General features: G+C 50.5%; 5 protein-coding genes across 5 annotated transcripts in view; 2 read left to right on the top strand and 3 right to left on the bottom strand.

Annotated features, from left to right (window-relative positions):
* LOC105871450 (keratin, type II cuticular Hb6) overlaps positions 1-1,149 on the bottom strand; it is a 9,085-nt gene extending 7,936 nt beyond the window's left edge. Inside the window, exons 1-2 of the mRNA XM_076007840.1 lie at positions 781-1,149; positions 1-23 (exon numbers count right to left, since the gene is read on the bottom strand). The exon at positions 1-23 is cut by the window's left edge and continues 186 nt beyond it. Of these exons, the coding sequence (XP_075863955.1) occupies positions 1-23; positions 781-1,149 (392 nt within the window). The remainder of the gene's footprint in view (positions 24-780) is intronic.
* Positions 1,150-11,432: 10,283 nt separating this feature from the next.
* On the top strand, positions 11,433-16,202 carry LOC105870380 (keratin, type II cuticular Hb1). The gene is made up of 9 exons (XM_076007288.1): positions 11,433-11,801; positions 12,267-12,475; positions 13,203-13,263; positions 14,014-14,109; positions 14,328-14,492; positions 14,751-14,876; positions 15,145-15,365; positions 15,639-15,670; positions 15,967-16,202. The coding sequence occupies exons 1-9, from the start codon at positions 11,433-11,435 to the stop codon at positions 16,200-16,202; spliced, it is 1,515 nt and encodes a 504-aa protein (XP_075863403.1).
* A 5,992-nt stretch (positions 16,203-22,194) lies between these two features.
* LOC105870393 (keratin, type II cytoskeletal 59 kDa, component IV-like) lies at positions 22,195-22,443 on the bottom strand. The gene has a single exon (XM_012762977.3). It carries the CDS (start codon positions 22,441-22,443, stop codon positions 22,195-22,197), a length of 249 nt encoding a protein of 82 aa, XP_012618431.2.
* Positions 22,444-38,120: 15,677 nt separating this feature from the next.
* LOC105871444 (keratin, type II microfibrillar, component 7C-like) lies at positions 38,121-44,885 on the top strand. The gene is given in 8 exon segments (XM_076007839.1): positions 38,121-38,504; positions 40,425-40,484; positions 40,487-40,641; positions 41,259-41,319; positions 42,942-43,162; positions 43,373-43,404; positions 44,235-44,326; positions 44,328-44,885. Coding segments are annotated over 8 exon segments (1,563 nt in total).
* Positions 44,886-45,554: 669 nt separating this feature from the next.
* On the bottom strand, positions 45,555-59,534 carry KRT7 (keratin 7). The gene is made up of 9 exons (XM_012762964.2): positions 59,140-59,534; positions 57,580-57,791; positions 55,531-55,591; positions 54,302-54,397; positions 52,677-52,841; positions 51,461-51,586; positions 49,073-49,293; positions 46,254-46,288; positions 45,555-45,847 (listed from the first exon to the last, which is right to left on the bottom strand). The coding sequence occupies exons 1-9, from the start codon at positions 59,464-59,466 to the stop codon at positions 45,687-45,689; spliced, it is 1,404 nt and encodes a 467-aa protein (XP_012618418.2). The 5' UTR covers positions 59,467-59,534; the 3' UTR covers positions 45,555-45,686.
* Between the last annotated feature and the right edge of the window lie 10,205 nt (positions 59,535-69,739).

Here is a 69,739-nt window from a genome sequence, read left to right as displayed (position 1 = left end):
TTCTGCTGCTCCAGGAAGCGCACCTGCCATTCGGGTGGGGATGAGGGTCAGAGGGCTCCTGCCACCCCGAAGGCAGCTCTGGCGGGTGGTTGCTTTCAGCAGAGCTCCCACACCCGGAGCCCAGCAGAGTGGGCAGAGGGGGCAGTGGGAGACCAGGCCACTCCTGCTTTTCCTGGTCGCGATCTACGTCTGGGTTCCCGACTGGAGAATGCATCCAGAGTGGGGAACATCAGAGCCTGCTCTCTGGGGAGACAAGTTATCCCAGCAGATGAGGCCCTGTGGCATGTGCCAGGGAGACATGGAGGGCTCCGCCCCCTCACTCTGAGGCCAGGTGAGTCAGGAATCCTCCCAGGCAGAGCACCCAGGTCAGATCACAGATCAGGTGTCTGGGCATAGGACCAGGGACATGCTGTCACCGGCCACCCTCCCCCCCTGCATCTGGGAGTCAAACCCTGCACCCTCTCAGGAGGAACACGGTCCCCAGCCCGGGCCTGTCCCAACTTCTCTGAGTTCAGCAGCAGCTCTCACATCCTCCCCAACTCCCTGAGTGCAGCTGCCTGGCCACACCTTTTCCCACAAGCTCTGTCTTATCTCAACTGTCAGCTGAGTCTTTCTGGGCCTTGAGGGCCTGTGTTTGTCTGTCCTTGTGCCTCTGCCCTCACACTGGGCTCTCAGGCAGGCAGGGGTCTTTCTGTGCCAGATTTTGCCCTACCCACAGTGCCCAGCCCTGGCTGTGGCCATGGATGGGGGTTCAGGAAGGGTGTGATCCAGGACACCCACCTTGTCGATGAAGGCAGCGAACCTGCTGTTGAGGCACTTGATCTGCTCCTTCTCCTCGTGCTTGACGCACTGCGCGTTGGGGTCGATCTCCAGGTTGAGGGGCGTGAGGAGGGTCTCGTTGACCGACACGGTGGTGATGCAGGGGGGGCTGGGCCCGCACACGCCCCCGGAGCGGTATCCGAAGCTGCGCCCGCAGGAGCCTGCGCGGAAGCCCCCGCAGACGCTGTGGCTGCCAAAGTTGCCGGGGAGGCCGCGGTAGCAGGAGATGCCGCGGTAGGGGGCGGCGGTGATGCAGCATCGGCCGGGCTGGGGCCCGCAGGCCGAGGCGCAGCTGAAGGCGCGGCCAGCACAGTAAGATCCACAAGTCATGGTTCCTTTGGTGGGGGGCTGGAAGCTCTGAGGATGGAGACGTCCAAGGGGACAGTGGACGCGGTGTCAGATGTTTAGTTCTCACACCTCTGCAGCCCTTTTATATATGTGGGGAGACTGACCACGTGGGTAAGAGCAATTAGATGCCTTTATGGGCTTGGGCTGTTTAGCTGCTGTGGTTCCTTTCTTAATATTCTTAATTGGTGCCTAGATGCAGCCAGAGTGTTTATGGTCCTTTGGCCTAAACTGCACAATTTTCTTCTTCAAAAGGCCAGCTCACTCCCCCACACCCCGTTCAACCTCCCAATACCCAGCTGGAGAAACTGAGATGTTGGAGGAAGGAGTGGGCAGTGACTCAGGTTGGAATGCAGAGGGGGAGGGGCGGGGCTGTGGCTATGCCTTTGCCACCCAGTTAGATGGTGGTGGTGCCGCTGTCCGTGGTGCTGATCAAACTGTGCCAGGTACCTTGAGACAGCATGAGATGAGATGTGGAACTTGGGGTGCGCTTGGTGGTTTCTCTGACCCAGATGGCCTCTCCTGCACCACAAAATCTCCACATTTACACAGTCTCCAACTTAGCCACCCACACAGGAACCCAACATCCCTAGTCCCAAATTGCTTACCTTTACCTATCAACTTATTATCTTTATCTCTGTCCCTCTCTATGCCTGTTTCTGTCTCTTTGCCCCCATGTCTCTATCTCTATCTCTCTATGTGTGTGTGTGTGTGTGTCTCTCTCTCTCTCTCTCTCTCTCACACACACACACACACACACACGTGCTCATCTGCACATTCAGACAGCATACAGACCAGTCCTTTGCCCAACTTATTAGGCCATGTTGGCCAGCCTATGCTGAGAGGAAGCATTCCCTCCCTCAGAGTTCTCCATGAGGCCTCCAGGGGCACACACTGGTTCACTGGTCCCAGGAAAGCCCAATGATTTCCAAGAAGGTCACAGGCAAGGATCAAATTGTCTGAATGTTACCTAAGTCCTATGTGTTTCCTCCAGGGCCCAGAAGGCCTGAGATGGGTATCATTATTATAAGTCTGTATAGCATCTGTCTCAGAATATAAGCTCTAGGTACAGCTACATGAGGAGAGCATCCAGCCCCCAGCCACCAGCCCAAATCCCTGTTGCTTGTCATGCTATAACTCTCTGAAGCCCTTATCACTACACAGAAGTTTATCAGTACCCTTGGCAAATGCCAGAACAGATCTATATTGGTGTGTGCCATCCATCCAGTGTGGATAATATGGGACTTGCACTCACAAGGGCTAGATAGGAACCAAGGCTCTTCCCTGACAAGCTCTGTAAGACCTTGAGCAAGGCACTTCACACTCCTGGGAAATGGGTTAAGACTTTCTCTCCCACTGCTGCCTTGGAGATATGCAGAGGTATGTGCCTGCTGCAGCACAATGCAGAAGGGCTTCGTTACAATCATTAAGAGGCAGCAGGCTTAGGGGCAGTGTTTTCTGAGTTCATGTTGTGACCCACTAATGGGGACAGCCAGAATTTAATTTTAATAATATTAAAATAAATTAGAACAAAATCAAATACAATAGAGTAGAATAGAAAATATCACAGCACATCACAGGTAATAAGAATAACTATTGTTTCATGACCTTTTTGTTTAAATTGCATGTGGTGTGTATGGATGTGTGTACTCAATCAGTATGTAAAATTATTTCTTAATATGGTCACAACTAAAGAGTTAAAATAACTATTTCTCACCATATTAAAAATGAAATTAAAGTATATTCAAGACTTAAATGTAAAACATGAAACTATGGAACTACTCGAAGAAAACATTGGAGGAATCCTTCAGGACTTTGATTTGGGTACAGCTTTCTTGAGTAAGACCTCAAAAACACAGACAACCAAAGCAAAAATGGACAAATGGGATCACATCAGGCTAAAAAGCTTCTGCACACCAAAGGAAATAATCAACAAAGTGAAGAGACAACCCATAGAATGGGAGAAAATATTTGCAAACTACACATCTGATAAGGGATTAATAACTGTAATACAGAAGGAGCTCCAACAACTCAATAGAAAACAAACAAACAAACAAATAATTTTATTTTAATATGGGCAAAACAATCTGAATAGACATTTCTCAAAATAAGACTTACAGATGGCCAGGAGGTATATGAAAAATGCTCAACATCACTAATCATCAGAGAAATATAAATCAAAACCACAATGAGATATCATCTCACTTCAGTTAAAATGGCTTTTATCAAAAAGACAAAAAAATAATGGGTTCTGGTGAAGATTTGGAGAAAGGGGGCAGCTCCTACACTGATGGTGAAAATGTAAATTTGTATAGCCACTATAGAAAAACAGAGTGGAGTTTCGTCAGAAAAACTAAAAATAGAACTACCATATGATTCAGCAATCCCATTTCTGGGTATATATCCAAAGAAAGGAAATCGGTATATCAAAGAGATGTCTGCACCCCATTTTATTGCAGCACTGTTCACAATAGCCAAGATCAACCTAAGTGTCCATCCATGAATGAATGGATAAAGAAAATGTGGCACATATACACAATGGATATTATTCAGCTATAAAAAAAAGAATGAAATCATGTCATTTGCAACAGCATGAGTGGAAATGGAGAACATTATGTTAAGTGAAATAAGTCAGGTGCAGAAAAATAAACATCACATATTCTCATTCAAATGTGGAAGCTAAAAACAAGTGACCTTATGGAGGTAGAGAGAAGAATGGTCATTACCAGAGACTGGGAAAGATAGTGGGGAGGGGGGATAAAGAGGTGTTGGTTAGTGGGTACAAAAATATAGTTAGTACGAATAAGATCTAGTGTTCCATAGCACAACAAGGCAACTAATTGATAATAATTTATTGCATATTTCAAAATAACCAGAGGATAAGATTTGGAATGTTCCCAACATAAAGCAATGATAAATATTTGAGGTGATGGACGTCCCATTACCCTGATTTTATCATTACACATTGTATGCTAATATCAAAATATCAAATGTATCCCATAAACATTTACAAATATTATGTACCCCAAAGAATAATCATCAGTTAATTAAAAGTTGAATATATCAGCATATCAGTTAAGAACACAGACCCAAATTCCAAACTGCCTCATTTCAAATTCTGGCTCTGCCATTCTGTCACTCTGTAACCTCAGGCAATTATTTGACTTCTATGTACCTCATTTCATGATTTGTAAAGTGGGGATAATAATAGCATCTACCTCATAAAGTTGTTGCAAGGTTCAAAAGAATTAATCCATGTAAATCAGAGCCAAGCCTGACACACTCGAAGTGTGTAATTGTATTGGTTGTTTTTGTTGCCGCCCCACCCCCACCTCCCACTGCTGCTGTCGTAGCTATGTTGGCAAGTTTTGTGGGCAGGTAGGGTACGTGCTGCTGCTGCTGCTGCTGCTGCTGCTGCTGCTGCTGCTGCTGCTGCTGCTGCTGCTGCTGCTATGGATACAGCAGCAGGTTTGATGGGATATACCCGCCCAGGTGCCTCCCCCAGCTATGTTCAATTCCCATTAATGATGCCTATCTTACAGGACTAGTACAAAGAACAAACAAAATAAATCATGGACAATGTTTAACATAGCACCTGACACATAGAAGTATCCAATAAATGGTATCTACTTCATTCTACCATGGAGGCCAGTCCAAGGGGCAGAGAGAACCTTAGACCTTGGCCATGGTTACTTCCTTTATCCTAGAAAAGAACCCCCGAAAGTGCCTCTCCTTCCATCCCCACTCCAGCCTCATTGCCCCAGGGAAGGCCCAGTGAGAATCTCTTCTCTTAGGCAAAGGGAAAATGTCACCAGTCCTTGGGCAACTGCCCTACTGGATGAGAAGACAAGCTTGGATAATCTGAAAAGTCCGTAATCTGTAACTAATTCATAAATTTGTATTTATTGTTCAGCCTTAAGAGACCATCAGAAATCCTCAGTCATAAATCAAATGATGGCATGCTCACGTGGCTTGCTTTTTGCCTGATCCTGAAACCTCCTGACTGGTCAGTAGCCAGGGGATACCATGAGGTTGAGGGTGGGGGATAATCCATCCAGGTATAGGGGGGCTCCAAAGAGAGCAAGAGAAGGCAAGCTTTCACTGCAGCTGGACAAATGGAAGTTGGAGTTGAGGAAGAACTTCCCAGAAGGAGGACAGGTGTCATGGTTTCCTAAAGGAGCTTGCATTATCTCTTCCACTTAGGGAATCTTTATATAAAAGAAAAACACTCCTTATTCAGCAGTAGGCACGATGTTTGTGGAGGCAGGGTGAACCAAAGACCTTCAGATCTGGGGAACAGAGTCTCTTCTTTTAGCCCAAGTGGACTTTGTTTCAAGGGACATCTGAAAAGAATGAGCCAATTTGGTGGTTTTAGCATTAGGAAGTTCTTGTTTGATGCTCCCTTCAGTTCATCCTGCTCCTATGGTGGGTGTTATAAGGCAGATTCCTCAAGACAGATGACTGCCTAGACTAGATAACGTCTTCTGGTTGGGGGATTCAGGGATTCTGTGACTGGTATGCCCCAGCTGCGTGCTGAACCCTCTCTTAATTTTGGAGGGAGGGAGGCAGTAAGAGGAGGAAGGAGATATGGGTTCTGGAGCTCCCAGTCTGATAGGGAAGACAGACTCACATTCATGAGAAAGGCCAGAAGTCTAAAGAGGGCTGCTTTTGAGATAAGCCATCAGATACTGAGGAATGCAGTGCCTACTGACAGTGTCCATTCTGGGGCAATGTGCAATGACGTTGGTCTGATGGGAAAGGCAAGGAAGGCAGCCTGGAAAAAGGACAGGCTTTAGTCCTGCCCTTTAGCAGGCAGGACAGCGTTAGTGAAAAGGTGTGCATGGAGGTATTAAATATTTCAGAGAGTGGGAGAGGGTAAGACAGGGAGTGGGGCAGGGACAGCAGGGGAGCCCGAGGGCCCCTGTAGGAGTGGAGGGAATCATGAGATGCTGTGACAGTGGGGAGAGAGAAAGGAAGCCAGTTGAGGCAGAAACCTTGCAAGGAGGGCCAATGTCATCCCTGAGACTCTACCCAACTGCTGCGGGCTGAAAGGCAGACTGTGGGCTCTACATCTGGAGGACACCAAAACATCTGCATGCCAGGCTTACGGGTGTCCAAAGAGCCATGCCCTTGTCAACCTTGTGGCTCATGCCTTCTGTTCACAGAAAGGAGATGCAGGTTCCAGTGGGGAACTTGAGGGCTGGGGAGCGGGTATTATTTGCCCCACACCTGAGCTGTTGAGCTGTGATGAGGGAGTTGACTTGAAGTCTAGCCATCAGGCAGGGCACTTTAGCTGGTGGGCTGGGGAGAAGCCCAAGTCAGAGCTCTGCCTCCTTAGCCACAACAGCATGGGACACTGGCCAATTAGACCTCACCAGAGGAGCATCCCACTAGACCAAGGGGCCAAAGGCCCTTGTGGGAAGCCTGGGTAGGGCTGGAGCCTGGCTCAGGGGCTCTGCCCTAGTGAACTTCATCCCACTAACAAGGCTGAGCCCCTGCACCTCCCACCCCAGGTCCCTGCCCTGAGAGGGCTCATTACTACAACCTGGAGCTGAGGCTGCCCACCTCTTCAGGGGGTCCTCACGTACTTGCCCTCAGTGCTGCACCCCTCCTCCATTGACCTCCCCCTCCTCTGCCCTTCTGTCCCTGGAGGTAACCTTCTGCCATTCTCCCTGGGTCTTCTCCCAGTTTTCCCTCCACTGTCCTTCACTTCCCTCCTCTTCCTGACCCTCTCCCCAGATCTCTCCCTCCCATTCTACTCCTCCCACCCCACCAGTCTCCTCCCTTTCTTCTAAGTGGCCCTTGAGAATAATAGTCTAAAATGAAGCACCCCCTTCTCCCCATTTTCCCTAGAAATCCCCTCCCATTTGCTTCTCTCCTTCCTTCCCCAACCTGACCCCTGGTCTCCATTCTGCCCCCAGACCTTCAGGATCCTTGCCTTGTCGGCTGACTTTCCCTGCCACCCAAGGACTTCACTTTGGTCAAGGACATATCTCATTCACTTCATTCCTCCTTTGGACCCCAGCAAGGAATGTCACCCCCTCCAGCCCCACCCCCAGGAATGGCCACCCTGTGGTCTGCTTCATCTTGTCCCCACCCCATCCTGCCACAAAGCTTTGCACAATAAACCACCAAGCTTTGATGGTTCCATTACTCAGCAGCACTTAATATGCAGCTGGTATTCATTTCATTCATTCAACAAATATTTATTAAGAACCTACTATGTGCCAAGCCCTTGGAACATATCCATGAACAAAGTCTTTGTTCATATTGGTGTGATGCAGGGTTTGCAATTTTGCTCATGATCTGGGCACGTGTCCAGCTTTTCTCTTAGTACTGGAAGCTGACCAAAAACAAGGGTGAGCCCTCCTCCATCCTCTGGCCCTGAGCCCTGAGAACACCCTGCAGAGTCCTGAAGAGAGCATGAGGGAGAGATAAGTGAGTGTTTGTGTTTGTGTGTTATGTGCAAACACTATCTACTGTGTGATACTTTTGTTGGTGGCAGACAGCAGACAGATGGGACTGCAATGAGACAGAATCACCCTTCCCACTAGGATCAAACACACCAGGCTCTGAGTGCCAGCTCTGCTGCAACTCACAGCCTGAGCAAGTCTCTTAACCTCCCCAGGCCTCAGTGTCCCCCTCTATAAAGCTAGAATAATAACACCAACCTCAGAGGGTAATTGTAAAAATTAAATGAGTTAATGCATGTTGGGCTCCTAAAATGGTAACTAGTGTGGTGTAAGATGAACATCAAAAGATGCCATTATTTTTTAAGTGTGGAAGACTAATCATAAAATAGTTTTCTATACTACTTGCATAACTTTAAAAAAATAACCATATGCTCTAGAAAAACTCTTGCACAAATACATCAGAAGACATGGAAAAGAATGTTCATGGTTCTCTGTTTATACTGCAGAAGTCTAGAAATGACCATGAGGGTAGAAAGGTAGAAAGATAGAAAGGTGTAGTCACACAATGAGTAAAAGCCACAGTGAAAATGAACACAGTGCAGCTATAGGCAGCAACGCTGAGCAAAAGAAACCAGACACAAAAGAATACATACAACATGATTCCATTTATATGCAGTTCAAAACCTGGAAAACTAAATAGTATATCATTGAGGGATGCACACATAGGTTCGAAAACTGTAAAGCAAAGCAAAGGAATGATTAAACACAAAACCCAAGAGCGGGGTCACCTAGGCCAGGAAGGAGGGTACAATCAGAATGGGGCACAAAAGAAGCTCCTAAGCTTTATAGAGGGAGACACTGAGGCCTGGGGAGGTTAAGAGACTTGCTCAGGCTGTGAGTTGCAGCAGAGCTGGCACTCAGAGCCTGGAGTGTTTGATCCTAGTGGGAAGGGTGACTTTGTCTCATTGCATTCCCATCTGTCTGCTGTTTGCCACCAACATGTATGTTTGTTTCTTCCTATCGGTAGTAGGTACACCACCTACACATTCTTCTGCATGTCGACATCTTTCACAATAAAAAGAATTTTAACTTCCATAATGTTAAAATGTACTAACTTTACAGTGCCACAGCCAAGACCCCAGAGTGAAGACTCTGCCAACCCTCCTACCTCACCTCCCTCTCCCCCAACTACAAGTTTTCTTGCTCTGAAGAAAACAAAATGAATGTCCTTTTGGATCTTCAAAAAGCAGCAGCAATTAATAATTCTTAAAGTTTAATGAAATGGTTTCACATTCAAATTTTTTATACCTTGTTTTAAATTGCTGCTTCCGTCTTTAAAATTGCTTAGCCAGGGCCAGCCATTAGTAATTAGCTCGTGTTTGTGCATGTCATTTTTATAAGGAGTTATGCTGGAAGAGAAGGTAAAGTGTGTGTGACATGCGCCTAGACTCACGGCGCTCTGGGGGACACGCAGCCAGCTGAGGACACAATTGCTGCATTGCTCCATTGTGAACAGTGTCCGGAATCGCAGATGAGGGTACGAAGAGCTTCAGAAGAGCTGGCCCAGCTTCCCCGAACACATAAAGTGACAGCAGGTGCCACACCCCCATCTGGGGTGACCAGATGGCTCACACAGTCTGTGACCCCCCACCCCACACATCTGTCCTGTTACAAAGTCCCACTCTGAATGTTTTGCAAAGACAAACTGAGCCCCACTCTCTTCTATTTTCCTCCTTCCCTCTCTTTTCCCATCAACCCACCCCCTTCCTCCCTCTCTAAGGCTGCCCTGCCTGCCTTTGCCCCTCAGGCACAGCATCTGGGAAGGGGGCGGGCTTCGAGCAGTGTCATTTCACTTCTCTTTTCTTCTCCTAAATAGGAAGCAAACCTGTGTGCTTTATGAGATAGTTTTCTACGACCTGCTCTGTTGGAGCAGGGGTGGCTCGTTGAGTAACTAGAACACAGCACAACCTATAGAAGTAATCACCATATACCAGAGGTATCCAAGTAACTAAAACTGTTGCTTTCCATCCCCTTCCTTCAGTGCTTACCCACAGGATGCTGCGCTTCTAACCCACACTCCTCCCCAGCTCCAGAACAGCCTCTCGTTGCCCTGGTGCCACACGTAGGCCCCTCCTGCTTCTAAGCATCGCAACCCCCTCTGACTTGCCCATCTTCCTAAGACTGACTCTCCCACTCCCTAAACCCACAGATATCCCCCCTAAACAACTTTCTCGACCCTCCTGAACTTATTCAGGGATTAGGAAATCCAGGGGTTGTCACAGCTCATAGGTGAGAAGGCCTCACAACTCCTGGCTCTACCACTTACCCACTGGGAGACTTTGGGGATGTTATTTAACCTCTCTGAGCCTTGGTTTCCTCATCTGTAAAATGGGGATAAGGATACATACTTCATATGATTGATGTGAGAATTAGAGATCATTTATGGTATCTAACAATGATCACATAGTAGACGATCAATAAAAAGGGAATATTCTCTTATCAAAATAGGAGCTATGTCTCCCTACAGAGTTCTTTCCAATTGTGAAGGGGGAAATGTACTCAAGTGATCAAATTTAACATCACCAATCTGACATTTTTTACAACCTGGGGAGATACAATAAGAATTATATAGCACCCCTTATGAAGTATTCTACCCCAAAATGTTTAATCTAAACCTAATCATGCCTCTAGTCCAGTGCTATCTGATGGAATTTTATGTGACGGTGGAAATGTTCTTTATCTGTGCTGTCTAATAAGGTTGGCACTAGTCAAGTGTAGCTACTTATGACTTAAAATATGAATAGCCAAACTGAAGAACTAGACTTTAATTTATTTAAGTTTAACTAATTTAAATTTAAATAGCCACATATGCCTATTATCTACTGAATTGGACAGCTGGGCTCTAGATTTAACTTCTAGTTTATAGAAAATATAAAAGCTAGAGCCACAAGTTAAATCACATAAAATCTATTTTAAAAAATTTTAGGACAATTAGGAAAATTGAATCTGGATTGGGTAGTAAGTGGTTCTTTGGAATTATTGTTAATTTTCTTACATATGGAAACGGTGCTGTCCTTATTCTTAAGAAACGCATGGTAAAGTATTTAAGGGTTCTATACCATGCTTTCTGCAACTGTTAAATAATTGGACAAATGTGAAAACAAATACAGCATAATGTTAGCAACTGCTGAATATAGGTATCTAGGTGGAGCATCTATGGGGGTTTGTTTCATTATTTCCACTTTTCTGTCTGTTTGAAAACTCTCATAATAAAAGCTGAAAAAGACATAAAAGACAAATATTTAATAATCTACTGACAGCTGCCATGGCAGGAAAAAAAGGAAAAGAATCTGGAGATGAGAAAATTCAGACTTTTGTTTCAGGAACACATTACCCACTATTGGAATGGACTAATCTAGAAATTATTTGTTAAGACCTTAGACTGTCCCGGGTCCCCTCCTCCCCACATCACACTGAACACACAGGGTCCCCTCCTGCCCTGCCCTACCCTCCCTGCCCTGCTCTCCCAGTGCCAGTAGATGGGCGCAGGGCCTGCTGGCAGGGCACTCCTAAGATGAAACATGCTGAGTCCACCTACCGCCCAGGGGCTGCATCCTTTACAAACAAAGGGGTGCAGTCAACTCTTCCATTAAAGCACATTTTGGAGAGGCGCTGGACCTGGCTAACCACCCAAGCCCATAAAGCGTAAATTGCCCCAACCCCATCTGCACAGCCCAGTCCCTTCGTAATCTGAGCATATATAGGGCTCAGGTGCCCCAAACAGCACGTTGGAGTTTCCTCCTGGACTCCAGATATCCCATCCTGTATTCTCCTATCCACACGTCCACAAGCACCATGACCTGCGGATCAGGCTTCCCTGGCCGCACCTTCAGCTGCGCCTCGGCCTGCGGGCCCCAGCCCGGCCGCTGCTGCATCACCGCCGCCCCCTACCGCGGCATCTCCTGCTACCGCGGCCTCCCGGGCAACTTTGGCAGCCACAGCCTCTGCGGGGGCTTCCGCGCAGGCTCCTGCGGGCGCAGCTTCGGATACCGCTCCGGGGGCGTGTGCGGGCCCAGCCCCCCCTGCATCACCACCGTGTCGGTCAACGAGACCCTCCTCACGCCCCTCAACCTGGAGATCGACCCCAACGCGCAGTGCGTCAAGCACGAGGAGAAGGAGCAGATCAAGTGCCTCAACAGCAGGTTCGCAGCCTTCATCGACAAGGTGGGTGTCCTGGATCACACCCTTCCTGAACCCCCATCCATGGCCACAGCCAGGGCTGGGCACTGTGGGTAGGGCAAAATCTGGCACAGAAAGACCCCTCCCTGCCTGAGAGCCCAGTGTGAGGGCAGAGGCACAAGGACAGACAAACACAGGCCCTCAAGGCCCAGAGTGAGGGGGCGGAGCCCTCCATGTGTCCCTGGCACATGCCGCAGGGCCTCATCTGCTGGGATAACTTGTCTCCCCTGAGAGCAGGCTCTGATGTTCCCCACTCTGGATGCATTCTCCAGTCGGGAACCTAGACGTAGATCGCGACCAGGAAAAGCAGGAGTGGCCTGGTCTCCCACTGCCCCCTCTGCCCACTCTGCTGGGCTCCGAGTGTGGGAGCCCTGCTGAAAGCAACCACCCGCCAGAGCTGCCTTCGGGGTGGCAGGAGCCCTCTGACCCTCATCCCCACCCGAATGGCAGGTGCGCTTCCTGGAGCAGCAGAACAAGCTGCTGGAGACCAAGTGGCAGTTCTACCAGAACCGCGAGTGCTGCGAGAGCAACCTGGAGCCCCTGTTCAGCGGCTACATCGAGACACTGAGGCGGGAGGCCGAGTGCGTGGAGGCCGACAGCGGGAGGCTGTCGTCAGAGCTCAACCACGTGCAGGAGGTGCTGGAGGGCTACAAGAAGAGGTGAATGTGGCCAGGAGCAATGCGGGGCACAGGAATGGGCCTAGGTCAGGCACACAGGATTAGACAATAGGAAGAACTTCCAGCTGGGGTGAGCGGCCACAAGGAGCACCGGCTTGACGGAGCGTTGCAGGCGCTCCTCCTTGTGCGGTCTCTGCCCAGAAGCCTGCCCGAGGCTAGGGCCGCAGCTCCACCTGAGCTATCTCTGCCCTACTTCAGCCTTCCCTTCCCTCTGCCTGGGGGCAGGAAGCCCCTGCAGCCTCCAGGCCTCCTCATGCTGCCCCTCAGCCCTGACACCCCTAGCATGGCATCACATGAGAGCTCCAGGGCACCCAGGAGTGACAGGACCCAGGGCTCTGGGTGTCCCACTGCCTCGGGTTCCGAGTCCTGAGGCCTGTGGGTCTGGCAGGCCCCACGCCTGAGCCAGGATCCACAGCCAGGTGAGGGGACGCTGGGCTGCAGGCTGGAGACCCAGCACGGGGCTGGGGACTGAGTCCCTCTGTGCCTCCTGAGGTGACCTTAGAGCAGCCTCGGGAACTGGACTGGGAGGTCCCAGATCATGAGCCCTGCCCATCCCCAGTGCAAAGCAGAGAGAAAATCTCAGACACATCCCAATCCAGCCAGAAAGGGGATTCCTGCTATTGCCCCTCACTGGCATGAAGGGGTGGGGCTCTGCAGAGACCCGCCCTTCCCTGACCTCCCCTCTGCCCTCTCCTCTGTTCGGGCTCAGGTATGAGGAGGAAGTGTCCCTGAGAGCAACAGCTGAAAATGAGTTTGTGGCCCTGAAGAAGGTGAGTAACACGGGAGTGGGGAGCACAGACACATGCGACTAAGGGCGACAGACTCTTCTTGGGGACAGCCGGGGGCTCCACCTCAGGCTGGCTGCAGTGACCTTTCCAAGGCAGGCTGGGAAGTTCCCGGAGGGCAGGCAGTGGGTGGTGAGTCCAGGGCTTTGACAAAGGCAGTAACCTTGGAATGTCCACTGGTCCCTGCCCTGGACAAGGGCGTGACTGCATTGACCTCTGCACGTCCTGCTCTGCTTCAGAGGTCGTGGTGTGTGACTGAGGTCCCCTGGAGCCATGGCAGCCTCAGTGTCTCTGCTCAGGGACAGTGCAGACTGTGTAGCATTCTGTAGCAATCCCGGGCTCTGGGAGAAGATGGAGCATCGGGAGGAGTGGCCATGTGGCCCCCGGAGGACTGGTGGGGCAGAGGGAAGGGCCAGGGGACAGCGATGGGGATGCAGTCTAGGCAGGCTTCCTGGAGCAGGAGAGGACAGAGGGAGAGACAGGAGGACACGGTGTCTAGGGGTGGGGGGAGGATGAGAGGCTGGGAGCCAACGCCAAGGCACAAAGAGGTCTGTTCTCCGAGGGGAAGAGGATGGTGCCAGGTCATCCCAGGAAGGGTGACAAGGAAAGGAGGTGGCGTGGGAATGCAGCACTGGGGAGTCTTTTGCCCTGGTCACGTGGGATGGGTGAGCGGAGAGAGGAGTTTGGGGCTGGATCTCCGGGGTCCTCTGAGCTGCGACACTCCCACCTTCCCAGGACGTGGACTGCGCCTACCTCCGCAAGTCAGACCTGGAGGCCAACGTGGAGGCCCTGACCGAGGAGATCGACTTCCTGAGGCGACTGTACGAGGAGGTGCGGGTCGTGGGCCAGGCAGGAGTCTGCAGCGGGCAGAGAAGAGGGCGCTGGGGTGGGGTGCAGCGTTGGACGGGGTGTGGTGGGGGAGGCGGTCCAAGAGGCTGTGAAAGGGGCAAGGCCCGGGACCAGCGAAGGTGAGAAGATGGGTACAGGCTGGGGTGACTGGGGCTGTGGCCTAAACCAGCTCCAGCCACCCCCGTCCCCAACTCCTGCAGGAGATCCGCGTCCTCAACGCCCACATCTCAGACACCTCGGTGGTTGTCAAGATGGACAACAGCCGGGACCTGAACATGGACTGTGTCATTGCCGAGATTAAGGCTCAGTACGATGACATTGCCAGCCGCAGCCGGGCAGAGGCCGAGTCCTGGTACCGCAGCAAGGTGAGTGACACAGGACACCTGCCTCCTAGATAAGGGAGGGAAGCGAGGAATCTCTGAGAAAAGGCTTCTCTAGTCCGGGGATTCTGATCCCTAAGGACAGTGAGAGAACAGCTGGCTCTCTGAAGCTGCAATGGCAGGGCAGGACTGCCATGTGTGGCTGCACAGGCTGAGCACTGCACAACCTGCACAATCATCTCTGGTGTCCTGAATGGATGACATGTCCCGTCCCGATCCTCACGAGCGCCTCTGCTTCCCCAGTGCGAGGAGATGAAGGCCACGGTGATCAGGCACGGGGAGACCCTGCGCCGCACCAAGGAGGAGATCAACGAGCTGAACCGCATGGTCCAGAGGCTGACGGCCGAGGTGGAGAACGCCAAGTGCCAGGTATGGGTCACTTGTGCCCTAGACCAGAGAGGCTCAGGGTCTACCCTGTCCCACGGCCCAGGTGTGCCCTATCTGGATCTCACCATTCATTCTCCAGCCCATGGTACATGTAGAGGCCCTGGTTCTGGTCACTCAGGGAGACCCAGGTGGTAAGGCAAGGGGCTCTGTTTCTGGGGCGTTCCCAGCTGAGTGGAGAAACTGGACACCTGCAGATAATTGACACAGACACCCGGGACTATAACAAACTCTGTTCTCTTGTGGGCCCCAGAACTCCAAGTTGGAGGCTGCCGTGACCCAGTCTGAGGAGCAAGGAGAGGCTGCCCTGAGCGACGCGCGCTGCAAGCTGGCTGAGCTGGAGGCCGCCCTGCAGAAGGCCAAGCAGGACATGGCCTGCCTGCTCAAGGAGTACCAGGAGGTGATGAACTCCAAGCTGGGCCTGGACATCGAGATCGCCACCTACAGGCGCCTGCTGGAGGGCGAGGAGCAGAGGTGGGTCCAACCCAGCCTGGGCCAGGGCCACCCATCCCTACCCCTTGCCCAAGCCCTCACTTGCCCTTGGCGAGTGGTGGCCCGGGCTGTGTTGGAAAAAAAACTATCTTCTACCACTTTTGGGGTGGGGAGCTAGTTGGTGCAGGGTACTCCAGCAGACCCCTTTGCCCCTAATTTTTCGACCAATTGTTGACCCCACTCTAAGACTTTGGGAACTCTTGTCAGCCACTTTGGCCCAGTTACTAACTTTGCCTTTTTCTCCTTCGCCCTCAGACTGTGTGAAGGCGTTGGGGCTGTGAATGTCTGTGAGTATTTGGGCCCCGGTATTTGGGGGGATTTGCTACTTCCCTGTGAGGGAGGGCATCGTCCAGAAGGAGGGTTCACTGACAGCTGATATAAAAGCACAGGCTGGCATCACAGCAGGAGAGATTTGGGGTCAGACAGCAGGAAAGACCTTGGCTTTCAGACTAGATGGACCTAAAATTGTATACTAAAGATGCTCCTGACTTTTAACACCCGGAGCTAGTGCTTGGGCGGGTGGTGGTCGGGGAGGTAAGACAGCTCGCCCCCCAGAGTTCTAACTCAGCCTTGGGGTTCACAGGTGTCAGCAGCTCTCGGGGCGGGGTCGTGTGCGGGGACCTCTGCGTGTCGGGCTCCAGGCCTGTGATCGGCAGCGTCTGCAGTGCCCCGTGCACCGGGAACCTGGCGGTGAGCACCGGGCTGTGCACGCCCTGCAATTCAGTCACATCTTGCGGCCTGGGCACCTGCGGTGTGGGCTCCTGCGGCATCAGCTCCTTAGGTGTGGGCTCCTGTACCAGCAGCTGCAGGAAATGTTAGGCTCCCCAGCGCCAGCCCTGGCCCCGGGCATCTCTCCCACCCTGCCTATCTCCGCCCATGCAGGCCAGGCACCTGGAGCAAGTGCTGAGCTCCCTCTCGTGCATTTCGAAAGGTCCCTCCTCCCTCACTTTGCTGCCCCACATTGGGAAAGGCTACCCCAGAAAGAAGTTCCTTTTGTGGCCATAGGAATGGGGCTCAGAGGCAGGGAGGACCAGGACCAGGACTTTACCCTGGGCTGCCATGGGACCAGTGGCCAGAGCCCCCCAGCCTCTCTCCTTCTTCCTCTGTCCTGTTTATCTGTCTTGATCTGTGTTTCCAATAAATCAATGTAGCCATCCCTGGGCCTTGTCTGCATCTCTGTTAACCTCCTCAGGGGTTGGAGCTTGGGAGGGTCCCCAAAGCCACATGGAGCAGAGAAAGGCCCAGGCCTGGAGTCTCCAGTACAGTCCTATCCTTTGGCTCACAGGAGTCTTAGATTGAGTGAAGAATTGTGCCAGGCCCATATGTGATGTGACTTTATCCATACCACCTTAACGATACATCTTGCAGATGAAGAAACCAGAACTCAGGGACACTCAGTAACTGGGGCAGGGTCTCTCATTTAGTTTGGTGGTTCCGCTGAGGTTTGTACTCTGTGTCTCCAGTGCTCATTTCACTAAACCACAGCTGCTGCCCAGAAAACATCCCATGCACATCTGCAAACTGAGGATCAGGAAAGTGAGATTCACCTGTCATTCAGGGCTTAAGGAAACATCACTCATTGCTTTGGTGGGGAAAACTAATGCCTGAGTAATTTATTGGAATTCTTTAAGGGATGAATCCATGAAATGATTTAAAGTTTCAAAAAGCCTTTAACATGGCATTCTATTTTTTTTTGTAATGGAGTCACTCTGGGGTTTGGAGACCTGCCATAGCTGATACATTTCCTCAAGGAGAGACACAGCACATAGCAAGAAAATGATGTGGCATCAAGGTGACAGCCAGACTGCCTAGGTCCAAAGCTGGGCTCTGTTCCTTCCTGGCTGAGTGGCCTCAGGCAATGTACCTGCCCTCTCTGTGCCTGTTTGCACATCTCTAAAATGAGGATGATGAAAAGAGCACCTAACTCATTAAGCAATTTCACATACATAAATTGCTTAGGCAGTGCCTGCCACAAAATAATCATTACGTGTGTTTATCATTACTACTATTCTTTGGCAGAATGTAAAGTAGAGGTTCCTCCAGGATCAGGCCATGGCCAGCCTCTAATTACACTTATATGTGTGATCAGAGATTGCAGGGACAGAGAGAAATCTCCACGTCTGCCAGGGCGGTTGCACTCCTTCATGCAGGGAAGTGTTCACCTGCCACTGAGGATCTTATGGGTGGTGGGTGGATGTGGGGAGATGGCAGCCCAGCTGCATTATGGGCCTAGATGAGTCACTGAACATGAATCTTCGCAGCAGGTGAATCTCTAAACGTCCAGTCCGAGGCCCAGAGAATGCAGCAGGAATGGAAGTCCCCCACCCATACTGCTCAAGGCAATAGAAATAATTTAGGGTATTGAGAGACCAGAAGTGTGGGTAGTCTGAAAAGACAAAGGTTTGTGTAAGGGGCAGGATCAAGCCGAGGTCTCCTGGCTGCCACTGATGGAATTCAAAGCAGGACAGAACCCTGGAGAATTCCAGAGTGTGCAATCGTTCCAACCAGCCCTCTCTGCTGTGACCCCATGCAGGTCAGAAGCAGGCGCTAAGGCCCAGAAACAGGTGAAGAGTTTGGTCAAGGTAAGAGCAAGAATGGGAACAGAATCCAGGCCTTTCTGTCCCTACTCCAGGGTGGTCGGGTTGACATCTTGCAGCTGGAATGACAGCAGGAAAGACTGCATTTAGACTCCACAAGAGACTTCCAAGGGGTTACGTAGGATAAGACATACTAATGGTGGAAAAAACAGGGCTCAATATACCCCAGGACAGGGCAGACCAGCCGAGACCATAGAGTCTCAACCTGTTCACATCTACTGTGGGGCGAGTCCCAGAGACAGATGGATGCCACAAGACAGTCACTGCCCTTGAGGGGCTCAGAAATGGAGTGAGCACAGCTAAGTTCGCATCCGACATGTTTCAGTGCTATGAAGTGTGAGGCAGGCGTGAGGAGCCCGGAAGACTGACCCCTTACGGTCTCCCTCTACTGAGAAGCAATGACTGAACTGGTGACAGCCGTCTTCCCTTCAGAAGTCACCCTGAGTCACAAAGCTTATAAATGGGCTAGTGAATGACTCTCCATAAAAGCACCAGGCAGTTGTCTCCCACCCCAGGCTGGAATGTGGCCCATGGCCAGGGAAGCCTCTCAGAGAATCAGTCCCCAAACCACAAACACTGCTGGTGACCCACATGGAACTGGCCCAGGAAGGGACTCAAAGTTGACCTCAAAGCCCTTGGGATCTCCTGGGCTGACATCAGGCGAGTCCAGGCTTGGGGGTTGAAGAGGGGAAAAAATACCGGCAGCCAGTCCCCGGTGATGCACGTGGCAGAAAGTACATCCTGCCTACAAGTCCTTGGTGACAAAGCTCCCCTGCTGACATGATCATCACAGCAGGAGCTAGAGAAAATTGGCCTTGAAAATCATAGAATTTACATAGAATTACATCCTAGCAAAATGCAAGGAACAGAGAGGGGGCAACTAAACAATCTTGCAGAGGGGCAGCTCTGCTTTCAGGCAGCTGTTTTGCTTTGGAAGCATTGGTAAGAATATTTATACAACTGGAGTAGGTCAGTGCTGATCCACTGGGGCTGATGTGGGAGCCCTACTCCTACCCTTCAGGTGGGTAGCAGCCTGCCAGCCAAGTTTCATCCCATTCCTCTTGCATGAAACTGTTCTGTTTATCCAGGAAGAGGGCCTTTGGATATCTGTTCCCCGGGCAGGGACCCAGGAGAAACACTGCAGACACTCTGGCACTAGAGTTCCTTAAAAGGTAAAGCCAAGGCCTCCGGCCAATGACGCACCTTAGCCCCACCCAGGGACATAGAAAGCAGGAACTATTGTTCCCAAGACGCATTGATGATGTAATCCTTTGTGCAATAGAAAAGAATGTGAACTCACTGAACAGAAGCTTCTCTCGGGCCTGTGTGGCAAGAAAAGAGCCCGGAAACCTAGCCTTTCTCTGGCCACCCTACTCCCCAAACTGGTCCATCTCTGACCCCCAAAGGCCAGTTGCCTTGTTAAAACTCAGACCAAACTACACCACAGATACACATGTAGAGGCGAGCTGAAGTCTCCATCTGATTCCAAAGCCCACACTGTCTATTCTCCTAATGTGTTGTTCCCCTGCCCACCATCCACTCACTTGCTAAACTGGAACCCAGGCCTGGGCCACCCAAGTGTGTTCATATCCCCCAGAGCCATCTGTCCCAGAGCCTGTGCTCCAGTGCCCCATTCTCCTGCTGCCTGTTTGCCCAGGTATAGCCTGCCTCCCACCTAGCACCTCATCCGCAGGGAGCCAGGCCCAGAGGGTGTCTTGCTCACCCTTGAGGCCCCAGTGCCAAGAACTTCGAGGCCACTCCATAAGGATTTGTAGAGCAAATGAATGGATGAGTGAATGCTGTTCTCAACTCCTCTGCCCAGAAGAGCTGACCCCAGGCTAGACCCTCCTGAATGAATTAACCTTCTCTTACTTTCCCCAGGGCCCTCTCACTCCTCCTCCCCATCCTAAAGATCCTGGTACTGGAATATCAGATCGCCATAAACTTAAGTTGTTAGGACCCACATGCCACAAGGGAAGGGCTGCTTCCCAGGACCTTTCCACCTGTCACCTCTCCAGCAAGCCGAGGCGGTCTGTGCTCTGGGAATGCACGGCCGGGGGGAATCCAGGTCCAGACAGCTGGCAGCTCAGTCCCCTGCAGAACATTTTATTGCAGAGGAGGGGTCCTTGGAAAAGAGGGGTGGGGGCAGTTCACAGGGACAGGGTGCTGGGTCCAGGTAAGCCACAGGCCAACCCAGTGGCACCAGCGTCCAGGCTATCTCCGCAGTGGGGACGGGTCGGTCACGGTTCTGTAATCTGTGCTTCAACACCTTACGCTCCGGGGTGGGGGGCAAGAGGGACAGGTGAGGTGGGGGCCAGTTCCATGGGAGGGGGCGTCTGAGACAAAAAGGTCAAGTCTTTGGGGGCAGAAGCTGGGGTTGCTTGTCTTCCCCGGAGCAGGAGGGTTCAACATCCGCGGGAGCCGCTGCAGCTGAAGTCGCCGGCACAGCCGGGGGAGCCGCAGAGCGCGCAGCCGCCGCCAGGGGCGCTCGTCTCCAGGGCGCCGGGGCCGGCCCCGGGCGGGAGCGGGCGGGCGGGGCCCGAGTCGGGAGCGCTGCCGGGAGCTGAGCCGAGAGCGGCGGTCGGAAGGAGGAAGGCCCTGCCGGGCCCGCGCCCCCGTCCCGCCCCAGAAGACAGACGTGCAGACAGATACACAGACCCTCCCCAACGAACAGACCCCAGGGCCCCCTCCCCCAACACACATGAACACACGGAGTCACCCGCGAGAGGAGAAAAAGGGAGCAGTCCCGGACACAAGGACAAACACACCGCGTCTCCCTTCCCGGGAAAATGCGCACACAGGAGGGGCGGGTGGGGGAGGGGCCCGGGAAGAAAAGGTAGAGCGACCGCTGGGACCCGCCACGCCTGTTGTCTACTTACGCAGGCTCCCGGTCCCAGAGCCCAGGCCAAGCCTGCGGGGAGAAGAGGGGAGCAGGTGAGTACATCTATCCACCTGCCAGGCCTGACGTCCTCCCTTCTCCAAGACACACTCTCCAGACCCTCCCAGACTGGCAGTCTTTCCGCGCTGCAAGCGCCGCCTTGACTCTCTGATCCCCACTGCCCTTGGAGTTAAAACTCCTTCCAGACCTTTGACCTCGATCCCTCCTGCCTCACATGCAAGTTACTCGCTTTCATTGATGACTTCTTTTTTTTTTTTTTTTTTTTTTTGAGACAGAGTCTCACTTTGTTGCCCAGGCTAGAGTGAGTGCCGTGGCGTCAGCCTGGCTCACAGCAACCTCAATCTCCTGGGCTCAGCGATCCTACTGCCTCAGCCTCCCGAGTAGCTGGGACTACAGGCATGCGCCACCATGCCCGGCTAATGTTTTGTGTATATATATATTTTAGTTGGTCAATTAATTTCTTTCTATTTTTGGTAGAGACGGGGTCTCGCTCAGGCTGGTTTCGAACTCCTGACCTTGAGCGATCCGCCCGCCTCAGCCTCCCAAAGTGCTAGGATTACAGGCGTGAGCCACCGCGCCCGGCTCATTGATGACTTCTTAGAGGAGGGAGAAGGCAAAAAGATCTCCGCTGTCTCTGGCCTAACCTGATCTTGGAAGGTGAGACCATGAGGGAGGCATTTTAAACCTTCAAAGGAGACCACGAAGGAGGTAACTCAATTATCTGAAGAATATTGTTCAGGCCTCACCCAGTCACTCTCTACCTGTGAGTCCTTGTTGTCATTTAGCCTCTCTGAGACTTGCAATACGGGGATGATAGTACCTCCCTGCCAGGGTACTTGTGGGCTTTAAAGGAGGTGATCGTGCAATATGCCTGCTGCATGGTGAGTGTTCGGTTCCCTCCTCCTCCTGCAGCCAGTGTACCCAACTCCTGCTGGCCCTCCTCCTTTCCTTCTGTGGTCTGCCTGTTCTTTAACCCTGCCCTACCAGACCTGGGGAGAAGGGCAATGTGGAGAAGAAGAAGGCACATCACACTGGGGACCTTATTCCCATGGGCTAGGTCTTCGTTCCTGCCACTGTCTCCATAGACAAACTTGCCCCTGCTGTCTGATACTGGGGTGAATGACTTGATGGGTCACCCCATTCCTGTGACTTTTTGTAAGATGATGGGAAAAAAACTGGCTCCAGGAGAACAAATCCCTGGATACCCAGGTCATCTCTCCCCACTCCTCCCCTGCTGATGAGGGTGGTGGCTGCCCTATGCCCCTGCACTCCCCCCAGTCCCCGCCACAGCCCACATCTGAAGCACTCCCTGCCCTCACCGTTGCTCCTCGCTCTGCAGCAGCTTGCGGTAGGTGGCGATCTCAAAGTCCAGGCCCAGCTTCACGACCATCAGCTCCTGGTACTCCCGCAGCTGCCGCACCATGTCCTCCTTGGCCTGCTGCAGGGCGGCCTCCAGCCAGGCCAGCTTGCCTTTGGCACTGCCTGGGGCACCCTCCAGCCGTTCCTTAGCTGTCTCTAGTTCACAGGACTGGGGGCGAAGGGCAGACCAAGCACAGAAGGACATCTTTGGCCCTCACTCCTTCCCTTCACGGAACCAGACCTTTCTCAGAGGCTGGAGTGACAATGAGGCATTGGAGAATGTCCATGACTGTGAGGACTGAGCATGCCTGTTATGAAACCTGTGTCTGTGTGTCAATACCACAGGGTGAAAAGAGCCTGCCCACCCTTCTGCTCTCAGAGTGAAGATTTGGGACCCAACATTTGGGATGGCTGTAAGAGAGCCTTTTACGTCTAGTATGGTGACACTTCTGATATGAGCTGGGATCCAGGAAGCATCAAATGCTCTTTAGTAGGTGATGCTAGGGTTATTGTTTCAAAAGGAAAACTAACAGGAAGAATATCCATTCCCCATAGGAGCCTATGGTCTCAGAGAAAAAAAATAATGACAAATGCCTATCTTGCTGAGGTGTGCTTTCTGCTTAGGAAACCAGAGCAGCTGTGGCTGGTGGAAGACTGAACCCCAACAGGCCACCCACTCACTCTGCCCCCCTAGAACCTGAGCCGCTCAGCCCTCCTCAGAGTCATCAGGTCCTGGACAAGGGAGACAAATCCTCCACAAGTGTCCCTTTGAGCCTGAGACACTTCATTTGCAGACAGTAAGAAGACTGGGAGCAGAAACCCGTCTCTCTGAGGGGTGGGACATGAGCCAGGGGTCTTGACAGAGGGTACCAAGAGAAAAGGTCAGGAGACTGGGAGAAAGCAATCATTTCTACAGGGGCCTGCCTGGAAGCATCAGAAACAGGAAGGCCACATGCTAAACATATATCAAGAGTATCCAGGCCAGGCGTGGTGCTGACACCTGTAATCCTAGCACTCTGGGAGGCCGAGGCGGGAGGATTGCTCAAGGTCAGGAGTTCAAAACCAACCTGAGCAAGAGCAAGACCCCGTCTCTACTAAAAATAGAAAAAATTAATTGGCCAACTAAAAATACATAGAAAAAAATTAGCTGAGCATGGTGGTGTGGTGCATGCCTGTAGTCCCAGCTACTCGGGAGGCTGAGGAAGAAGGATTGCTTGAGCCCAGGAGTTTGAGGTTGCTGTGAGCTAGGCTGATGCCACGGTACTCTAGCCCAGGCAACAGAGTGAGACTGTCTCAAAAAAAAAAAAAAAGAGTATCCAGTGTCACAAGAAAAAATGCCCTCTCCCATCTTCCTGAAATCACCGGGACCTCTTGCACATTTTCAGTTGTTCATTGCTCTACTTTAGAGACACAGGTTCAGCACCCTTTCTCTACTACAAGGATCATAACAGTGCAGCCGGGGTGGTGATAAGTGGCAAAGGACCCTCTGCCTTGCAGCCAAAGGAAGCTATTGGGAGTGGTGGGGACCGTGGCACCAGGGAGCATATACCCCATGTGAAGAAGAGAGACAAGATAGAGGCCTGGGCCGGGCGTGGTGGCTCACGCCTGTAGTCCTAGCTCTCTGGGAGGCCGAGGCGGGTGGATTGCTCAAGTTCAGGAGTTCAAAACCAGCCTGAGCAAGAGCGAGACCCTGTCTCTACTATAAATGGAAAGAAATTAATTGGCCAACTAAAATATATATATAAAAAATTAGCCGGGCATGGTGGTGCGTGCCTGTAATCCCAGCTACTCGGGAGGCTGAGGCAGGAGTTTTGCTAGAGTCCAGGAGTTTGAGGTTGCTGTGAGCGAGGCTGACGCCACGGCACTCACTCTAGCCTGGGCAACAAATCGAGACTCTGTCGCAAAAAAAAAAAAAAAAGATAGAGGCCTGTCTTCTCTAGCCAAATGTTACCATTTGGGAATCACAGTTAACATTTCCAGATCTTCACATTTTAAAAAGTAACCCAGAAAACTGGGTTTCTAGGTAATATCTTGCAATTCCTCAAGATGGACTCAAACTTCATGCCAAGTAAGAAAAACAAAACACAGACATAAAAATGTACATACACATATAAAAAGAAACAATATACAAACAAGCATATGTATTCCTACATATTTACCTTCATGTCCATTACTTACCTGCATAAAATTCAGAGTCGTAGGCCAAGGCGAGCACGATATACACATGCCGCCACGCTGCTGTTTGCTCAGACATTCACAAAGAGACAATCTGTGTACTCCAAGGATTGGCGGGGAAGGTGTCTAGCCCAGTTGTCACAAATAATGGACACCCTCCCGCCATCACCACTGTGCCGCCTCCGACTCCCACCCTCACCTGACTCTCAGCGCCGTCCACCCGCACCGCCAGCCGCTGGATGGCCTGGTTCAGCCTGTTCAGGTCCTCCTTGCTGTGCCGCAGGCTCTGCACGTGGTTCTGCACAGTTGCCTTTATCTCCTCGCACTGTGGGGTGGGGCGGCAGAGGACAGCAGACGGAGGCTAAGCAGTTCCAGTACCCACCCGTCCACCTGCTGTCACCAGCAAGTCATCTAACCTCTCGGGGGCACCAGTTTTGCCATCTGTGCAATGGGAATGAGAGTCCTTCCTATCCCGAGGGGTGGTGAAAGGATGCTGTGTGCTCAGTGGCGCAGTGGCCGGTGCTCTCCCAGGCCCAGGGACGCCAAAGGAAACGACAGGCAGCAGCATGGGGCAGCAATCTGTCGAGGGGGCTATTGGACTGAGATCACCCCAGAAATAGGGATAAGTGAACGCTAGGAAATTGAGTATTGTAATTTGCTACAGCTGGTCATCTAAATTAGTACAAAAAGGGTTTAATAAAATTCAGTAGTAATTCCTAATTTTAAAAATCTGGGACTATGAAGGGGCTTCCTTATCTTGGCGAATGCTATTCATCAAAAGTAATAATAAGGATTAAGATTCCAGCTCTGTCCCCAAACCCAAGGCCACCATGGGAAGTGCTGTCTATAACATCAGCCGGCCCTGTCCCTCCCTGCACCTTGCCTCCCCACGCCAATGCATAAGCGGCCTGCGGACAGTAACTCACATTGGCACAGTGCCTGACACGTCAAAATCTCTTGCCTGTCACTGTCTAGTGAAGCAGGCTGGGTGGATGTGACCATCTCCACTGTTTTCCTTGGGCAAGCTGATGCTCATCACATCTGCCATGTGCAAGGAAGTAGGGACCAGAGGGAAGTGCATGACCCCGCTGGTCACTGGCTGGGACAAACTGCATTTAAAACCCATGCTCTTTGCTGTACACCCGAGGTCCAGATAAAGTCACACACACACACACCCTCAGCCCAGAGAGGAGGAACTGTTCGCACCAACCCAGTGCAAATTTCTTTCGAAGGTAGACGGAGTGTGGAGGGACAGACAGGGGCAGACTGCAAAACATCGTCTCAGTCTCTGCTGTGTTCCCACCGCCCACTCTTTCCTCTCCTATTCCCCAAAACTGTACACACAACTTCTGCCTGGCTGGGCAGCAGATCTGGGTGGAGTCCAAGGCCTCTCCTCCCAGTGGGACCAATGAGCTGTGTGGACAAGTCTCACCATGACGAAGGAGCTGTAGTCTCCTCCAAGCCTCTCTTGAGCACGAAGCCGGGCTCCAGTTCAAGAGCTCCGGGAATCCTTGCCTCTGAGAACTAGGCCTCTTATTCCCGGGGGCTTTGTGACCTCACCTTATTACAATGGCAGAGTTCTGACTGGGAGGCCTCAGAGACAGGGGGTGAAAGGGAGCTATACCGTGGATGGGAAAATGGAAATTCCTGGTCTGGTGTGGGCCTTGAAAGAAAGTGGAGCAGAGGACGGCTACTTCAAGTGGGGGGGAAATGTGTAGAGCTGCAGAGTTGGGGCTTATGGAGTGTGCAATGGGGAGCCACAGAAGGTGCTTGAGCAGGACAGTGGCCTGCTGTGAGATGTGATTTAGGAAGGCCTGTCTGGTAGCTATGTGGAAGATGGACAGGAGGGTCAGAAACTGGGGCTAGGAATGCCAGTCCCAAGACTTAGTAGGAAATCTTAGGTGAGGCAGTGACTCTAAACTAGAAGAATGAGCAGAACTAGAGCACACAAGCTGCTGTCAGCATTTTCCTTTTGTTTTATAATGTTCTCACTATGTGAAAAAGAATATATGCAACATGCATTTAATGGTTTAAATAGCAACAATAATAAAACAAATCCTTGTGTGCCCACCAGTCCTTCAAAGCCCCCTGTGGAACCCGTGCTGGTCCCAGCACTGTCCAACCCTAACCCCATCCAATCCCTAAAGTAACCACTGTCCTGGGATTTTATCTTAATCATTCCCTTGCTTTTCTCTATTACTTTATGTGTGTATCCCTAAGCTATGATTTGATTTGCCTACCTTTGAGTTTTATATAAATAGAATTACACTGTTTGTATGCTTCTATTACTTTTTCCTCCTCAATATTATATTTTTGAGATTCATCTGTTTTGAGGCTTGGAGCTTTGTTCATTTATCAGTGCTGTATAGTATTCCAATGTATGGATATTCCTCCATTTTCCTATGAGCAGTTCACATTTGCTTTATGTTTCATCATAAAAACGACACTGCTGTGAACTTTTTTGCACATAGCTGCTGGCGTACTTCAGCAGGAAGTTCTTTAGGATACTAGCTGTCAAACTCTTTTTTTAACCATAACTCAGAATAAGAAATACATATATATATATATATGTATATATATATATATATATATTTTTTTTTTTTTGAGACAGAGTCTCACTCTTTGCCCAGGATAGAGTGCCGTGGCGTCAGCCTAGCTCACAGCAACCTCAAACTCCTGGGCTCAAGCAATCCTTCTGCCTCAGCCTCCTGAGTAGCTGAGACTACAGGCATGCGCCACCATGCCCGGCTAATTTTTTTTCTATGTATTTTTAGTTGACCAGTTAATTTCTTTCTATTTATAGTAGAGACAGGGTCTCGCTCTTGCTCAGGCTGGTTTCGAACTACTGACCTTGAGGGATCCACCTGCCTTGGCCTCCCAGAGTGCTAGGATTACAGTCATGAGCCACTATGCCCGGCCAAGAAATATATTTTATATCATGAATCACTACCTATATATAAATACACATATACTGAAATAAGTTTCATGAAAAATTACTCACCCCTGCTATGAGAAATGCAGTCTGATCTAACTAATCATCTTAACACATTCTTTTACTTTTAATTTATGTCCCTTGTTGTGTTTTAGGTTAATTTCTTTTTTTTTAATTAATTAATTTATTTTTTCCCAAATTCTGTGGGTACAAATATTGTTAGGGTTGCATATCTTGCCCCTGCCCCCCTCCCCACCCCAATCTGCCAGAGCTTCAAGCGTGTCCAGTCTTCAAGTGGTGCGCCCTGCACCCACCATGAAAGTGCGTACCCTTCCCCTCCTCCCCTCTTCCACCTGTTCACCTCCCATTAACAAAAAAAAAAAAATTTTTTTTTAGACATTTTGGTTACAGTGTGTTTCTTTGCCTCTCCCTAAAAAGGGATAGAGGTAATCCTTTCCCCCCTACAACACTCATCACATCCTTAAGATGTGGGTCTCCTCCCCCCAGATCCCTGTTGAACACTACAATTATTTGAACACCATAGTTTTAGGCTGTCAGTACCAATTTGATGGTGAGTAGATGTGTAGCCCATTTTCCAGGTCTTGTGTCGTCTCGCTTTGTATTACAGGCTTAAGCTTAATCCACGATAGCATAAACGGTGCTAGTTCATTATCGTTTCTTAGCTTTGAGTAATATTCCATTGTGAGTATATACCACATTTTAGTTATCCACTCATGAGTTGACGGGCACTTGGGTAGTTTTCATGCCCTTGCAATAGTGAATTGTGCTGCTATAAACATTCGGGTCCAGATGTCTTTATAATAGTGACTTGTGTTCTTTTGGATAGATGCCCAACAATGCTATTGCTGGGTCAAATGGTATTTCTATTTTTAGTTGTTTGAGGAATCTCCAAATTCTTTTCCACAAAGGTTGCACTAATTTGCAGTCCCACCAGCAGTGTAGGAGTGTTCCTGTCTCTCCACATCCTCGCCAGCATTTGTTGTTTTGGGATTTCTTGATACAGGCCATTCTCACTGGGCTTAGGTGGTATCTCATTGTGGTTTTGATTTGCATTTCTCTAATGATTAGAGATGTTGAACATTTTTTATATGTTTGCATGCCATTAATCTGTCTTCTTTGGAGAAATTTCTGTTCATTTCCATTGCCCATTTCTTGATGGGGTTGTTTGATTTTTTCTTGTTTATTCTTTTAAGTTCTAGATAGATTCTTGTTATTAGTCCTTTATCGGAAGTGTAGAGAGCAAATATTTTCTCCCACTCTGTGGGTTGTCTATTTGCTCTAATGATCGTTTCCTTGGCAGTGCAGAAACTTTTTAATTTGATCAGATCCCATTTGTTTATTTTAGCTGTGGAGGTGATTGCCTTGGGGGTCTTCCTCATAAATTCTTTGCCTAGACCAATATCTGACAGGGTTTTCCCAACATCTTCTTCTAGGATTCTTAAAGTTTCGTGTCTTAGGTTTAGGTCTGTTATCCATCTTGAGTGAATTTTTGTGAGGGGTGAGAGGTTGGGGTCCTGATTTGCTCTTCTGCATATTGCTATCCAGTTTTCCCAGCACCATTTATTGAAGAGAGAATCTTTTCCCCATAGTATATTTTTGTCTGCTTTATCAAAGATTAGGTTACCATATATTATTTATTTAATTATATAATGAAAGTGAAATATCCATGTACCCACCTACTACTGACCCAAAAACTAAAACATTGCTAGCAATTGACATCCGCCTCCATGCTCCTGTCCTACCCTGGCCTCTGCTTATCTCCCCAGAAGTAATCACTTCCCCAAAGCTGTGTTATAATTCCCTTTTTTTTTTTTGTTTTAGTTTTATTCCATACATGCATATATCTAAAAATACGTGTTTAAGTTTCTCTTGTTTTTTTCTTAATAAAAAAGGTGTCACACAGGGACTTACTGTTTTTACTCAACATTATGTTACTAAGATTCCTCCAATAGGGTCATAGTATGCTATTGTGTGACTAGACCACACTTTATGGAATTCGGTGATTGTTTTGCTTTGTTCACTCCTCTTACAAAGGTTGTGCTATGAACATTTTTCTACATGCCCCCCTGATGCATATATGCAAGAATTTCTCTTCTTTCTCTTTTTTCTTCTAAAAGTTTAGTTTTACTTTTGATATTTATGATTTAAATTTTTTTAAAATTGATTTTGTGTATGATGGAGAACAAGAATCCAATTTTATATGGAGCCAGTGCATAGTCCTTCCTTTCATTGCTGATCTGCCATACCACCTCCATGGTACATCAAAAGTTTTTATTGATTTATATATAAATTTAGAGGCTATTTATTTTGTTCCATTGGTCAATTTGTCTGTCTTTGTGTGAGTACTACACTTCCTCAATTACTATAGCTTTATATGAAACTATAATATCTGAAAGGGAGAGAACCCATTTATTTATATTTTCATCAGTTCCTTGGCTACCCTTGATCTTTGTTCTTCCCATACATTTTAGAATCAACTTGTCAAGACTTATGTACATCCTTTTTCATGAATGAATCAATAGTTCATTCTTTTTTATTGCTGAGTGATATCTTATTGTATGACCATATCTCAGTTAGTTTATCCATTCATCTGTTGATAAACATTTGGGTTGTCTTCAGTTTGGGACTATTATGAATAAAGCTCCTTTGAAATTCATGATTTCACCTCCTTGGTTAAGTACATTCCTAGGTATTTTATTTTCTTTGTAGCTATTTTAAATAGTATTGAGTCCTTAATTTGACTCAACTGGCATTAGTATATAGAAATGCTACTGATTTGTGTACATTGATTTTATAACTTGAAACTTGCTGAATTTATTTATTAATTCTAGTTGTCTTTTGGAGGAGTCTTTGGGATTTTCCTAGACAAGATCATATTGTCAGTGAAAAGTGATAGTTTGACCTCCTTTTTCCCAAGTTGGACACCCCTTATTTCTTTCTCTTGCCTGATTGCTCTGGCGAGGACTTTCAGCACTATGTTGAATACAAGTGGTGACAATGGGCACCCTTGTCTTGTTCCAGTTCTAGTGGGAATGTTTTCAATTTTTCTCCATTCAGTATGATGTTGGCTGTGGGTTTGTCATATTTGACCTTTATCGTTTTGAGATATATTCCTTCTATGCCTAGTTTGTTGAGGGTTCTTTTTATCATGAAAGGGTGCTGGATTTTGTTAAATGTTTTTCCTGCATCTGTTGAGATGATCTTATGGTCTTTGTCTTTCCTTATGTTTATGTGGTGAATCACATTTATTGATTTATGTATGTTGAACCATCCTTGCATCCCTGGGATGAAGCCTACTTGATCATGGTGAATTATCTTTTTGATGTGCTGTTGAATTCAGTTTGCTAGGATTTTTTTGATCTCCTCATTGGTATGGTGCAGGGTTTCCCTGTGCCTAATCACTGTAGCCTTTATCTCCTCACACTGAGGGAAGCATAGATGCTCACAAGGCTCAGGATGGGACATTTCATCTATTCAGGACACCAGGGATGATTGTGTAGGTTGTGCAGTGCTCAGCCTGTGCAACCACACATGGCAGTCCTGCCCTGCCATCCCAACCTAGAGAGGCAGCCCTTCCTTCTTTTACCATCCTTAGGGATCAGAATCCCCAGTCAAAAAAAGTCTTTTCTAATAAATAACTTGCTTCCCTCCCACTGCCATGTCTAGGAGGCAGATCTCCTATGCCCCCCATCTTGTAGAAGGACTTAGCTTCAGCCCGGCTACAGCTGGCAATGTCATTGTACTGAGCCTTGATCTCAGCCACATGCAGTCCATGTTAAGGTCCTAGCTGTTGTCCATCTTGATGATGACTGAGTGTCAGAGATGTGGGCCAATAGGGCGTCCATTCAATTGACAGGGGAGGCATAGTATTTTATTTTTAGTTTATAAATATATAGTAATTAAAACAATTCCGTATGCAAGGAAAATAAGACTTATTTTTGTTTAAGTGAAGCTCACATGAAAGATACATTATCAGTAAGGAAAATAAAAAAAACAGAAAGAGAGAAATTTTTGTCCTAAAGTAGAATGATTGGTTGTTCTGAAATGAGAAAGAAAAGATTCTAGATGATTTGTGGAAGATGATTCTTGTAAAAGGAATTTTATGTGTGATCATCTGGCTAAAATTAGAAGGGAATTATTTATAAGTTTTTCTAAAAATTGAGCTTTAATAGCAAAAGTACACTGATGACAAACTAGAATTTGGTCCTCCCTTTTACAATAAGATTTTTCTTGGAATTTAGATCTGCCCTTCATAGGAAATAGTGAAAAGTTTTTCTTTACTTTTAGGGAATTGGCCTAGGAAACAAAGATTCTGTGTTTTATCAAGATGATTCCCTGTGTTTCACATTGTCTTTATTAAGTCTTTGATAACTTAAGAAAACTGAGTCCTGTCTATTAAAGAGTTAATGTTTTTTCTACAAGTTTGTAACTTTCTGTTTATAATTCTGATTAAATGAATGACTGTTATTTCACAGTAACCTGTGATCCTATTTAGAACAAGTGTTTTAAATTTTGATATTTTTGACAAACTTCCAAAAATCAAATTCTAAATTAAATCTTTTTCTTGAACTTGAACAAATTTTGGGATTTTGCAATTGGGCCCCTGGGACATCAAAAAGGATGTTTCTTTCAGCTTGTAAAAGAGAGATATGAACTAACTAGGCTTATTTGATATGTTAAATTATATAGGAAGCATTGTCAAATAGTAAGCAATTCTCAACCTTCTTCAGCTATATTTATATGGCTGTGTTATTAATATTTATTTCAGAAATTATATGAAATTTATAGAAATCTAATAGTTCAGGTATAAAGCTATCAGTCATACTGCTAATTACTATCTAAATTATTGTATGCCACAGAAATAACCAATTTCCTTGCCATTTGCTGGTTAAAATTAACTTTCATCAGATTTTTTTTTTTTTTTTTTTGAGACAGGGTGTCTCTTTGTTGCCCAGGCTAGAGTGAGTGGCGTGGCATCAGCCTAGCTCACAGCAACCTCAAACTCCTGGGCTCAAGCGATCCTGCTGCCTCAGCCTTCCGAGTAGCTGGGACTACAGGCATGCGCCACCATGCCCGGCTAATTTTTTTCTATATATATTAGTTGGCCAATTAATTTCTTTCTATTTATAGTAGAGATGGGGTCTCACTCTTGCTCAGGCTGGTTTCGAACTCCTGACCTCGAGCAATCTGCCCGCCTCGGCCTCCCAAAGTGCTAGGATTACAGGTGTGAGCCACCACGCCTGGCCTTTCATCAGATTTTTAACTGTGGCTATTCTAAATCTTTGTCATCCACAGTCAGTGATGTTGATTCTTCTCAACACCATGCTGATTGCATTTGCAATCAACTACCTCCATAAATTGTTCCTTTTTCAAGGAGATTCATAGAAAGAATAGAAAGGACTCTAACAAGTAGAGGTTTCTGATAACCTTAAGATAATACCATTGGACTAGGTAAGAATTTCCAGAACTCCAATGAAGAGACAGATTGGCTTATAAAATTGCTACCCAACATCAAGCAGAATAAGAATTAATTCAATACCAGGGAAATATTTTGGCAGATTTTCCTGCTAAGTCAGCCAGTACTGAAATTGTTAAGATACGCAATTTGAATGAACCCCCTGATCCAAGTCAGATTGCCTATGAAAACGTATGCCCCTGAATTAGGAGAATAAAATTGGTATTTAAGAAGATGCAGATGTTAAGTATGGACTCATGGAGAGCTTGGACAGATACCTAGTCATTCCTGAGTCCTTAAAGTTTCTAATATTAAAAGTTCTACACTCCATGACTCATCATGGAAGAGACAAAAAGATACAAATTATGAAAAAATATTGGTGTAGTGACTGTTCTAAAATTGCTAAAATGGTTTATGACCAATACTTGATTTGTCAAACCCATAACCCTGGGAAGACAATCAAAACTTCTGGTACATTTCTGCTACCTGATAAGTAATTTGAACATTTATAGAGGGATTTCATTCGATTGCCATTTTCAATGCATGTTTTCTGGTTACATAGAAGTTTTCCCATGCAAAAGACCAATGTTAAATAATAGTAACTTAAAGGTCATTAGAAAATGTTTCCCTCGTGAGGCATTCCTGGCAAAGTCTCCAGCATAGAGGTACTTGTTTCACTGTACAAGTTGTGAAACAGTTAAATAAGGTATTACAAAAACAAAAGCATTCGGCAAAGCTAACTGAATTGACAGGATTGCTTTGGTCAAAGGTCTGCAGACAGATGGCAATCAGAGCCACTCCCTCTGGGATTGATTCAGATTGACTCCTTATGAAATAGCTACTGGAATGTATATGCCCCTAATAATAGAACCTCATGAATCTTCCACTCTCCTACACTCTGATATGGCTAAATGCTGCAAGGCTTTAATGCATTATGCCAAAGTATATTTTTGCCAGGTAAAGGAAGCTTTTCATGATCCACCAGTTGAGGACAACTGTGTTTTCTAGACACAAAGACATCAAAGAAAGATTGCCCTTGAACCCCATTGGAAGGGACCACACCAAATTATTCTCACCACCCACACTGCAACAAAACTTTGGGGCCGTGAACCTTGAGTCCACATCTCACAACTCAAAAGGGCCCCTTCAGACTCTTGGAATGGTACACCCATTGCAAGCCTTAAGGTAAAGCTAACCAGAGAAGTTTCTCCACAGAATCAGACAGTATTCTAGCTGTGGACAGCTTTCCCAAGATCACAGATCAAGATTTCTCTGCCATCAGGAAACTCTGACTTCTCTTAATTTTTCCTTGCTTCTGCCTACCTCTTTCACCTGGCTGAATGATGTATAATTAGAATTTCACAATCAGCAGCTTCTGAGGGTAACTTGGCAGAGTGTTGGATCTGTCACGTCAAACCTAAATCTTTACCTAAAATATCCACCCACTGGTTAACTTTAGCAATACCTCTAACACATCTGTTTGTTCAAATTATACTAGTGGTCCCTTTTATGAAGTTAAGACTTCCAGACTCAATTGTCCTCACTACCAATTTTATTTTAACCCAGTCATGGGATATAAGAACCAGGATAAATGAGTGTATCACAAGACAGAGTTGCACCAAAAGCCTAAATGGATTTTCTTGCAAATTGACTTACGTGCCAGGGTACAATCGTGGTCTTTTAGCTTGTAATACTAATGACTGCACCTCAGATCCTTGGCCAAAAACTGCTAATTCTACCATTCCAAGTAATGTATCCATGAACAATATAACTAGGAAAGGGGCCTTGTGTGCACCCATTGGATATCCTTTTATTTGTGGAGGATTTCGTGGCCAACCTTATACATGGGCAACCTCATGCCTCAATGGATGGAAAGCGAAAGGCCAATGTGGGTTAGGAATTTTGATGGTACCTTGGTTGCCTCATGATCAGTCAGAAACAGAACATTGGTCTGCTACTTACAGGTTAAAGAGAACATTGCCAGGAGACTTTAACCCTTCTGGATGAGCATCATTTGTTAGGTCCCTTTTTCCATGTCTTGGAGTAAACATAAATGAGGCAATGATTAGACATTTATCCCTCATAATAGGCTGTACAGCAGATTCTACTGCAAAGGCTATGGTTACACAACAGACTTCTTCAAATTCTCTTGCTAAAGTTGTACTAGATAATAGAATTGATCTAGATTACCTACAGCATCTTCCCCTTGCCCTCAACCATCTCATATTTTTCAGCCAAAGTGAAGTGCCCACCACTCCCTTCACATCTTCTGGCCTCCGCTGCTTTGTGTCTTTGCTTCCACCATTCCCTCTGCCTCAGTCCTCCTCCCCTTCTCATCTCAGCACTTCCAAGTCCTCACACTCTTCAGGCCCAACCAAAGGGTCATCTCCCCCAGGGATGCTCCCCTGACCCCTGGCCCCAGGCCTCTATACTGGAGGCTCACTCTTCTGCCAAGTCCCCATGGCAGGGTGTTGCCCGACTACAGCCAGGTGTCCTGCAGCTTTGCATTAAGGTCCTCCGTGTGGTGCTGCCCTGCTTGAGGACCACAGTCTCCTCCTTCGTGCTCGGAGCCTGGTTCCTGATGGGTGCTCAGTACAAGTTTGCTCCCTGCCTTGCACTGGCTCCCGGGACTCACTGGGAGGGAAAGAAGAGGCATGATAACCAAGACGTTCGCTTTTTATCAACAGACTGGTGTGTTAGAAATCAAAAGGACAGGGGGGGCCGTGCGCGGTGGCTCATGCCTGTAATCCTAGCACTCTGGGAGGCCGAGGCGGGCGGATTGCTCAAGGTCAGGAGTTCGAAACCAGCCTGAGCAAGAGTGAGACCTCGTCTCTACTATAAATAAAAAAGACATTAATTGGCCAACTAATATACATAGAAAAAATTAGCCGGGCATGGTGGTGCATGCCTGTAGTCCTAGCTACTCGGGAGGCTGAGGCAGGAGGATCACTTGAGCCCAGGAGTTTGAGGTTGCTGTGAGCTACGCTGACACCATGGCACTCAGTCTAGCCTGGGCAACGAAGTGAGACTCTGTCTCAAAAAAAAAAAAAAAGGGGGACAGGGGGATAATTTCTAGAAGATCTGACTGTGAATGGAGGTTTCCTCTTCTCATACAGATTATGTCCTAGATTATGTCTGGAATTTCTCATGCTTTAGCCCATTGCTCTCCCCACCACCACCCACCACCAGCCCACCCTGAGTTCCAAGGATAATAAATCGGCCACCAGGGAGCATGTTTCCCCCAGCCTGGGTGAGGGATTAGTATTAACCCTTTGGAGGACCACTGTGGTCTAGCTGTGAGACCTCTCAATTCCATCCCCTTCAAGTTGTGATTTTAGCAAGTACAACTCAGCCTGCAGCTCTTCTTCTTTCTGGATTTTAAATGCACTTAATTGTGTATGTGGACAAAGGCTGATTATTAACATCCTCACTGACTGGGATGGCACAGAAAGTCTGCTCCATCCACCCACCAAAACTGAGAAAGGGGTCCAAGCAAGAAGAATCATGTGAGTACCTCTGTAAGTCTAATTTAAATCATCCACGCTTCAGGGTGAGTCTGTTTCCTCTTGTGGAGAAGACACCAAGGAAAGACCTCTCTAATACCCCTATTCCTGAAAGAAAATTGGAGTAGAAATACATAATCCTGAAGCCAAGCACTAGTCACACAGCTGGCGACTCCCGCTCAAGCTGAGGGTGGATGCACAAGACACTGTAGAGTTAGTTGGGCTGTGTCTTCTACAGAGAATGGAACTAAGGTTGGCCTTAAACTGCTGCAAACAAACCAAGGCTGGACCAAAGGAATCCAAGTCCAGGACAGTGTGGAAAGGACAGCAAAGGTGACAATGGGGCACTCTCTGGAAATGAGATGCCAGGCAGCCCAAAGACAGGGATGGCTGTGATGACCTCTGGAATTCCAAGATTTAATTATCGTTTGCACAATAATAACTCATATTTAAAAGCAAAGGAAGCTAAGGGCGATTTGCATGCTTCTCTTTTTTAATGCTGACTGCTGAGTGTACACTCTGGTTTCCTCTGCCAGTAATTGCACACATAATTAACCTCCTTTGTGATGGGTTATGGTCTTCTAGAGTTGGTGGCCATGACCAAGCATCAGTTGACAGAGAGACTTTGAATCAGACTGATTTCTCTAAGAGCCCAGAGCCCCGCAGCCAGTGCTCCTGCCTCCAACTCAACCCTTGATCAGCCCTCAAAGACTCAAACCCTCGGGGAGAACAGTGTGAAGGAGGGCTGGGGAGTCTCCTCAAATTCTAACTCCACCCCTCCATGGAACGGTCTGTGCATGATCCTAGACAAATCACTGGACCACTCTGAGCTCCCCTTCCTAATCAGGTAAACAGGCACAATAATGCCAACCTCAGAAGGATGCTCTGGGTGTTGGATGAAATCATATAGTGTAAAAAGCCTTCAGCACAGTACTAGGTACATTGTGAACACTCCATAAATGTACCCCTAGGCAGAGCAAAGAGGGGTGCAGGAAGCAATTGCTTGCCTGGGTACGGGAGACACTAGAAGAGGAGATACCAGCTGAATTCTGAGAAAGGGAAAAAAAGAAGAGAAAGTTTTTGCCCAAAGGGACACAGGATGAATGACAATAGGATAAATAGAACAAATAAATAAACAAATATTTATGGGACTCAATATATTAAGTGCTAGGTAGGGCCCTAAGTGCTTTTGGCCCATTATCTCATTAGATCCTCTCAGCAACTCTCGGATGATTTCTATTGTCACCCCTATTCTGCATGTGAGGAAATAGGCTCAGAAAGTCTATTCACCTGTCCAAGGTCATGCCATGAACTTGCACGAGTGACTTCAGAGCCCCGTCCGTCTCCACACACACGCACACACTGGCCCCCCACACCCGGCGGGGAACTTCCCAGCCTCCCAGCCCGCAGGGCAGGGCGCGGGGCTGCACCGACGTGGGGGCCGGGTGCGCCCAGCCGCCCAGCCTGGGGACGGAGCCAGGGACCCAGCGCTCCCCGGGCCAGTCCCGGCAGAGGGGTGTAGGGGCTCCGCCCGCGGCGCACAACCCGCCCAGCTGACCGGGCACATCCCTGCCCCTTCCCGGCCCCATACAGTGCGGGGTGAACGCGGTTTTATGGAGGCGGCCGGGCAGCCCGGCGCACTTTGTTTGATTCTCGCTCTCGAGGCGCGAGGGCTGAGCCCTCCAAGCTCGTAAACGCCGGGGCCGCGAGCTCCCTCCCTGGGCCCGCGGTTGGGCATATAACGCGCAGCGCGTGATTGGGGTCCAGACGCCCGCCGCTGCCCCCGCCCCGGCACCATGTCCTGCCTGTCCTCCTGCCCCCGGGCCCCCTGCGGGGTCCGCGCCTTCAGCTGCGCCTCGGCCTGCGGGCCCCAGCCCGGCCGCTGCTGCATCACCGCCGCCCCCTACCGCGGCATCTCCTGCTACCGCGGCCTCCCCGGCAACTTTGGCAGCCACAGCCTCTGCGGGGGCTTCCGCGCAGGCTCCTGCGGGCGCAGCTTCGGATACCGCTCCGGGGGCGTGTGCGGGCCCAGCCCCCCCTGCATCACCACCGTGTCGGTCAACGAGACCCTCCTCACGCCCCTCAACCTGGAGATCGACCCCAACGCGCAGTGCGTCAAGCACGAGGAGAAGGAGCAGATCAAGTGCCTCAACAGCAGGTTCGCTGCCTTCATCGACAAGGTAGGTGTCCTGGATCACACCCTTCCTGAACCTGGGAGGAGATGGAATTCCCAGGCCAGTCTGTCTAAAAATGGGGAATAGGGACCGCTGGCATTTTATATGACAGTTTAGGTGGTAGGGACCCATAGCAGTGAATATCATTGAAACACCTGATGAGAAAATTCTTCTTCTTTCATATCTGTTTCAATTCTTAAGATTAAGAAGAAAATCTCCTTGGTGCTAATGTCTTTAGCATCTCTCTGATACTTGATTCCTCCAACCTTTAATAAACAGAGCAAGCCTCAGGTTCAAAGCTGTCTGGGACAATAGTTTCAGCTAGAATTTAGTGTTCTGTAACTTCCTTCTATGTGTGCCTAGTCATATTGGTTTTACAACTCTGGTGGTAGCCTGAAGTTACTCCTTTAGCCCCAGCAGTGTAAATATGAGGGGAATCCATTTATAGATAAATCATGCATAAAATAGTATATGGGATGGCAGAATCCTGAAGTCAGCTGGTGAAGGGTTTACATTTGGGAACTGATGCCACTGCTAGCACAGTGCTTTGAGTGTACACAGAAAGAAAGGAGGCAGGGCTAGGGCCAGGGACCCACCCAAGCGCCCACACAGAGTGGGTGCCAGAGCAGGACTCCAAGCCCAGGCCCTCTCCAGCTCTCCAGCCCTGGGCTAGAAAGTCCAAAGCTTGGGTCCCCAGCTGCCCCACTGCCTCCAGCAGGGTCTGGTTCGCCTTGGCAGGCTCTGCACACTGGAAAGGTATCCAAGGAGAGCAATATGGCATAGTCCCTGGCCCAGGAGCAGGTGGCCTGGGCTCTTCACACAGTTCCTCCACTGGGCAGTGACTTCCCCTCTGCACCCCAGTGTTCTTCCCCGCAGGGCTGTGTGTGGTGCAGTGTGTGAGCTGGCTGTGACTTTGAAAGGGAAGATGGGGGGCCAAAGGAGCCATGAGACCCTGTGAGCCAAAGCTGCCTACAATCATCCCATATAATACCAGCAGTCTCCATGCTCCATTTCTGGAAATTCCAACCTGGGAATTCCCTGCTGCACTCATGGAGTTGAATGAAAAGGATCCCAGGGCTAAAAGGCAAGGAGACATCTCATCTCTAGCTAAAATGTAGGAGAAATAGAAAACTCAAGGCCAAGGGACCTAGTTTTGTTTGCTGATATCTTTTCTGGCCATCTGGTCTCTCTCCAGTTTGAGTAATTCCCAGGAAAACCGTGCATGCCTCACTTCCCTACAGTCCTCACCCTCCCTAGGTCCCCAAACCTTCCTCCGCTCACATTAACTGCCTGGCCTCTAGAAATGTATGACATAGCATCCAACATATGAGTTTAGGCCACCCAGGACCACACTTTACACTCCCCCATGCCTCCCCAGGCCCCAGGTGCCCTGTTGGTGAGAGGCCAGCCTCCTTGATCTGGCCAGCCAGGCAGCCCTTCCCACCTTGACCATCCACTCAACCAACTGCTCGCCAAGCCCTGGGCTGGCCACTGGGGCCATCAATCAACAAGCCATGGGCCCTGCCCTGAGGGAGCTCAGAGTGAAAGGCTTTCTTCCTACTCTATTCCTCCCAACACTGCTCTGCATTCCTTTCCTCCAGGAAGCCTTCCCTGACTGTCACTATCCCCTACCCATACCTGTCCCCCTAGTCCAACAGTAACCCAGTGCAGCCTGCATGCCTCTCAGCTTCTCACTCATCCCATCCAGGCCCACCTGGACAGACCCTCACTCTGGCCCGAATATGCAATCATGACACAAGGATGCTCCAGGTGCATCCCAGGCCGGGAGAGGCCAGCAGGGGCCGTGCAGTCCACCCCTTGGCTCTGCACATCTCACTGCTAGCTCTGTCTTGACTCTGGCTGCTCTGCAAAGAAGGCTGGGGATATTGGCTCCTCCCACCGACTTTTCTCCCACCTCCACCCCAGGTGCGCTTCCTGGAGCAGCAGAACAAGCTGCTGGAGACCAAGTGGCAGTTCTACCAGAACCACAAAACCGCGAGTGCTCTGAGAGCAACCTGGAGCCCCTGTTCAATGGCTACATCGAGACGCTGAGGCGGGAGGCTGAGTGTGTGGAAGCCGACCGCGGGAGGCTGTCCTCAGAGCTCAACCACGTGCAGGAGGTGCTGGAGGGCTACAAGAAGAAGTGAGTACAGTGGAAGGAGGGTTTGGAGAAACGTAATGAGATTGAGTCAAAGCAAGATAGATTTAGGTCAGACCACAAAAGGAACTTCCCGATAGGAAGAAGGCAGTGACAATAAGCCTGTTGGAGGGTGGATTTTCTTTTCTGGACTGGGACTTAGAACACTGGAGAGATTCTGAGCTGCTCCAGCTACCTCATCATTGTGCATTTATTTCATTAATTCATCAAATATTTTTGAGCATCTACTGGATGTTCCAGATGCTATGTTAGGCCCTGAGTGGGGAAGGAGTAAGAAAGTAAGGAGGAGGGGAAAGAAAGAGTACCAGAACTGTAACTCCCCGGGGAGTTACAGTCCAGAAGCAAAGAGGAGGCCTTTGAACATGTGCCAGGCACCCCGCTGACTGACGTCACGAAGAAGAGTCTCTGAAACAGGAAGAGCTTTGGGTGACACAGGTTGGTTTGAATGCCTGGAAGAAAGGGAGGGACACGGTCCCTTCTAGTCCCACACTTTTTTTATTCTATGGCCATCTCCAAAAGATCCAGTTCCTGGAATATGCGTGTCTGGGAATTCATTCTCTTTTCTTCTCCCCAAATCTGAGACTTGTGTGCTTTGGCCCCAGGTATGAAGAGGAGGTGGCACTAAGGGCCACTGCTGAGAATGAATTTGTGGTCCTGAAGAAGGTGAGTGACCCCAGAATACTTGTCCCCTAACTCAGAACCAAGGGCAGAGGTAGAAGGGAGATCTCTGTAATTCTGAGAGGCTGAGCGACTCCCTCAAGTCACATGGCCAGACAGCCTTTGTCAGCGCAGCACGCTGCCTGCTGCAAGCAGGGCAATATTCTGCCCCATCTGGCCACTGGCTTCCCACTTCCTTCATTCCTGTGTCCGCATAGAGGGGACATTCAGCAAATATCTGTGAATGCTAGGGAATGGCCACACCCCCAGGCCAGCAGCAGCTAGGAGACGCTGGCGTGAACAGCAACCATTACTCATCCCCTCCCAAACCTGGCTCTGCACAAGGGCGACAAAGGGACTCTCGCTGGGCCCTTCCAACACCTCAGGGTGAGGACGGCAGGGGTTATCGGCAGGAAATGAGGCTCAGAGGTTAAGGTGCTTGCCCTGCGTCACACTGGCTTAGAGGGGGCAGAGTTGATCCCTGCACCCTCTTTTTCTGACCACAGATCTAGCTTTCCTTCCGTGAGAGCAGAGAGGGGTGGGGCATCATTAGAACTGACCCATTTTACACTAGATCCTAAGTTTGGGCGATAATCATCTCAGTGGGTACAGAGGAAGTGCCTAGAAACCTTGGCGTCCCCCTTCTTTACCTGAACTTGCTCCTCACCCCACTGATGGCAAGGAGGTACTCACCACACCATGACACCAGGTGCTGGGATGGGCATCTAAGAAAGGTTCCAGGAAATTTGCTCAGCCTGACAGGGTGTACCTCCCTAGTAGGGAAAAACCAAAAGCTCTGTGTTGTACCCCAGTGAGACTCTGTGCCATCTTCTCCCCTTTGGGACGTGGACTGCGCCTACCTACGCAAATCCGACCTGGAGGCCAACATGGAGGCCCTGACCCAGGAGATCCACTTCTTAAGGCGACTGTATGAGGAGGTGAGGGGCCCCAGAGTAGCAGGGCAGCAAGGAGGATGTGAGTTAGACACCGGAAAGGACCTGTCATCATTTCAGCTTCTGAAGCCCATGGCAGGATGGGGGAAATATAGAGCAGAGTGAGAGATCCAAGGCAGGTTTACTGTGAGAAGGTGAAGATGTGTAGCTAGACCTCTCACCTGCCATGCCTGCTATGGTGACAATTCTCCCAGGTTGGTGAACTCTGGTCCTACACCCGAAGGTTCCAGTTGGGGCCTCAGATGTGCACTGTCTACCTCCTCCTCCCAGCCTCAAGCCCCTGGCCTCAGGAGCAGAGAGAGGACCCCAGGCAGATGGGGAACACGGCAACTTGGAGTGGGGGGCTTCAGACAGCAGGGCTGTTGGAGGAAGCAGGGGCAGGGGACAGGGAATGACTGTGGGAGGGTGGGCTGCTGAGAGAGGGGCCCTGGGCTAAGAAGCTCTTACACTCCCCACCTCCTGCAGGAGATCTGCGTCCTCAACGCCCGCCGTGTGGCCAAATGCTCTGACTTTTCAGAAGAAGCCATGAATCTGGATTTTTATGTTAAATTTCCAAAACTGAAGACACTGTGCCAACTTCCTTGGGAGCACTAATTTGTAACCCCTGACCTAACAAATGGATGAGGCCACTTGACCCTGAATTCAGAACCTTAATAGCCCTTCCCTGACCCCCAGAACTCCAAGCTGGAGGCTGCCGTGACCCAGTCTGAGCAGCAGGGCGAGGCTGCCCTGAGCGTCGCGCGCTGCAAGCTGGCTGAGCTGGAGGCCGCCCTGCAGAAGGCCAAGCAGGACATGGCCTGCCTGCTCAAGGAGTACCAGGAGGTGATGAACTCCAAGCTGGGCCTGGACATCGAGATCGCCACCTACAGGCGCCTGCTGGAGGGCGAGGAGCAGAGGTGAGGACCACATGTGTAGGGAGGGGATGTCCTCCGCCTCCCCAAGGTGGTGGAGGGGGCCTGCTGCAAGAGCCGGGAGCATAGCCTGTCTGCACGCTCTTGACCTCTAATGCACATCAACGCTACTTGGAGGAAGGAATTGAATAAATTAACAGACTTCATTAGCTTTGCTCCCCACAACTAATTTTTGTCTCTTTGCTCTCCCACAAGGTTGTGTGAAGGCGTTAGTGCTGTGAATGTCTGTAAGTATCTGTACTGGGGGCTCAGAAATAAACGTGTGGGGTCTAGGCAGGCAAATTTTTTCTTAAAGCATCAGATATTAAATATTGTAGGCTCATGGGCCATGCAGTCTCTGTGTCAACTACTCAACACTGTTGTGTAATGTGAAAGCAGCTGCGGCTGCAGGCAACCCTTAAACAAATAGTCATGCGTGGGTTCCAATAAAACTTTATTTACAAAACAGGAAACCAGCATGTGGCCATAGTTTGCAGACCCTAAAAGGAAAGAGGCGGTAAGGCAGTGAGTGATTATGGTAACTTAGGTAGCTACAGCCATGTGCTGCATAATGACGTTTAGGACAACTGACCGAATATAGGACAGTGGTTCCATAAGATTATAATATCAAGTTTTGACTGTACCTTTTCTATGTTTAGCTATGTCTAGATATATGAATACTTACCGCTGTGTTACAGTGGCCTACGTATTCAGCATAGTGATGTGCCAAATGGGTTGCAGCCTAGGGCAAAGGCCAGGTGTGTAGTGGGCGACACCATCTGGGTCCACATCAGTGCACCCTGAGGTTCCCACAACGATGAAATCTCCCAAGGTGTCCCATCGTGGAGAGATGCATGACTGCACTTCTGCCTACAGAGAGGGCCTGGGCCAACAGTGTATCAAGATACTTGAGGTTGGACTGCAGGAAGGAGTGCCCAGGTGTGAAGGTGTTTGAGCGGGCAGCGGATGGAAACCGAGCGGAGAAGCTCCGAGCAAGAGAAGAGGGCTCTGGCCAGCAGGCAGGGGCTACGGATATGACTTCACCCGCCCGGGACTGAACCCTGTCCTCCTCCCGCAGGTGTCAGCAGCTCCCGGGGCGGGGTTGTGTGCGGGGACCTCTGCGTGTCGAGCTCCCGGCCTGTGACCAGCAGCGTCTGCAGCGCCCCGTGCGTGCACCGGGAACCTGGCGGTGAGCACCGGGCTGTGCGCGCCCTGCGGCCAGAGCTGCGGCAGCGGGCCGCTCCATGGGCTTCAAGTAGCGCCACCACTGTGTAAAGACGCCCTTTTGAGCTGTCCCCCACGAGAGAGGAAGGGCTCCGGGAACCAGCTGCCCGGCCCGCCCGAGCCACTGCTGCGAGCCTTTACCGTCTTGCACCCTTCTCCCCACTTGTCTCTCCACTTCTCCGGGGGAGAAGGCAGCTCCTCGCAGGCAGCTCTCCCCTCCCCTGCGTGTCTAATCGGCCGGTGTCCTCACCGCCCTCGGCAAAGACCCAATCCCTGCTTGGCTGCTCTGGAGGCCTGGATGCCTGTGGCTTCTGAGGAACAGATGGGCCCCGGGGCCTCTCACTCGCTGTGGACTTACTGTGCGGCCTCCGTCCCCTGCCTTCTGCACCCCAGTGGTGACAGGCTGCATCTCCCTGGGCAGCCTCACAGCTTCCCCAGCGCCCCCACTCTGCTGGGTCTCCCTGTTTACAATAAAGCCCATGGTCATACATACAATGTGGCCTGAGAACGTCTCCTTTGTTCTGCCCACTTCGCCTTCCCACCCAAGTTCCACCCTGTCAGCCTCAGAGGGAGGGAGGGCTGTCTCCAGGCGCCTGAGCCCTGCCCCACGTCCCTGAATCCTGCCGGGCACAGGGGCTGGGCCGACAGCCCCAACACAGACACTGCCCCTCCGCCCAGTACCCATCCCTGCGCCAACATGCAGAGAGCCCCCCAGAGCCTAGCCTGACCGTGAGCCTGGCAGGCCTGGCACCAGGAAGGGCTGCGGGCAGCTGGCATGAGAGTTGGCCCGGCCACCCGAAACCCAGGCCTGAGGCGGCTGAACATTGTGGCCCTCTCACCACAAGAGGAATGCACCCTGGCAGCACAGGACATGGGGGAAGGGTGCACACAGCCTCCCCCCCACCCTTGGCAGGGGGAGACTCCAATGCCCACTGGCTAGCAGAGCCGGAACTTCCCTGTGGCCTTTCCAGGCTTCCTCAGGAGCAACACTGGGAGGAGTCCGAGCCTCACGCTGGATAGATTCCCCTTCCTCAGAGCTGCAGCCCCGTCGCCATGTGCTTTCTCAGCCTCCTGCACTCAGGCTTCCTGGTCACCAGGGCAGGCCCTGCTCTCTATTCCGACTCCCCAGCCCCTTCCCCGCCAGCCAATGAAGCCAGGAGACCAGACACCAGCATAGGGATCACCCAGGCCTCAAAGAGGCTGCTTTATTGGAAGCTATTCTGATACCATTTTTCAGAGTGTCTTGGGACCAGGGAAAGGAGGCGTGGATGGGGCCCTCCTGTGACTGTGGGCAGAGGAATGGGACTCAGTTGCGGGCACTCCTGCGGCTGGCGGAGGTGGTCCTGATGGAATAGGCCTGCAGGCCCCCGGGCCCCGCACTGCTGGAGAAGCGCAGGGCATTGCTGCCCATGGTTCCCCCGAAGGCCAGCCCGCCACCGCCACCGCCACCGGTGGAATTCACTACGGCTGAGAGAGAAGGGAGGAGGGCCCCTGTCAGTGGGAGGCCCCCCACCAGGCACCCCACCCCTTCCCTTGATCCCCCACCCTCCTGCCCCAGCTGCTCCCCTCCCTCTCCCCTGCCTCCCCTCTGCCTCCCCTCTGCCTCCCTCCACAGGCCAGCCCAAAAGGAGCCTCTGACAGAGGTGGCGGCCACTCCACAGGTGCTCCCTGCCCCACCCCGCCCTCCTGCACCGCCCCCGGGGCCATTGAGCCTGGCTAGAAGTGTGCTCCAGGGGACCTGCTGGAAGCCGTGGGAAGGCAGGAGGCTCTGGCCTCCACCAGCAGGACCCTGGGCCCCATCTGCCGCTCTCCAGACCCAGCCTTTTCTGGACAGCACAGGGGACACTTCCTGTGGCCTACAGCAAGGACTTACAGATGTTCACGGCTCCCACTCCATCTCCAGCCAACCTGGGGGCAGAGGACAGACCAGTGAGAGCAGCTCTTCCCTCAGCGCCCTCATTCCAGGCCCAAGCAGGACCCCAACTTCCAGCCCTCAGCCTTGTCGTGGAGTAAGCAGGAGTGGGAGAAGGGAGGGTGTACCTTGGTCCTTCTACCTACTGGCCACATGACTCGGGCAATGTCTCAGAGCCTCCATTTCCCACCTATAAATTGGGCCCAACTACAGGACCAAGGTCATAGGCTTGTTTGTGAGGGTTAGATGATATAATTTGCCTAAAGCCCTGGGCGCCCAGGATCAGTGAATGGGAACCACACTTATTATTTATGTAGATAGATGGCCACCTTCCCTCACCAGATCATAAAATCTTGAAGGTGTCTGTAACCTATTGATACTTGTATCTCTAGCCCTTAGCATGAGGCCTGGCAAAGTATTAATAAGTGCTTAATGTGTGTTGAAATAATTAGTGAATTGCTGACTGATTGAATGGCGGTGGGGGCAGGGGTGGGGCTGGAACAGGTCTTTCAGTGGAAATTAAAAATCTCTCTGAGACAGCTGGGTATGTTTGTTTTGTGACTCACAGCCCCATTGTCACCAGGCCCTTGGCCCTGGGGGTTCAGTTTGCTTTGCAGAGAGGAGAGGTACCTCACTTTGGTGGAGGGAATAAAGGGAGCCCAGCTGGCCTCTGCAGCCCCAAGCCCAGGAACGGAGCAGAACAAAGGCCAAGGGCAAGAGAAGGGTTTTCTAGAAGCTTCAAGGGGCCTTGTTCAAATGATCCCTGCAAATGCTGGGAGTTGCTGGCACTTGTGGGTGGGGAAGAGTAACCAGGTTGCAATTAGGCAGCAACTCTGAGAATTTCTGGTAGGATGCCTAAAGAACTCAGAAGGAAGAGCCCTGAACCTCCAAGGCTCTAGTGATTTGTGTGATTTTTCTTTTATCATTCTAAATAAGTATTAGTTTCATGCTCAATTTTTTATTTGTAACTTTGTATTTTTAAAGAAAGCCCCCCAATTTATAGGAGTTTCTGGACCACAACTCCTGGATCTGCCCCTGGAAAGAGCCGAGGTGTTAAGGGATAAAAGCAAAGTGTCCTCCCAGGGGTGGGAAGGGGATGATACCCTCTCAGAGAATCAGGATCTAAGCCTAATTATAGCAACCTGGACTGGGAAGAGGCTCTCAGAAGGGTATGTCTCCCACTCGCTGTGTGACCTTGGGCATACCAATGGCCATCTCTGAGCTTCGGTCCCCTCATTTGCCCACAGGAAGAAGCTGGATCAGGTCCCACTCTAAGGGTCCCCCAACTCTGACTTCTATGAGGAAGAAAGGCCCAGGTTAGCTGGGCACGGTGGCTCACGCCTATAATCCTAGCACTCTGGGAGGCTGAGGCAGGAAGATCACTTGAGCTCAGGAGTTCAAGACCAGCCTCAGCAAAAGCAAGACCCTGTCTCTACTAAAAAATAGAAAAAATTAGCCAGACATGGTGGTACACACCTGTAGTCCTAGCTACCAGGGAGGCTGAGGCAGGAGGATCGTTTGAGCCCAGGAGTTGGAAGTTGCTATGAGCTAGGCTGACGCCACGGCACTCTAGCCCAGTCAATAGAGCGGGACTCTCTCTCTCTCTCTCTCTCAAAAAAAAGGCCCAGGGTATGGGTTCCAGAGAAAGTGGGGGCCCTGTGCCCACGGGGGAGGAGGGAGCAGAGAGAGGCATCTTGGCTGGAGCTGCCCTATACCCACGTCAGCTTCTCTCTTCCCGGAGCCCTTTGGTGTTCATCCCTCTTCCCACAAAGAAGGCCGGTGCCAACCCTGGGAAGGGGGTGCACCAACTGCAGGGCAGAGCCCCTTCTCCTCCACGCCCCTACTCACCCTGTGACATATGTCCTCCCCGCACCCCACCATATCCAGGCCTCTGCCCAGCACCCTTCGTGCCCCAGCTCTTTCCTCTCTGCTCTGTTTGCCTCTTCCCAGCCCCTCAGGAATAACGCTCAGAAAAGAAAAAGTTCTTTTATAAACTCAACATTTTATAAATGCAAGTTACTGGTCTCCCTGGGCTTCTTTTGCGATGTTTTCTCTACTCAACTGATCTGCAACCTCCCCGAGGGCCAGCGCTGTTGCTTCTCACCCTCTCCAAATCCTCGCCTCCCCCAAGGCAGAACTCTAAAGCCTTGTCTGTTGACTGAACGAATCAACCAACCTACGTACGATGCGCACAGGAAGACCCACCTTCACAGAGAGGCGCCACTGCTGCTCACGCAGAATTCCCTCCCAGACTAACCCGTCCCAGCCTCCACTCGGACTCCAAGTGAGTATGCAAGCCTCTCCGCGGACAGACATTACTCTCCTCTACCACGTCCGGTCAATAGCACTTATGTAGTGAGAAGTGTCGTTATGTAGTGAGAAGTGTCACTTCCTCGTGTCATGGAAGACACTTGGACCAGGAATCAGCAGACCTTGACTGCACACTTGTCCTGTTCCCTCAATTAAGGAAACCAAACACTGTGTTCCCCTCCACAGACTAGGGAATGGGTATCTGACCTGATGACTTGAACGTACTCTCAGGATCAGAAGGGATAACCCTGCTGATAGCCACACTCACAAAGGGGCTGTTTCACTTCAGCTTCCCCATGAGCTTTACACTACATGGGGCCTTCACTGAGGGCAAAGGATCAAGTATCAGCTCTGGGTCCCCTGCAGCCCCGGCCCCAGTGCCCCGCAGAGGAGGGACGCAGGGGAAATGCTTGCAAATGGATGAAGGTCAAGCCCCAGAAGGATCCCTTTCCCAGCTTCCCCGTCCTCACCGGCTCTCCTCGCCCTCCAGCAGCTTGCGGTAGGTGGCGATCTCCACATCCAGGGCCAGCTTCACGCTCATCAGCTCCTGGTACTCGCGCAGCTGCCGCGCCATGTCCTGCTTGGCTCGCTGCAGGGCGGCCTCCAGCTCCTCCTGCTTGGCACGGGCGTCCTTGAGGGCCAGCTCCCCATGATCCTCGGCCTCGGCAATGGCAGCCTCCAACCTGGCACACTGCGGGCAGTATAGAGCTGTGAGCTGGGGAACAGGGCTCGCCAGTCACTGCCTTCCTGCCTTCCCGTCCCACAGCGAGCACCTGGGCAACTTGCTTCAGGTGGCTTCATCAGTAGCGCCTACTCCCCGAAGCACCAGGGAGTCCAAGAGTTAAACACACGGGTTTGGGTAGCCAATGCTGCTAGCTTCCAATTCTGGACCTGCCACTTAATAGCTTTGTGACCTTGGATGAATCAGTCCTTCTAAGCCAAAGTCTCCTCTTTTCTAAAAGAGCAATAATCACATTGTCTACCTCATAGGGATATTTGGAGGATTAAATGAGATAATACACAAGAGGTCCTTGGCACAATGGCTGGCACATAGCAAATAATAAATGCTATTGTGACTATTATTAATAAATGCTATTATGATTTTCAAATCCCCAGTCCTCCCAGCCCTTAGCTGGAGGAGCTCCAAGACTATAGGATCTTAATTGAGTCCCCAAATGTCTAGGAGCTGACAATGACCAGAAACCACCTTTAAAACAGGAACCAGTTGGGAACAGGCACAGAACAGGGGGGCTTGGAGCAGAGAGACACTACCAAGTACCCTCAGATGCCCTGGGATGTATGATCCACAGCCCATGGGATTGGTCACGGACCGTCTGGTCCTGTTGGGCCTGCAGCTGCCACTTTCTGCCTGGCCCTAGAGTTCCCTCTGCTTTGGGCTCCTCCCCCATTGCCAGGAGGCTGTCCCAGTCCCAGGCCTCATTGTGTTTGGCTCAAATTGTGCCACCCCAGACCTCAGCCAGGGCTCCTCCTCCATCTTTTCACCAACTTCTCTGCCCTCGATCCTCTGCCCTCAGCTGAAACCCGCCTCTCTGCCTGCCCTCCCACCAGGCCCTGACACTCTGTCCTTGGCCGCTGCTCAGGCCTTGCCCTGCCACATGGGTGCCTATGGGCCAAGGGAATCCCACTGCCTCTGGAGACCTCTCAGTGGGCGCAGACGCTAGGGATCTACCCTGGCGTGAGAGAAGCAGTGGATGTGGCAGAGGCTGCAGGGTTTGGGAAACCACCATTCACTATTCTGTGCCTCGCTCCTAGCCTGGAAGCTGGCCCACTTCTCGGGGTGATTCAGAGCCCTGCATCTGTGCCAGGAGGCCACCTCTGCCCTCCTGGAAATGGGCCTGCAGGGCTCCAATGGGGGGGACATCTCTGGGTAAATCACCCCCACATGCGCCTGCCCCAGCTAATCTGGAATAAGCTTTCTGAAGCTGCTGCATGTGCCACCTTCCCCCCCACCCCGCCACTGCAGACACCTGCTCAGGCTGAGCTGCCATCCACACCTGTACCTCAGCCAGGGCTTGGGGACCCTCCCTCATGAACACCTCCAAGTCCAGCTTCCAACAAAGCACGTCCTCCCAGTCAGTCTCGCTCTCATCTGAGACCTGTGCCCCACCGTGTGCCCAGTGCTGGGAGAGAGGAGCAGTGAACCAGACAGACAAGGTCCCTGTTCTCAGGCATCTGTCATACTCCAGAGGAGGCAGAGACAGTCAACAACTGAATTAATGAGACAGAAACTTTCAGAGCATAATAGGTGCTTCAAAGGACTTCAGCTAGGCTGCTGATACAGTGGCTGGGTGTGTGAGGAAGCCCTCTCTGGGAAGGGGTCTTTTTTCCTAAACCCCTGGGATGAGAAAGGGACAGCCACAGACTGAGCTGGGAGAACCACATTCCAAGTGGAGGGAACACCAAGTGCAAAGGCCCTGAAGCATGACCAAGTTGGCAAATGCAAGGTACAGGAAGCAGGCTAGTGTGGTCTGAGCAGAGTGAGGGGAGTCGTGGGAAGTGAGGGCTGGATGGGAAGGGGCCATGGGAGCCATAGGACTGGCTTCTGCTGGCCTCTGTGTCCCCTGTAAACTGTGAACTGCTGGGCACAGCACATGGCACCCAGAGGCAGGTGCAGGCAGGACTCAGTAGCAGTGCGGAAACCGATGGTGGTTCTCCTCTGGCTGGCCAGCCTGAGGCACCCTCCACACTCTCCATGCCCATCCAGATTCTTCTCCTGCCCTCGGCCGGTGCCGGGACCTGCCAAGAACATTCCGTTCTGGAGCTCTCACAAGTGGGCCTGAGACGTGAGCTGCACCAGCTCTGGCCCAGGAGGAGCCGGGAGGAGGGCTGGTCCCCACCTGGTTCTTGATGTTGTCAATCTCAGCCTGCAGCCTCTGGATGGCCCGGTTCATCTCCGCAATCTCCTTCTGGGTGTTCCGGAGGTCGTCGCCATGCTTCCCAGCCTGGGCCTGGAGGGTCTCAAACTGGAGGAGCCATATAGGAAGGTAGGACAAAGGGTGGGCGATGATTATAGGCTATTTGTCCCTCTCCCCATCCAAGGAAGGCTGCTCCCCGCTTGCATTTCTAGAGAAGGATAGCCTGACTCCCCGCAATCCTTGCCTAAGGCCAAGGGCCAGACTGCTGGACAGCAGGGTAAGGAAGGAGTTTAGTGTCTGCCGAGCCAGGACAGGGAGGACATGAAGGCTCCCCAGGGCCATCCCACAGACCCTGGGGCTCTTTCCACTTCCTAGTGCTCCATGCCCTAGTGCTAGAGAGTCACTGGAAGTCTGGGACCCTCACCTATTCAACAATCAGCCACACCCATTTCCCAGATGAGGATAGCGAGTCCCAGAGAAGGGAAAGCACCACCCAGGGATTACACAGCAAGTCAATGGCAGAACGAGGGCCCGAACCCAGGTCTCCTTGTTGGCACACCCGTGTTCTCAGCCATGCACCATGGATGACTCCCTGCCTCCATGCTGCTTTAATCCGTGCCTCTGGCTCCCTCATCCAGGAATGCTGGTTTACCCTGGCTCCCCTCCTGCTCCCTAGCACCTGAGGCTGTCCTCCCTCTATAAAGTATGTGTAATGATTTAGCCTCCCAGGTGTGGAGCGTTAAGATCAGGATCTAGTTCCTACTCTTCCATCTACTAGCTGTGTGGAGTTAGGTAAGTTACTTAACTTCTCTGTACCTGTTTCCTCGTCTCCAAAATGGGGACAATAATGGTGCCTACCTAATAGGGATGTTCTGTGGATTACATGAGTCAGTACAAGTAAAACATCTGAAAATTGCCAAGCACTGTGTAAGGACTTGCCAAATTTTAGCTATTATAATTAGTAATATTAATCCATGTCTATTTCCTCTGCCATCCTCCCATCTGACTGGGATCTCCCCTGGGGCAGGGATGTAGCCTTCACACCCTCTTCTCCCCAGAGCACCACAGACTTAACCACTGGTACCTGCCAGAACAGTAGGGCCCCAGGCCCTAAAGGCTTGAGACAAGTTGAGGAGTAAGGGAAGCTGCCACCAAGGACCCTAACAGGGCAGGAGATATGTCCCCATTGGCCGCACACCTTGGTCTGGTACCAGGCCTCCGCCTCGGCCCGACTGCGGTGGGCCATCTCCTCGTACTGGGCCTTGACCTCGGCGATGATGCCGTCCAGGTCCAGGGAGCGGCTGTTGTCCATGGACAGCACCACGGACGTGTCCAGGTTCTGCGACTGTAGCTCTGTCAACTCCTGTAGGAACCAGACAGAACGTCAGGACTCGGGCATGACCCAGCCCTGTGCCCATGCCCATCCTGGATCCCCCGTACACATGGGAAAGAGAAAGACAGGAGAGTCTGGAGTGGCCAAGTCACCAGGCAGTGAGGGGACCCAGACCCAGCACACGTTACAGGGTTCTCTCTGCCCACCCCTGGCTCCCTGAGGAGCCCATTTGCAGTGTCTCAAATAGCAGAGTCTGGTAGGGTAAAGGGGACAAAGAAAGTGACAGTGTGGTGAGCTGTGATGGCTCCTCACTGAGAGATGCCACTGGGACAAGAGCTTACTTGTGAAGGGGGCCGACGGGACAGGTGAAATGATCGTATTCCACCCTGGGATGGAACACTCTGCAGCCTTCAGACTAACTCGGCTGTACTGACTGACACGGAGGTGTGTCTGTGGTGTACATTGTTGTAGGAAAAAAGGTATGACTCTATTTTTGTTAAAAACATATATTTCTATATCCATATGTGTATATATGCACAGAAAAGGTCTGGAAAGGTAGATATTAATACAAAGATGGTAACAGTAGGTTTAAGTGATCTATTTTCAACTTTATGGTTTACTTAATTTGCTGGGTTTTTTGCAATGAGTATGTATTACTTTCACATGAGAAGAAAATTTTATATATGTATATTATGCATCACACATATAAATGTATGTGTGTGTGTATATGTGCACATATATAAAATATGTGGTAGGCAAAGGAAGACGGGACTGAGGTTGGAAGTGCTTGAAGCCCCTGAAACTGACATCCACGTGGAATTCGCTCTGAGGGACCAATGGAGGCTGGATGTCCAAGCAAAGCCTCCACTGGACAGAACCAAGAACCAGTCTGTAATTAGCCTCATGTGCTGATTATGCTCCAGCCCAGCCTCTGCCAGGGGATTATCTTCTGCCTAAGGGCAGAAAGTCCTGCTGATGAAAGTAGAGGAGTTTTCAAATCCCTATGAGGAAAGAGAGCTGGGAGCTGGGCAGGGCAAGGGGCGAGGGAGGGAACGAGAATGAAGGGTGGACACAGGCATGGCGGGTGGGTGGGTGGCTGCCCCCCCCAGTACCTATGGATGTAAAAGGCACTCCAGCCACTCCTGACATGGGCCCCCCTGCATGCTCCACCTAGCCCACCTTGAGCCCCATCACAGTCTGGGGTCCCCAGAACTCCTCCTGGCTCCTTTCTGTCCCACCCAATCCCCCTTCCTTAGAAACACTGCAGCCAGCCTATGTCTCTCCAAGGCCAATCCTGAGTGACCCCACCCCCAGCTCTTCTTGAACCCCTGCCCATCATGCATTCCTACGTGCAGAGAGGATGAAGAACAGGATAAACACCCCCACGCCCCACACACACTCAGAGTGGCCCAGAGGCAAGGGGCTGAATCAGATGGCTCCCTGGATAGGACAGGTAGAATAAGACACAACCCCACCCCCGAGGTCCTCACTGTCTCATGGAGGGTCTTCAGGAAGTTGATCTCATCATTCAGGCCATCCACCTTGGCCTCCAATTCCACCTTGTTCATATAGGCAGCATCCACATCCTGGGGATAGAAGGACAGGGCAGAGAGATACTACGTTCTCAGTACAGGGGACATTTAGTAGGGGTGGGAGTAGGCCAGCCCTGTCCAACCCACAGGTCCAAACACCACTGCCCCACCAAGAAACACGATTTCTCTCAGCTGCCTGACACCATGTCAGAAAGTTTCCACTGCCGACACCCACCTCTCACATGGGGACATCATCTCCACTCATCCCCAGGGCCAGAGGTGCTGGGGTCCCAGAGCCCCAACCTAGCACTCAACCAGTTCCTGAAGTCTCAGATGGCTTGAATGCACCAGAAAGCCATGTGACCTTGAACCAGTCACTTCAACTCTGAGCCTCAACTTCCCATCAGTCAGTGGGAGAAGAGCATAAAGTCGTTCAGATTCCCACATGCCCTCCTAGATGGAAAATCTCCAGCCCACATGTTTATTTTGCAGCATGATGACTCTGATGCAGGTCAGAGTCCTGCCACCCAAGATACAAATGATGTCTAAGCCTCTTCTAGCCACACATTCCTGGGGTTAAACTCCTGCATGGCAGGGCTCACTTTGACTCAATCCTGAATCTCCAAGAGCAAGGGCCCAGAGCTCTGGGGCAGGTTGCACTTCTGTGGATGGGCCTAGGACACAGAGCTACCCAGTGAGTGTTGAATCAAAATCTTAAAAAGAGCACGTAGCTCAAAGCCCCCCTAAGATACTCCTAAGGTCTTCCAACCTCCACTTGCAAATCTCCAGGGACAGAGGCAGCTCATCACATTCATTCAGCAAACATTTCAGGCTGGCCACACATCACCTTTGTCTGTGCTGACTTTGAGAGAGCACTTCCTTATTCGGGAAATCTCTCTCTCTAACCTCTATCCTTTGGTCTTGCTTCTAACCCCTAGAGGCCCAGAAAAAAGTCTAGCCACTCACCAAACACACATGCACACATGCACACACACAATCACAGGACAGGCTGTGTGGTACGGGCCTGGCTTCCAGACCTCTCCCTCCCCAACCCCATCTCTCCCCTCTTGTGCAGCCCAGGCCAGACTGTGGCCACAGGTCCCCACCTGCCACTCAAGTGAGAGGCCCTGTGGTCTCCTGTCCCATATGTTTTCAGACCAGCCCCCTCCAGCCTGTCTGCCCCTCACCTTCTTCAGCACCACAAACTCATTCTCAGCAGCTGTGCGATGGTTAATTTCATCTTCGTACCTGCAACGGCAGAGGGGGCATGGTGTTGGTCTCCATCCCCCTCACACACAGGTGGGGAATCTGCCCTGCCTCCCCTCCACCCCCTGCTTAATGACACACCTGAAAAAAACAGGTGTCAGAGCTAAAGAACCAAATTTCCCTGACTTCCGCCTGGCTGTTCCTGGGGCTTGAGTCTTGGCACGGGCGGGGAAGGGTAAGCGGTTGGCTGGGCATGCGGGAAGCATGTCAATTAAAGCACAAAGGCTGTATATGCCGGAGGGAAGACAGCAGATAATAATAGCCCCGTGTATGGACTGCTTCCTGTGAGGCCTGCACTGTTATGTGCTTCAGTCACTAAGTCATCTCATCTTCACGACAACTCTATAATGATGGCACCTGAGAGGGAACAGGGTCACAGGGAGGCTGGGTGATCTGCCCAAGTCACTGGGCTGCTCAGTGGCAAAGCCCAGACTTAAACCCTGGCAGCTGTGAGACTTCAGCCTGTGCCTTAACCACAGCCTCATCCCACCTCGAAGGGTGAGGAAGGGGTTTGAAGGGAAGGAACACTGTGAAATCAGGAGAGGGGACACATAAAGTCCTGGAAGAACCAGGCCCCAGCTACCCAGCCCAGCCCCCAGCCCTACCGTTAGGACGGCACAGAGGAAGAGCCTAGCCTAGGGTTTATTTGGGGACTCAAAAACGGAATGTCAAAAACAAGAGCTCAGCAGTGCCCAAGAGCTGCTGGGAGGAGCAGGAACAGCCAGGGACAGCGCTGGCAGGTAGCAGGACGCCCAGGCAGGGTGGGCCCCTCCAGGAGCCCAGACTCAGAGTAGGAGATAGCCACATCCACAAAGCTGCAATCCCTCAAGTCCTGTAGAAGTTATGGGAATATCTGCAGGGCCGCCTGCCCACCCGGGGCTCAGTGCTGCACTGCTGGGCCCCAGGCAGCCCAGACTGGAGCTCCCTGAGCAGCCGGCTCAGGCCCTGCCCCGGCCCTCCCTGGCCCCACCTGCAGCTCAGCTGGGCCTCACAGGAAGGAGCTTGAGCACTTTGGGGTTGGGGGAGGATGGGGGTATACACATATGCACGCACACATGTGGAGTCCCTGACAACAGGGCTGGCTGGTGGCCCAGGCCTGCCCTGCCCTGCACCTGTCTGGTCCCACCTGCTGTGGGATTAATCCTGTTGACTTTTGCCCTGGGGGGATGCTCCACAGGCCTGTTTGCTCTTCTCCAGTCAGAGCCAGTGTTCCTGTTCCTGCTCTGTCACGCAGCCACCAGCAAAGGACAGAACTCTCTCGCTCCCCCCACCCCCAGTGCCCACTGGCCAGGTGTGCCAGGGTGGGGCCAGGCCCAAGCTGCAGCCTTTGGCTTCTGTTTAATGGGAAAAGAGAGCTCAGCAAGCACCTCAGAGGCCTGTCCCCAAAGCCCCAGGTTTCCTGGCCCCTCCTCACAGCCTCCTTTCCGGCTCATGCCCTGACCAGGCCACCCCACAGCCCTTGCACCCCTCCCCATTGCTCACAGCCATCACTTCCCTTCTCGCTTCTTTCCTTCCTTCCCCACCTGAGAGTCAGAGACCTAAAAATTCAAGTCCTCGCTCTCACAGTGATCTGCTGTGTGATCTCAACCAAGTCCCTGAACCTCCCTGGTCTCCAATTCCTCACCTGAACAAACGGTGTTCTAGAATGATCTGTGAGGATCACACAAGTTCTGAAGCACTCCTATCATGAGATACCTGCCGCCCCCCCCCCCCCCCGGAGCTGGGCCAGGCACTCAAAGGGAGTAGTGCAAGTCAGGGGCAGGCTGAGATGTTGCACTGGGACTGAGAGAAAAGACCAGAATGATGGAAACCACCTCGGGCACAAACTGGGGACCGAAGCGGGAACTGTGCTGGTTCTGAGCAGCAGCACACTCTGAGCCCTGCAGCAGGGGCACTTGCAGAGGGCTAGCTGATGGGGGCATGCTGGCCTAGGGGCAGGGGTCCTGGCCGGTCACACTGGGGAGCGTTACTTATTCTTGAAGTCTTCCACCACATCCTGCATGCTCCGCAGCTCCACCTCCAGCCGGCCGCCATCCACCTGCAGCGCCTCCAGCTGCCCCCGCAGGCCAGCAATCTGGGCCTCAAAGATGCGAGGGAGGCGGCTGCTCTTGGCGGACTTCTGCTCCTGCAGCAGTGCCCACTTGGTCTCCAGCAGCTTGTTCTGCTGCTCCAGGAACCGCACCTGGGGGGGGGGGACTCATGAGGGGCCAGACTGTGCCACCCACAGCAGGACTGAGGAGGGTCTCGAGCCACCCGGCAGTGCCCTCGCGCCCACTGGCTGTTCTCTGATGGGGGCCCCCAGCCCTCTCCCCTCAGACCCTGTGTCAGTGTCTGCCTGGCACACGGATGCTTGGCCCTTGACACATGTGCCCTAGGGTCTCCTCCCCTCAATCCATTTCTGAAGGGCTGCCCCTTCCTGTTGCTGGATCCTGGGGCCGATGGGCCTTCTCCTCCCTTTAGGCTAGGACCTCTCCTCCTCCTTCCTCCGCAACCTCTCTCTTCTTCCCTTCCCTCCAGCAAGACCTTGGGTCAGGGCGCTGCTGGCAATCTAAGGTTAAATGAGCACCTACTGTGTGTCCCGCCCTGGAAAGCCCGTAAGTAGCACCTAGTATGACTGAGGGTGGGAGGCAAGAGAAGCCTCTCAAATCCAGCAGCTCAGGGCACCAGGCCGTGGAGGCTGCGGACAGTAAGGTGTGCAGCTCAGCAGCGGGGAGGAGCCTGGGCCCGGGGCAGCCTGGGGAGGCCCCCGCACCATCCGAAGGACACATTTGGCTGAATGGCAAAGGAGAGGACAACATGGGGGGCAACGAGTGGCAAACTTGGTCCACTTTCCCCCCATTCCTCCCACACCTACCAGTCAAGTCTGCCCCTCCCCTCCCTGGAGGGACACATGTGTGGCAGAAATTGACAGTCAGGAAAAAAGCGTCCCAAATAGCCCCATTCCAGGGCCCCTCAGTGCCACATCTTGCCCCCAGCTGGGCTATCTCCAAGGGCAGGTATGACCTGTCCTCCTACCACCAAAGGGAGGTGGAGGACGCGGCAGGTGGAGCCCCGTCCAGCCCTCTATTTCCAGCCTCTGCTTCAACATCTGCAGTGTCTGTAGGAGCCAGGATCACCTCATCCTACACTCCACACAGCTCCCCCTCAGGGAAAGGGGCCCAGAGAGAGAAGACCCCTGGCCTTGGCCTCTGGAACTCCCAGCCTGACACAGGTGACAAAACTGGCCCAAGAGCCCCAGCGGACTCACAGACACAGCCAGCTAGCGCAGCCCTGCAGAGTCCAAGCGCAGCTCCTGGAGGAAAGGGAGGGGCACGGCAGCTTGCTGGAAGGGAGCTCTTGGAGACCCAGGGGGACAGAATGCAAGGGGCTAAGGGGGAGGAGGAAGGCCTCTGAGGTAGCGTCCCACGACACTGGCAGAAAGGGAGAAGGGAACCAGTCCTCCCAGCGCCTGGCCTGCGTGTAGGTAGGGCTAGTTAGCGTGGCTGGTGTGGCCTGGAGCAAGGCCGGAGGCAAGGTCCTGTCCCGCTAACCTTGTCGATGAAGGAGGCGAACTTGTCGTTGAGAGTCTTGATCTGCTCGCGCTCCTCCTGGCGCACCTGCTGGATGGAGGGGTCGATGTCCACCTGCAGCGGGGCCAGCAGGCTCTGATTGATGGTGACCTCGCGGATGCTGGCGCCCAGCGGGCCCGCATAGGCGGAGTGCACTGCCACGCGCGGCCGCGAGGCGCCCAGGCCGTAGAGGCTGCTGCTGCCGCCGAAGCCGCCCCGGCGCCCGGAGGTCAGGCGCACCTGGGCGCCGCGGCCCGGGACAGCGGCGGAGCGCGAGCTGAACGCCCGCGAGCTGAAGTGGAGGGACATCGTGACCGGGCTGGGCTGCACCTAGCGGCGGGCGAGGAGAGCGCGAACTCGCTGACCTCAGGGAGACCGGCGCCTTTTATCCCCGGGAGCGCGCGCGGCGGGGCTCCCACAGGTAGGGGCGGGACTGGCCTCGGGCCACCTTTCTCCGCCGCCAGGCGCCTCCCGGGCCGCGCGCTTCCGCCCTCTGCGCCGCCCACCCCGCCCTGGCCTGGGCTTTCAGTCCAGCAGGAATGGCCCGGCGTGGGCAGGAGCGCCATCCACAGACGACCCCACACCCCATGCAGGCTGCGGCAGAGAACAGCAGGGGACAGCAGGCGGGAAGGCTTCCCGGAGGAGGCTTGGGGAACACCAGTTGGCGCTCAGAGCCTGGGGGAAGGGGTGGACAACAATGTTCCAGTCCAAGAGTCAGCGCCCTGACTTCCCCATTCCCCAGGGTAGAAGCCATACAGGCATTCCCTGACATTCTCCCTCCCTGCAAGTCCAGCTCCGCCTTCAGAGATTTGCTTTGCTTTGCTTTGCTTTTTGCTTTGCTTTGCTTTGCTTTGCTTTGCTTTGCTTTGCTTTGCTTTGCTTTGCTTTGCTTTGCTTTGCTTTGCTTTCTTTTAGACAAGATCTGGCTCTGTCGCCAAGGCTAAAGGGCAGTGGCCTCCTCATAGCTCTCTGCAACCTCAGATTCCTGGCCTCAAGCAATCCCTCTGCCTCAGCCTCCAGCCTCTCAAACAGCTGGGACCACAGGTGTGAATCACCACACCCCACTGATTTTTCTGGGTTTTTTTTAAAGATGGAGTCTTGCTATGTTGCCCAGGCCAGTCTCAAACCCCTCAACCGATTGGCCTCAACCAATCCTCCCACTTCAGCCTCTCAGCCTCAGCTCAGTTTTTGAGTCATCTGGCCCCACCGTGGGCCTGGCGTAGCTAGTTTTCCCGGCTGCACCCCCCCACCTCATTTCCACACAGAACCTATGCAGAGTGGGGCATGACCCCACTTCCAGCCTCTCCCCTCCCCACTCCAATGGGCATGTGACACCCAGAGGCCCCAGGGCCTGCACTTCCCCACCTCCCACTCATTCCCACCCACTTATTTTATGGGTGCCTGTAGAGGAAGGGGACACCTTGTGTATTTGGGACACTTTGTGGATGCATGTACACGTCTGTGTGCGCACCCCTGCAGGCCTCTGGGCTTCACTGTGCCCTCACCCCTAGACATATGCACGAGCATGTCCGCGAGCCTCCTCACACAATGGGAGTCTGTGCGTTGGGAGGCCTGTGGATACACAATTGCACACATTTGTATGCCTATTTGTGTGCATGTGCTTCTGTTTGCACTCAAACACTCCTCCCCACCCCTGCTCCTGCTATTTTCCTATTTAAAAGTCCCCAGCGCTCACCATCTCCCTCACCTGAAGCCACTACCAGATAATTCCCAGCAGCTTCAAACCCAGTGAAGAAGGGGTAAGCATTGTGCCGGAACAGAGGGTACCGGACGGAGTCAGCTGCCCAGGTGCTGGCCTCACTTTCTGGTAGCTCCAGCCGCAATTGCCGCACCCTCTGCCCTGCCCTGCCTTCATTCTCCTGGACCTGGCTCCCTCTGCCTTTAGCCCACCTGGAGCCCCTCCCAATGAGCTGGCCACATTGTCACCTCAGACCAAGCCTCTGGATTCCTAGGTGGAGGAGGGTGGGGATGGAATGTCCTTCCTGGTGGCCATTTCAGTTAGAGCACATGGACTTCCAGTGAGGCTAAAGAAGGTGCCTCCTCCTCAGCGATCTTAGTGGGAGGAGGCCCACGACCCCCTCCCTTCCCTCCCTCCCTCTCCTTTGCTGCTGGGACAGCTCGGGCCAGAGGGAGAGGGAGGCCCACGACACCTTCAGTGGTGTCTTCTGTGGAGCCTTCTGTGTGTGTGTGTGTGTGTGTGTGTGTGTGTGTGTGTGTGTGTGTAAGAGAGAGAGAGAGAAAGATTTAACCTAAAATGGTACCTGGTTGTAACCTGAAGAGCATACAGTTCCCTGGCCCTGTGAAAGTTGCAGTCGTAGGACTCCCGCTGCCCCCTTCCGTAATGCCCAAACAGGCCAAAGAGACCAATTGTTTAATTTACACACACACTCCAACCTCCTCACCCCTCAGGGCTCATCCTCCACTCTTTTTGTTTCACTACCCCCACCTCGCACCCCTCCACCCCGCCCTGTACTGCTGCTGGCCCTGTCACCCCTCCTTACCTCCAACCCCCCATGGGATCTGCTCTCCGGAGCCACCCAGCCCAGGAGCTCCTCCCATCCACTTCTGCCCTCGAGCCTGGCTGAGAAATCTTTGGCAGGGCACTGTGGCTGCCTTGTGGCCCTGGACAAGTCACTGCCCCTCTCTAGGCCACCGTTTCTTACCAGCAATGAAATCCCCAGGTTCCACACCTAGAGGGAGCTGAGGAGGACAATGCAAAGGAGAAAAGGTCTCTGGGCTTTCCAGGCCCAGGCCTCAGCCTTCCTTGAGCAACATTTCCCCATTCCAAGGCCTGCCCAACATCCACCCCTCGGCCCTTTCACCCCTCCCCAAGCATTCCTGGCCACCCAGCCCTGGCCAGTCTCCTCCCGCTACACTCACAGGCCAGGGCTGGGAGCCCCACAGTGCCAGGCAGCGCACACAAACACCCTCTGGAGGGCTTCCCAAAGTGCTGTGGGTCAAACTCCTGCCCGCAAGAGTTCACAGCCCTGCAGTCTGCCCAGCCTCACCCACCCAGGCCTCTGCTGGCCACACACAGACCACCTTACAAGATCCTGGGTAGAACCTTGAGGCCTGTTACCTGCCAAAGCCTTTCCCCAGCAGTCGTCTTACATTGGCTCTCATCTCACTCTTCCTCCCACCCTCCTCGCTGGCCCACTGTGCCCTCTGGAACCCAGCTGAGAATAGCAGGCAGCCCCCGGTCCCCAGCCTGGCAGGGCTCCACCAAGCCTGCCCTACACCACTGCCCCTACAGCCCTGCAGGTGGAACGTGCTGCTCCTCTCCCAGGGAGGTGGGGGAGATGCTCTTTTTGGCTCTCTGCTGCACTTTCAGAGCCATCACTCATTGTCCATCCCTAAAAAACATGTCCTCTGATTCTTAAAGAAAAAAAATAAATTTTTTTCATTATCTTGGAATACAAGTGACTGTAATCATAACAAGAGCCACTTGGCATGGAATGTAATACTTTTCTAAAAAGTTAGATGATAAAGGACAAGGAAGCAACACATGACAGCCAACAGGCTGCTTTCCTGAATATGTGACTCAATGAGGAAAAGACAAACCACCCAACATAAAAGTGGGTGACAGCAAGAGTGATATGAGCCAGTGCTTGCTATGTAGTGCCCGGCACTGTTCGAAGTTCTTGGCCTCTATTAAGCCATTTAATTCCCACAATAACCCTGTAGTGCAGGTATGTGTTATTATTTTAAGAAAGAAAATTGAGGTGCAAAGAATTTAAGCCAACTGCCTAAGCTCACAGAGCTAGGATACAGAAAAGCCAGGATTTGAACTTGGTAGCTGGAACCAGTGGATTATTTACACAAAAGAAAAGAAAGAATATCAATTAGCAAATATGAAAAAATGTTCAACCTCATTAAAATTAAAGAAATGTAACAAGGATGGTAATGAAAAGCCATCTTACCTGTCAAACTGTCAAAGGCAAATGTTTGATAACAGCATCCTGTGCTGGCAGGTGTGTGGCTAACAGAAAACTTTGGCCTTTGTTGGTGGAATGATTGACAGACAGGTACATCATCTTTGGAGGGCAAGTTGGCAAAAGCTTTCAAAATCAAAAAGATATTTGCCCTTATATCAACAAATAAAATGAATATGCCAGTCATTTGACCAAGTAATTCCACTGCCAGGATCTTCACCTACAGATGTTCTCAACAAAAGTGCACTCCTACCTGTGGTCTCTGCTGCCATTGTCGTATATTCGTGAAAAATTAGAAACATCATAAATGCCTATTGATAGAGAAGTGATTACATGAATTGTGCTATATACACTCAGTGGAATGCTATTTGTTGAAAAGAATAAAATCCTTTACATACTGATTCCCTTTTTAAGCTTTATATAGTGACTGCACAAATCACTGTAATTCTGAAAACCTCACAGGTGTGTGCCATCCAGCTACACCACGTCTACCTCCCGCCACCGTCCCTGCTGGCCCCCTGCTCACCTCTCCCTGCATGCTCGCCAGGGCTCTGGCCCCTGGATCCTGGTTCTCTTCTCCACCCCCTGACCACTACCCTCACTCTCTGACCCCTGGCCCTTCAGTTTCCACCCAGATGGACCTCCAGCCCTCCTCAGCCTGAGCACTGGGCTTCTCTCCTCCCACTCTAAACTGCAGAGCACCAGTGGAGAAAACCACATCCTCAAGACCTGGTGTCACAGCTACTGAGCACAGTTCCCAGCTCAGCCCATCCTCTTTGCTTCTGGGCACTTTCCTCTCTGCCTTTGCTCAGCAGACTCTCCCAGGCCTCCTGGTTGCTACTGCAAAGCTGCTTTACTCCCCTACTACCCCCCATCCTCTACTCTCCTCCTCCCCCTCAACAAAGAATCGTGCGTTCTTCATCAAGAAAATCAAATAATCCAGTAAAATGAAATAAATCTGGTAAAAACCCCTTTGCCTTTCTTCCCCCACCCACACTTGCCTCCCCTCCCCACTCTTCCTCCCTCCCTCCAAGCTCCAGGGACATACTCTCCTCACCGTTGCCCCTCCTTGCCCCTCCACTGTGGGGGAGGAAGTCAGACACCAGGGCTGAGGTTTCAGTGGGATGAGGAAATGGAAACATTGCTGAGGACAATTCCTAATGAGGTTTAAAAGAAAGGAAAAGTGAAATGGGAAGTTAGCTCGAATGGAAAGCTAGTTAAGGAGAAGATGATTTTAGGATGGAGGAGATGTGGACTGGCAGAGGAGGAGACAGAAACATATTTAAGAGACCTTAAATATGAAAGAGAGAGGACCTAGTTAATGGAGCAAGGTCCAGGTGGGGTCAGTTGTTATGCCCAGGAGAAACGCTGCGATGTTTGCGGCAGGAGGAAGGAGCTGAGGGTGGACAAGGACGTAGATAATCACAGGTGCGCAGAGGCGTTCAGAGAAAGTTCTACAAACTCTAAGAGAATGACTGTTTCTGCTCCCAGGGGATCAGCAGTCTCAGGGAAAACTATCCAGTGCCGTGGTAGAAGGTGTGGGTTCTGCTTTGACTCAAACTACCTCTTCCGAGCTACATGACCTTGTAGCTGGCCTCTGTGAGACTTAGTTTCTGCATCTGTAAAATGGGGGATCAATCGCGTCTATCTCATGGGGTTTAAGTATTGAAGAAGATGATAGACATGTAACATACTTAAAGCTCTGAACACATCAAGAAGACTCAATAAATGGGAGCTGTCTCTGTTGTCACAGTTGTTACAGCAGACAACCATCGGAAGACCTGCCATGTTCATGGCCATTCCTGTCCTCCCTTTTCTGGTGAGATGCAAGAAGATTGGGACTCAGGAAAACACCTCCCTCAATTTGTCCCTCATTTGAACACTATGTGGTACGTGGGGGAGGGACTCTAAGGCTCTGAGAGTCTGTCCACCCTCTCCCCTCCTCCCATCCCCATGGTCATGGGTGCTCCTCTCCATGTACTGACAGTCCTCGGTCACCTTCTCCTACTGGCCATCTGCATCCTGGCATCTCCTGGGTTCCTGGTGAACTTCTTGGACTTGTGGAACTAGATATGCAAAAAATGGTTCCCCTGCTTCTTGGTGAGTTCACTGTGATGTACAATGAGCAGATGGCAAGCAAGAAGAGGGAGCTCTTCAACAACCTGCAGGAGTTTGCAGGCCCCTCTGGGAAGCTCTCCCTGCTGGAGGTGGGCTGTGGCACCCGGGCCAACTTCAAGTTCATTACCACCTGGGTGCAGGGTGACCTGTATTGACCCCACTGCCAACTTTGAGAAGCTCTTGATCAAGAGCATTGCCAACAACTGCAGCTCGAGCACCTGCAGTTTGAGCAGTTTGAGCGCATTAGGGAGAACATGCACCAGGTGGCCAATTGTGCTATGGCTGTGGGGGTCTGCACCCTGGTATTGTGCTCTGTGAAGAACCTGGAGGAGATCCCCCTCAAGGCATACAGGGTGCTGAGGCCATCAGTGAGTGGGGGGAGGTGGGAGAGACCCATCTTCACTTTGTGCAAAGCTGGACAGAGCATCAGATTGCATCAGTACACCTGTGGGCTCAGGCACAGCTCACTCTGAGGGTGACCTTAGGCAAACCACTTTACTCATTCATTTATTCATTATTTATTCAGTAGATATCTAAAGAATGCTGACTATGTGCAGCCATGCAGTATTTCTGGGATGACAATATTAGTCTCAGAGTTTAAATGAATTGCACAAGGACACATGGCTCACAAAAATGGCAGAGACACAACTAAAACTGAGGTACCTTAACTTCTGGGCCAGAGATCTGCCCATGCCACTCCATTGGTGGCTTCCAACCTGGTGTCTTCTAAATCCTATCACAGAGTTCAATTTTCTAATGATGAGAATAATGAGTCCCTTAAGCCACGGTCCCCAACTCCTGGGCTACAGCCCATTACCGGTCCTTGGCCTGTTAGAAAACTGACCAAGCGTAACTATCTGAGCCCCACACCACGACCCCCCCCACCCATGACACCCCACCCCTCCATCCCCAGTCTGTGGAAAAATTGTCTTCCATGAAACCAGTCCCTGCTGCCATAAAGGTTAGGGATCACTGCCTTATAGGGCATGCCAAAACATCTCCTTTCTCCAACAAATAAGAACTTGTAAGTACACAGATAGTCATCTTTATTTGTGTCATACATTCTTCAGCTTTTACTTTGGGGCCCCACAGAGTTATCTACATAATATTTTCAAGCCCTTTTCCCTAGTGACAGTCATTATTCATTGTTTCTGGGTGGGAAGCATGCAGGGAAGGAAAGAAAGAGAGAAAAGTATTTTCTCCAAAGACATTGTTTATAGCTCCACCTTGCATCTTTGAACACTAACTTTTCAATATTTCAATACTTCATTGTTTTTATTTATAAAAGCAATTAATCAATGCAGTCTCATTAGTAAGAATTCAAAAATTAAAGAACATAGAGGAGGCAAAAATGAAAATTCTCCCTTTACTTCCCTTAACCTCTCTCCCCTTTCTTGACCCTGTAGTTAACTACTCACGTTCCCCCTCCTTGGTCCCTTGTATTTGGAGATTTTCTCTTTATCTCAAGTTTACTAATAGTTACTTTCATTTTTCAGGCTATATTTGAATCCATATTTTACTATCAACACCAAAAGTATATAGTAATATGACCTCCCCTCAATTTAGACCAGACCTGTAGCATTTTCAGTTCCCTGTCCTCATCCCCATAAACCCCTCCATCCCAAATCCTAAATTAGGGTGAAATAATCTATAATTTTAGTTTTAACCTATTACTAAGGGTTTTTCTTCATTGTCTTCTATTTCAAAAATTCTTTCTAATTTATAATAGCTCAAAACACTTTATCATCATCCATTCATTTACTATAAATTTTACTACATTTATTTCTTTCCAATGTTTCTTGTGTTATTTGTCTTCTCCTATAATGAATTTTGGATTATTTGGTTTGGCTGGTTGTTTGTTTTTCAAATTTGATTTTTTTTTTTTTTGCCTAGACTACCTTCTTTGAATAGTTTCTTTAGACATACTTCATAGGGATATCTTTGTATATCCGAAAATGTCTGTCTTCTACCCTCACACTTGATAATATTTTGGCCAAGATTCTTGGATCTGAGTACTCCTCCCCCAACCCCCAGAAATTGTGAGTATTGTTCCATGGTCCTTGGGCTTTCCAAGTTACAGAAGATATCTTCAGTGCCATTCCGATTCTCTTTCCTTTTCAGATAAAGGAAAGAGATTTTGTTTTGTTTTGTTGTTGGTTGTTTTTACATCTGGAGTTTTTTAGGATTTTCACTTTTTCTTTGAAGTTCAGAAATTTCACTAGCGTATGATTAGGCATGTGTCTTATTTTTATTACTATTGCTAGACAGTCAAAGAACCCTACTGATCTTAATACTCAAGTCCTTCTTTAGGTGAGAGAAGTTTTCTTCTACTGTTTTGTTTTTGTTGTTTTGAGGGTTTTTTTTCACTTCTATTCCATTTTTTCCTTTCTCTTCTTCTGGAACAAATATTATTCAAATACAAGTTCTACTAGTTTTGGCATCCTTGTTCTTATCTTTTCACTCATAATTTCCATGCTATTGCATGTATCAGTTTTCATTTGATATTGCTGAGTAGAATTCTATAGTATGGAATATACCACAATTTATTTGTAAATTCACCTTTAATGAAATTTGAAGTATTTTCAATTTTTTGCTATTATGACTAAAGCTGATGTGAACACTCTTATGCAAGTATTTTTAGGAACACACATTTTCATTTCTCTTGAGCAAATAGATACCTCGATGTAGAATAGTTGGGTCATAGAGTAAGTGTGTGTTTACCTTTATAAGAAACTGCAATGCTGTTTCCCAAAGTGGTTGTGGCACTTTCCTACCAGCAGCACACAAACATTCTAGCTGCTCCACAGACTCACCAGCATTTGATATTATCAGTATTTCTAATGGGGGTGTACTGATAGCTCATGGTAGTTCTAATTTGATTTCCCTAATGATTAATAACATTAAGCATATTTTGTGTGCTTGCTGGCCATTCATATATCTTATTTTGTGATGTGTATGATCAAATATTTTGCCCATTTTTAAACTGGGCTATTTGTCTTCTTATTGAGTTGTAAGTACTCTTTGTACATTCTGCACTCGAGTCCATTGTCAGATGTGTGAATTATGAATATTTTCTCCCAGGCTATGGCTTGCCTTTTCATTTTCTTAATGGCATCTTTTAAAAAGCAAAAAGTTCTACTTTGATTAAGTCCAATTGATCAATATTTTTTCTTTTACACTCCATGATTTTTGCGTCTTATCCATGAAATCTCTCTCTACCCTAAGATTATGAAGACTTCCTCTCCTTTTCTTCTAGAAGTTTTATAGTTTTAGCTTTTATATTGAGATCTATGATCCACATTCAGTTAATTTTTGTGTAATGTATTAATTTTTTTCTTCTGGATATCTAGTTCTTTCCAGACCATTTGTTGAAAAGACTATTCTTTCTCTATGGAATTGTTTTTTTTTTTTTCACTTTTGTCAAACACCAGTTGGCCATATATTTGGGCCTACTTCTAGATTCTATTCTGCTTCATTGATCTATGTGCCTATCCTTTTGCCAATACCATACTGTCTTAGTTACTATAGCTTTATATTGAGTTGAAATTAGATAGTATAAGTCCTCCAACATTAAGCTTTGTTAGGATGAATTTAGAGTTGTCTTAACTCTGGGTAGTTTAGGTCTTCCACTAAGGCATTAGTGGAACCTTCTGGAGTCTCTGCTGAATTGCCCCAGGTATTCAGTATGGACCCTCCTCTCTGACTGGTTGAAATTTGAAATATCTTCCAGCCCAGTTTGAGCTCTGGAAGTTGTTCAGTTTACAAACCCGCAGTCGTCAACCTTTGCCTGGCCTCATAGAGTTTCACCCTACACATATATGACTCATATCAGCAGTGGGTGCTAGGAGACCCCATGCAGATGGTGACATTCTCTCTGTAGCTCCCTTTGTCCTCACGGCTGTCTTAAGTTACAACTTTCTTGTTACAACTTGTTTGACTTCCTAGTTTCCAAAATTATTCTGCAATCATCTCCCTTGCTGTTTTGTTTGTCAGTTTTACATGCTGACAGTTGAAAATGCTCTATGCATGTACAATTAGTTCTGCTATAATGTAACATTATGCATTCCTCAAAAGCACCATGCTGTGCAAGATCTTGCAATAAAAATCACAGGAGTTACACAACATTCAAGAGCTTCATCAGTGACACACAGAAAGGATAGGAATCTAATAAAAACAGTAGCACAGTATTACTATAATAAATGGTCAAGAAATACATAACTACTACAATGAACACAGCATTTCACCTTGGAAAGAAATGCTCGTGGAGGTGGGCATTGTCAAAAAAGGTGCAGCATGTGTCTTATTGAGAAGTGGTGGGAGGAGGGTTATCTGAAATCTGATGGAAGGTAGTAACATCTGACGTGGATGGGTGTGGGTAGTGAACAGAGGTGCCTGGTAGATGTTAGGGGGTGGGGGGGTGTTTACTGTGTTCCCACGTGGCTGAGTTATGCTGGGTATAGTTTTCTGCATTCCCCAATGTTTCTCATTTACAAAAGCAACTATGTTCATAG

This window comes from Microcebus murinus, chromosome 10 (assembly GCF_040939455.1).
Source record: "Microcebus murinus isolate Inina chromosome 10, M.murinus_Inina_mat1.0, whole genome shotgun sequence".
Lineage (NCBI taxonomy): Eukaryota > Metazoa > Chordata > Mammalia > Primates > Cheirogaleidae > Microcebus > Microcebus murinus.
The sequence above is the reverse complement of the archived record's forward strand: the minus strand, read 5'-3'. Positions and strand labels throughout refer to the sequence as shown.

Bases quoted from the DNA above. Each gene is read 5' to 3' on its own strand.
- LOC105870380 (XM_076007288.1), top strand. From the start codon at position 11,433: ATGACCTGCGGATCAGGCTTCCCTGGCCGCACCTTCAGCTGCGCCTCG. The intron at 13,264-14,013 runs GTGAGTAACACG...CCACCTTCCCAG, and splicing joins AGTTTGTGGCCCTGAAGAAG to GACGTGGACTGCGCCTACCT. The intron at 15,366-15,638 runs GTGGGTCCAACC...CTTCGCCCTCAG, and splicing joins CTGGAGGGCGAGGAGCAGAG to ACTGTGTGAAGGCGTTGGGG.
- LOC105870393 (XM_012762977.3), bottom strand. From the start codon at position 22,443: ATGTCCTTCTGTGCTTGGTCTGCCCTTCGCCCCCAGTCCTGTGAACTA.
- KRT7 (XM_012762964.2), bottom strand. From the start codon at position 59,466: ATGTCCCTCCACTTCAGCTCGCGGGCGTTCAGCTCGCGCTCCGCCGCT. The intron at 55,592-57,579 runs GTAACGCTCCCC...CTGCCGTTGCAG, and splicing joins GTGGAAGACTTCAAGAATAA to GTACGAAGATGAAATTAACC. The intron at 46,289-49,072 runs GTGAGGACGGGG...CTCTGCCCCCAG, and splicing joins CTGGAGGGCGAGGAGAGCCG to GTTGGCTGGAGATGGAGTGG.